This window comes from Odocoileus virginianus, chromosome 20 (assembly GCF_023699985.2).
Source record: "Odocoileus virginianus isolate 20LAN1187 ecotype Illinois chromosome 20, Ovbor_1.2, whole genome shotgun sequence".
NCBI classification, from domain to species: domain Eukaryota; kingdom Metazoa; phylum Chordata; class Mammalia; order Artiodactyla; family Cervidae; genus Odocoileus; species Odocoileus virginianus.
The window spans coordinates 52,823,998-52,896,086 of record NC_069693.1 but is presented as its reverse complement, the minus strand read 5'-3'; the positions used below and the strand labels follow the sequence as shown (position 1 = coordinate 52,896,086).

Genomic DNA, 72,089 nt, shown 5'->3' with positions numbered 1-72,089 from the left:
GCTCATCTGATGGGGTCAGGCCCAACTGGATAATGTCCCTATGTTAAGGTGACTTGGGACTCTAATTATATCTGCAAAACCTCTTCACAGCAGTTCCTAGATTAGCATTTTAATAAATGATCAGGGGTGAGAATCTTTTGCGGGGGACATCTTTAGAACCTGGTTCACGACAGAGATAAAATTGGGCACTGGAGGTGACGGGCGCCTGAGCTGTGGGTGGAGAGAAGTTGGGGCGGGGCTGTGGGTTTGGCGGCCCCCTCGCCCCTGTAGCACCCCTGTGCCTCCACCATATGACAACATCCACAGACGGACTTCCTGTCTATCTGCCAAGTCTCAATTTCCCCATTTGTGAAGCTGGAGGTAAGATTATTCATAGGGATTTGAGAGAATTAAATTGAGGTGAAGCTTCACTTCCCAGGTGATGCTAGTGCTAAAGAATCTGCCTGCCAATGCAGGAAGGGCAAGAGAGGCAGATTTGATCCCTGGACTGGAAGATCCCCTGAAGTAGGAAATAATAACCCACTCCAGTAATCTCGCCTGGAGAACTCCATGGACAAAGGAGCCTGGTGGGTGACTACAGTCCATGGGGTCTCAAAGAGTCGGACATGACTGAGTGGCAGAGCACACAGCATGCAATGCTTGCAAAGGGTTTTACACAGTACATGTGTGCATGTAATAGATGTGCAGGCAACACTGGCTATTTTCTTTCCTGACATTACCTATAGTTAATTATGTAATTAGATGTGACATTGTTAACACTAATAAAAATGTAAGAATAAATACATGGAATGTTTTAAGAGGAAGTAATGCTTGGGCTTCTTTCTGAGCACGATTTAGAAAATATCTTGGGCATTTGCCTTCAATCTCAACAGTACAGCTAACGTGCTTGTTTCATCTTTTACTCGGCTGCAGGGTCCTCGAGGGGGCAGTGTGCCCACCTAAGAAGTCCTCAGAGCAGCCAGTTTACAGGAATAATAATGACAACAATAAGCAATACACCTAGGACTTGACATATGCCAAGTTCTCTATGACACATTTTACAGAGACTGGCTCATTCTTTGCTGCAACTTTGTGAAACAGATACTAATATTATCCCCATTTTACAGTTGAGGAAACTGAGGCTGGATGAGGTCTGGCAGCCAGTGAGAGGCAGACATGCCCGCATACCCAAGCCATCTGGCCTGGATTCAAATATTTCTTTTCTTTCCCTGCTCTTCCTGTCCTGCTCTGGTTTATCACCTACTTTTCTTGACCATGTTCAGATAACTCATGCTTTGCGCACAGCCTGCCCACTGCCTGGATGGCCACTTTCCATTTTCCACTGCTCCATCTGCCTTGCTCTTAGGTTTTATTCATCTTCTCAAATTTTAGAATTCTCAAATGGCCTGGAGACAAACTTAAAATGAACATTCTAATTTTGGACTCTGGGGTGAGGCCTGAGACCCCACATTTCTAAAAAGCACTCAGGGATGAAGATCTGTGGACCACTGTTTGAGTGGCAAAGACTCAGGTGGACCACAAGTTCCATGAGGGTGGAGGTTATCACTTGTTATTTGTTATTTATTTTTATTTTCTGCTATTATTCTGTTATTTCTGCAGCCTGGGGCCTGGAAGTCAGCTGGTGAGCCTTGCAGGCAATTCTCAAATAAGTACACCGTGAATGGATGAATGAATGAATAAAGTTATATCTTCCCTCCAGCTAGATGTTCATTATGGTCAATTTTAAGTGGCTGACGGACTCAGTCCCTGAAGTCAGAGAGGCCTTGACTAGAATCACATTTCCACTTAAGAACTGGGTGGCCTTAGACAGGTTAATAGTCCTGAGTCTCAATTTTCTCTTCTATAAAACAGGCATAACATCACCGCACCTTACCCCCGCGTGCGTGCCAAGTGGCATGCCAAGCTGCTTCAGTCATATCCCTCTTTTTGTGACCCCATGGGCCATAACCTCCCCAGCTCCTCTGTCCATGAGATTCTCCAGGAAAGAACACTGGAGTGTGATGCCACGCCCTCCTCCAGGGGATCTTCCTGACCCAGGGATTGAACCTGTGCCTCTTAAGTCTTCTGCGTTGGTAGGCAGGTTCTTCACCACTAGCGTGCCTGAGAAGCCCACCCATAGCTTGCTTTAAACAGTTGCAAGAAAATGAGACACTTCAATTCCCATCCATGCCTGAGTTCAAAAGTATCACCGCTGAGAGCAGCCGCTGGACTTTGGTCATCTGTTGACTTGTCGGTCCCACGGGTGGAGAGGTTCTTGTTACCTCAGCAGTCCATTCTTAGTAGATTCATTGACAGAGTAAGCCTTAGTGCCAATTATGGGAGCAAGAAGGAGCCAGAGGAAGATCTGGGGACGGCAAGAATTGGGGCTAAAGGCTCTGGGTATCATCTGTCAGGTGGGGGTTCAGCTGAGGTCACAGTGAGTTACCTCAAAGAGCATCAAAGTAAAAGACAGAGGCCAAGTACACCAATTTCGAAGATGGACAGCATTAGTTGAACCCATTCTCCCCTCCCACCCACCACTTTTCTCTCTGTTTCTTTTCCATTTCCAAACCTACCTAGAATTTATTCTGAGAAGTTGATCTTGGCTTTAGCCACACATGACCTAGGTAAGAAGTGAGTCTCCAAGCCCAATATGAATTCTTCAATTTATCCCCCTTTATATTTGAGTTGAAATGTTCATTAAGTATCTTAATTTCTGTTATTTCCAGATCTTCTTTGAAAGTTTTTTTCTTTTTCCTTTGCAGGTATTTTTTTTCCATTCCATAGATTTCCCAAAGAACAGGAGAAAAGAAGAAAAAGAAATTTCCTTTCCCAGACAAAAGGCTAAAGTTTCCACCGACACAGATGGTCTGGCTTAAGGAAAGTTTTTATAGCCGTCTCCTTTTTAAAAAATGTATTTAAGTTTTCCCTATATGGAGCAAAAATAAAGAGAAAAATAGCTCAAGAATGGACTGAGATATCAAGTGAGAGGCTATTCAAGCACACAAAATTATGGAAATGACCATGGTTCAGACAGGTTTAGTAGGGAGGGCCCTGGAGCCGGAGATTAAGTGACAACCAGCTGGAAGCCCTCCAGTGTGACTTACCCACCCGCTCCAGTTCACCAGGAGTGAGGCCCGCGAACGGCAGATGGATCGCCAACACGCTTCCCAGGCACACTCCCCCTCCGCTCGCCCTGGCTGTGTACGTGATGTTCTGGTGGCTTCGGTTTGGGTTTGGCTGAAGTGCCGTCACTTCTGATGACCTCTGCCTCCATCTCTGGCAGCCAGCAGCCTTCTCCTCATCCCACGCCTTCATCTGGACCTTTCCATGATTCCTAACTAGTGGTCATTCAGTCATAACTGAGGCAGGGATCAGATCCTTGCCTTATAATCAGAGCTGGCCACTCATCACGGGGCTCAGCAAGTTAATTCAATGCCACAGGGAAAATATATCGTTCTGGGGTTTGGTTTAGACATTCATCTCCCTGATTTCTTTCTCCTTCCATCTTGGGCCATTACCCAAAACTCTGCAGGGCTCTGACGTAAAGCAGACCTGTGTTTGAACCCAGCTTCTACCAGGATCAGGCTGGAGCTCCTCGAGCAACTTTTCTGGGTTCTTGGGGTCATCTTTTGCACTCAAATGGGGGGTTTAAAACATGAGCCTCATAGACATGTTGTAAGAAAGAAATGAAACAAAGTCCTGGTATCTACCTGGAAAAGGACAAAACTTTTCAGAACATAAGCAGGCCATCGCTCAGTTGTTTGTTTGGTTTCTGCTTTGTTCTTTTGGTTTTATCTGGAAAGAGTAAGAAATGGCCCAAGTTCAGTGGGTTCCGAGTATCCATGGAATAAATAATTTTGGCCACACAGATACATTCAAACGGGAGTGCTTACATATCAGAAAGTAAGTACACGTTTTGCATTTCAGAAATCGTGGCCAGGATTAGGGCTGAATCAGTTTGGATGTGGACAAGCAAGACCTGCTCTGAGCCCCCTGGCAAGTGGCCGCTCATTCGCTGCCGTGTGCCAACGTGTGTGGCTTTATCCGTTGCCTTGGATCACGTGCTTCCTTTCTGCTTCAGGATCTCTGAATGTGCCATTTCTTCTTGCTTTGGGTCCTCATCCTTCACTCAATAGAGCCACTCAAAAGTGTAAGGCACTTTGGTAGGGGATACACCGGTGACTCTGACCTCATGGAGCTTATGCTTTATAGGTGGATGCGGATAAGGATCACTGTGAGAAGACTGAAGCAAGTGATCCAATGAAAGTATAATTTTGCCATATAAGTACTGTGAAAATAATTAAACAGGGTCATGGTAGAGAAAGTGACTGGATACAAAGGTCAGTGAAGCCCTCTTTCGGGAGGAGCTATTTTCAAATGAGGAGATATTTTGAACTGAGATCTAAACAATGCAGATCATGTGAATAGTTGGGAAGGATCATTTCAGACAGAACAAACAGCAAGGGCAAAAGCCACATGTGGTAACTTGTTCCCAAGATGGCTCCAGTGAGTTCCTTCCTCCCTGTATATTGATGCCTTCCTGCCACCAGGAAGTATAATCTGATTCCCTTTAGTCCTTGAGTTTGGGCTGGCTTTGGCAACTCTCTTGAACTGCCTCAGAATGAGACAGGAGTACGATTCCGGAATTACTGAGGCCAGGTCATACAGAGTCCTGCCGGTTCTACCTGGGCCCATCAGATACCTCTCACAGGATGCTCCCCCTCTGATCCCAGACACCATGCTCTGAGAAGCCCAGAGACCACATGGAGATGTTCTGTTCAACAAGCCTGGTTGAGCTCCTAACCCACAACCAGCATCAGTTGCCACTTATCTGAGGGGCCGCCTTGGATGTCCAATCCAGTCCCAGTCAACACCCGGGTGCAACCCAAGCAAAATTCCGCCCAGCTGAGCCCAGCCAACGCCAGCACTGGAAGAGGCAATCATAAAGTGCTGTGAGAAGCCACTGCCACTTCGGGGTAATCTGTTACACAGCAGGCAGCAACCAGAACACCCTAGGGCTCTTCTCAGTCTACCTCCAGCCCATTTAGCCTTGCTAATTCCTTCTCATTTTTCAACTCAGACATTCTTCCCACAGAGAAACCTTCCTGACAATCCTCACCCCAGATGCTGAGGTACCTTCCCATATGTTCTCACAGAAACTTATACTTTTCCTGCATAGCGCTGATAACAAGCTATACTCTGTATTTCATGATTACTTGTAATTGTCTCCCCTACTAGAATCTATGTTCATGATGATAAACTTTTGTGTGTTTTACTCACCATAATATCCGCAGCACTAAGTATGAAGCCTGGTACATAGTAGGTACTCAACAAATATTTGTGATAAAGGAATCATGGAACAAATGGTTTAGCTTCAGAGGTGAGATCTGGTGGTTATAGTTAGCCGACTTTGAAAATAGACATTGCTCCAAACACTAATCCAAATCTAGTGGCGACATCTGACCAGAAGTTTAATCAAAGAAAGCTTCCAAGTCATAATATCAAGGGTCCAGGGCATATGGGGCCCAGAAGAATTGGTTAAACGATGGTTCTGTGGTCTGAGAGGACAAGGCATCCATAATTGGACATATACCCCAAGCCTTCGGGTTCTCAAACTACTCCTAGGAGAGTTGGCAACTTGAAGTTCCTTGAAATATTCCCAGCATCTCACACAAAAGCCACAACAACATGGGCAACATGGCCCAGGAAATTCCTCCTGGCTATTCTCCTCCCGGTTCAGAAGCCTCTCTGTTCTCTCTGTTTTCCTGCTAGCTGCCTTTAGTAATAAGAATACTTTTAATGTCTTGCTACTAGACATTATGAGTTTACTATTCACCATTTGCTGTGCCAAGCGCTTTCCACTCATTGTCTCATCTAATCCTCTCAGAAGCCTATGAGGTACAGAGTCCTTCTCAATTACAGGTGAGGAAATCAAGGCACAAAGAGGTTAAGAAATTTACCCAAAGCCACGGGGCCAACAAGAAGCAGAGTGAGGTCTTAAAAACAAAACTAACAACAAAGAATCAAGCAAGCAAAAAAAATCTGAATGTCTCCAAAATGCAGGTTCTTGCCCACTCTGTTTGAAGCTCATAAAAGAGTGTGCCTTCTTTCTCACTAGGGCTCATCCTGTCTTGGAAATCGGGCTCTGAACTCGTTAACACAGGCCCTGAGCTGGACATGCCATGGGTGAGAGCTCGTGGGGATGACCCACCAGGTGTCCGTGCTGGCAGACCTCTGGCCCTGGCGACCAGGTGCCCCTCCTCCAACACCTGCCCCCACCGAAGTCCAGAGACGTCAGGATGGGCAGATCTTGTGCGGAGGAGGCGCTCAGCCAGCGGCCGCCTGCAGGCTGGCCCCGCGGGGTACTGCCGGGTGCTTACAGGACCCAGGGGACGGAGGAGGAGCCGAGAACAGTGTCAGGCTGACAGCTGGGGAAGGAGCTTGGAGATCGAGAATCCCCCAAAACGCAGCCAAAATGAAACATCAGGTGCAAACAGAGCTTAATTCTGGGTGGGCCCATTTTGAAACTCAAAACTGATAAACATGTCCGGGAATTTGAAAGACTGACTCAGAAATCCCGGGCCCTTGGCTGGACCATCACGTTAAGGCCATGGATCCCACCAGTGAGCTTGTTCTAATCTTCTCTGTGCTTTCCTGACTCTGCCCTAACCCCCGCCTCGTCCCCACCCTGCAAGATAGCTGCCTCATCAAGTGTGAATCATGAAACCGCATAAACTGCAGCAAGGCCATCCTCCTGCTGACTTCTGGGAACATAAACAATAATAACATAAACACGACTGACTAAAGGCTTAAGCCAAGTGCTTAAAGGAAATCTATATTTTTTATGTAAACAGTCTTCTGTTTACCGACGTGGTCTGGTGGCTCTGCTCGATTCTGGAAGATCTGAAACCAGCCTGCTGTGGAAGCAAAGGGTATAACCCATGGCTTGGAGACTGCCAAGGAAAGAAAATCCAGAAAGCAAACTGAAATGGCCCGTCCCTCTTCTGTAGTGTTGGAAGGCATTAGTTAGTGACGCGAGATTAGGTGATAAGACAGCAGCATTGTCCTTTCTTAGCTCTGAGAGAACCCCTTGGAGGGCAAAAAGGTTTGGGGTGTATGGGGGGTGTCTGTGTGTGTGTGTGTGTGCTTAGATGAGACACAGAGAGAGATCAAAGGTGTTAGAGGAGTTTAAACTCAGACACTGCACAAACCATGGAAACATTTCCCACCATCCTTCTGTCTCTCTTTGTCTCAGGGCTGACTGCTGATGCTGGGAGGTGATCTACATGGTTAGAAGATGTCAGACAACTTGAACATTCCTCATTGTTGCCAACCACAAATATTTGGGGTTTGTGTTATCTAGGTTATAATGAGAACCTGCCAGGGAAAAATTCAGACATACAAATCTCTGTGTAAACTACCTTAAGAGTCTTAAGCTGACAAAAGCCAGAGCAAAGTCTGAAATTCTGCCCTCAGAGTACCCATAATTGAGGCTCTGGCTCTTCACATATTGTAACAGGATTCCAGCAGGGCTCGGGTTTTCCACGTATGCCATTCTGTGTTTGGGCCAGAAAAGTCTTGCTTCGTTCAACCGTGGCCTCCTCAGCCTGACGCGGGCACTTTTTCAAAGCTCCTGAGTATCTGGGAACAGGAAGGGTGATGGGGTAAGACGGTCTTCAAGGCTTCTCGGAGATGAGGGCAGGGGGCAGGGGTGAGAACAGTCTTAACATTACTCCTTCCATTGTCACTGGGCGGGACATTTCCAAGTTTAGTTTTTGCATTTTCTTTCTTTGGCCATCTCCTGACCATGGGTTATACTTTTCGCTTTGTCTGTTCAGAGCCCATTCTCCTCCTTCTGCTAAGACCTTAGTGAAGTCATTCTTTCAATTTCAGAAATGTAAACCTTGAGTACACTCACTCAGTCCAAAAACAAAGGCAGTTAAATCATTTCCAGTGTCTTTGTGCTAAAAAGGCTGGTTGTGAATTTGAGGCCACTGGCCTTTCCAAGTCTTGGTGGTCCATCTCTTCCCTGTAATCTGTGACTGGCCCAGTGTCTTTCAACACATCTCACATTTTATGCTTCAGATCATCAGAGTTGGCTTCCGTCGCTTACAATCAAAGAATCCCAACTAAATCCTCTCCTTCCAGACACCGTGCTAGCAGCTGGGGATTCAATGGTGAACAAAACCTCTCTCTGGACTTTTTTTTTTTTTTTTTAATAAGACCAAGTTTAGCATTTATTTTCTTAAACATTTTATCTGGAGTCTCTCCTATGTGTGTGTTACTGGCATCCAACAGTGAGCAAGTCGACACACTCTCTTTCCTTACAGATGGTGAGGTCTACGGGGGAGGAGAGATACTCCACAAGCAATTACTATATAACACGCAAGTGCTATGTGAGGCAAAGCTCGGAGCATAATTGGAACATGTCTCAAGAACTAACTCATCTTGGGAGCTGGCAGGATCCTGCCCTCGATGGGCTTGTTGGTCCGAGGGACAGTTAATAATTAATTATCTCATTGAAGCCAATGAGATTAATGATAAGACAGCAGTGCCTATAGCAACATGAGAAAAAGGACCACTAATGCTGGTCACCCCTGCCTCCCATCCTGGAAAGCCAACCTGTGCTAGAACAGTTTAACTATATTTTGAGATTAACTACCTTAGCCAGGCTCTCTGACCCATGAATGGAGGTCACCAGAGTCTTCACCTTTGTAGCTCACAGTCACAGGTATGGTTGTTCCTTTATTTTTAAAGGATTTTCTTGGGTGGGGGTGGGGAGTGATTTTTAATTAGATTGAAATATACACAACAAAATCGGCCATTTTAATGATTTGTAAGTATACAATTGTACACTTGCATTCACAATGTATGCAACCTACACCACTATTCATTACCAAAACATTTCATAATCTCAAACAGAGCTTGGGTACCCATGAAGCAGTAACTCCTCCCTCCCCCGGGTAACCTCTCGTCTACTTTCTGTCTGTACGAATTCACCACATGTAAGTGCATCATCCAATAATTGTCCTTTGGTGCCTGGCTTATTTCATTTAGGATACTGTTTCCAAGGTTCATCTATGTTGTATAGTGTTATCAGAATTTCACTACTTAAAAAAAAATTTATTGGAGGATAATTGCTTTATGATATGGTGCTGGATTCTGCCATACACTAACATGATCAGACACATGTATTCACGTCCCCTCCCTCTTAGAGAACAGACGTGCGGACACAGTGTGGGAAGGAGAGGGCAGGACGAATTGCGAGAGCAGCAATGGGAGTATGTACACGTCCATGTGTAAAATAGAGAGCTAGTGTGAATTTGCTCTGTGATACAGGGAGCTCAACACAGAATTTCGCTACTTTTTAAGGACGAGTGATGTGCCATCATTTGGCACATTCTGTTTATTCATTCATCCGTTCATGGACATTTGTGTTATTTCCACCTCTTTGCTAGTGTGAACAACGCTGCTATAAAACACTGGTGTAAAAGTTTTTGTTTGAGTTCTGGCTTCCAGTTCTTTGGGGGATATACCTAAGAGTGGAATTGCTGAATCATATGGTAATTCCATGTTTGACTGTTTGAGAAGCTGCCAAACTGTTTTCTGTAAGTCTTCAAGAGACCAGATGAGTGAGCCCACCTATGCCGAGGTCTCATATGGGCAGGTGTGCCCCAACTATAGAAGAGAGATCAAGCAATTAACAATAAAAAAAGAATTGATAACTTTTATAAGACACCTAGAATGTGCCAATCAAGTACTGTTTTTTTCACATTATCTCTTTTAATTTTTATAAGGGTTTTTAGTTTTACACTCTTTCTTCATTGTGTTTATCAGATAAAGCAGAGTTAGAGAGTTTAGAAAACTCTCCAAGGTCACTAGACAATAATTTCTGTTTGGCTCCAAGCTCTTTCCTCACCCTCCTGTAGTATTGTTCCTCTCAGTCAATCTGAACACAAATGAGGTAAATCACCCTGAGCAGGGAAAGCGTCCAGCTGGCTCGACCAGAAGTTTAGATGGGCCTCCTGGGTGAAGTTCCACACTTCAAGGCAAAGCATGCGGCAGTTTCCAAAAGGTTCTTCTTGGCCCTGGGTCATCCACGTCTGATAATGAGAAAGCAAGGAAACAAGAAAGGAAGGAAGGAAAGAAAGAGGGATGGAGGGAGAAAGAGAAAGGAAGCAAGAAAGAAAAAGGCAAGCAGGTAACAAGGAGGCCGTGTGCCACGGAGGGCTTGCAGCCTCCAGGCCGGCGGTCATGCACTCTGTGCTGGCCAGCCTTTCACATGAGGCTGTCCCTGCTGAGGTTACCTCCTTCCTCACTGTGGCCTCAAGGAACCCAAGAAACACACTCATTGCCTCTTTGGTTGTTTTATAAACAGTGCTTGGAAACCACGAGTCATTATCACTCTTCTGGCCAGCCAGTCAGACTTTCCATGCCCTTGTGTGTGATGCCCTTAATCCTCCCAAAGCCAGCATCCTCATTCCCCTAAACCAGAAGGATTGTTTACTTTGGCCATAATCGGGACAGAGTTTAAGTATCAGCCTGTCCTCTCTCAGCGCCCAACAGGCTTTAAGGCTATAATCCAAGCATCCATCCCACCATCCATGTTTTCATTCACACGTACCCCTTGGTCCTCCCAAGTTGCATCCAGACAACCATACATCCATATAGTCACTCATCCATTCAGCTCTTCATCCCTCACCCACTCATTTACTGATGCAGGCATCCACCCACATTCCCTCTTTTAATCGCTCAACTATGTATCAGTTCCTCCGTTTATGCACCCATTGACCCAATAACCAATCCAGTAGGGTAACCATTTATCCAGGCATATGTGTATCCCTCCATGCATCACTTCCTCAGTCATGAAACTGCTTGTTTATTCAATCACCCAACCACCTTCTCATTTCCTTCTCCAGGGGATCTTCCTGACCTGGGGATCAAACCCAGTTCTCCCACATTGCAGGCAAACACTTTACCCTCTGAGCCAGCAGGGAAGCCCTCTTCTCACTATAAAATATCTGTAATATTTTAAACTTATAATAACCTATTATATTCCAGGTATGGTTTTGATGTTGGAAGAACAAGGATGAACAATATGATTCCTACTTCCCTATCCACTCACCAGTCTCCCATTGACTGGCATCTATTCATTTATCCAACTTGTAGAATTCCACCCCTGTGGGCCTTCAATTGGTTACTGGGTGGATCCCAAGGAGGTTCAAAGAGTCAAGTAGAGATGAACCCTGATTCTATTCCATGCATACAGTGCAATGAAAATAACAGTTGGGAAGGACTTGGCTACAAGACAGAAAGTCAGCAAGAGACAAGAGTCTGGAATTGGAAACTCCTTCTAGTACTAAAGTCAGTCATAGTGATATTAATAAATGGTTCAGAACCTTCTTGAGGGTCAGAAAGAAGCTTTAAAATGCCAAGATGATTAAGACACTTCCATTTACCCACCTATTCGTCTACATTTTTATTGTTCAACAATTACAGCAAGGGCTCTTAACCAGTGTTTCATGAGTAAGTATAATCACATAAGTTTAATTCATACTTGCACTCCCAGTCTTTTCCATAGCTGCTAACACACAGCAAGTGCAAATTAAATATTTGTTAAATGAATGAGTGTTCTCAGTTATGACTAGATAAACCCAAACCAGAAAGGTGGCCCCTTGATCAGATAATCTGGCCAGCCCTAGGGCTGAGATGAGTACATTCACTTTCTCTATGATTACTTAATGTCAGTGTGCAAGATCCATTCTATCTACATTTAAGCAATTAATATGCCCAGACAAGGCCGTCACTAGTTTAGACATGTCTGTAAGACTTGGCTTTAGTTGTTTCACGGAGTGACTCCTTCTCCCTCAGATTCTAACACCCCACTGGAAAGGGCTGAGGCTAGATTCATGGATTAGGAGCTAGACAGCCAGACTGCAGAATTCAGTAGATGCAATTACTTTTGTTTAACACTGCCTCATGAGGTCTCCATAGAAGCCCTTAATCAAACTGACTGTTTGGGGTAACTGCATTTGCACAGCAGTACACAAATGTTCAGTTGGGGACGATCACTCTTTGAGTTTGGTCAAGGCAGTCATGCTATCTGTACAACATAGTCTTGTCTTTGATTTCTAAAAAAAAAAAGTCATTTAAATTTGAATCTGGAGGCAACGCAGCATGCCATTAGTAGTAGTACAGAGGATGTGGGGAGAAAGCTGGAGAGATACAGACTTGCGTCAGGTATCACTTACTAGGTCTGTGGTCCTGGGCAAAGTACGTGGAATGTCTCTTATCCTCAGTTTCCCCATCTGCAAAATGTGAAAAACATCCATTACTTTACAGAGTTGGATTTCAGTTGATAACCTATAGAAGAGGTCTAGTTCAATGCCTGATACAAAGAGGCCCCAATAAACAGTAGCTCCTCGTTTCCTGAGTCCCTGAATAGCTGCTCCATCTGCCTGCTCCTCAAAACAAAACAAAACCTGTTTTGAGGTCTATTTGAAACTCTGAACTCTGCAAAGGGCTTTCACGTCCATTACCTCATTTGTGCATCACCGTCATTGTTATTATCATCAAAATTATAAGTATCCCCATTCTACAGATAAGAACACTGAGGCCTGAGTTGAATAAAGAACTTACCCACTTCCTGTTAGAGCCAAACTTGAACTCATCATCTTCAGACTCTGAGACTAGTTCTCTTTGTATTAATAGAATTATTAGTAGCAGACTCAACAGAACAAATAGGATGGAAGAGAAAAACAGCCACCAAACCCCCTGAGACCTTCCAGAGTAGACAAGTCTAGGTGATGAGTATGTGACTTGCTGACAAGACCCAACCAGATCATGCCCTTGTGGGTCCGGCTTTCTCCCATGTGTAAAGAGCCTCATTCAATCCTCTGTGACCTTTTGATTGGCCTCCAACACAGAAGATGACACTATAGCCCAGAAAGCTGTCCTTTTTCCCAGATTCCTACAAGGAGTCTGTGTTTTATTTCACTATTTTCCTGGGTGTGCTTCTATTTTCTTATTTATTTATTTGAACCACTAAATTATCTAATTAGTGACATATATCGTTGACACATGGGCCACTATGAATATTTACTGCACACTTGTTCACACATTTATCTAAATAGGTGGCATGCCAGAGCCATGTAATAAGGAATAATGATTCTTTAGAAGAGTTACGGGAAATTATAGAAGGGGGGAAAAGTTTTTGCACAGTGGGTTGCAGCTTCCAACCACATCTATCAATTCTTCCTGAGATAGAGCAATTGCATAGTAATGACAAAAAATTTATAGTAATGAATAAATCAATACTCAGCTCTGCGGCAGTTTCAGATGTTACTTTTATAGGTCTTCCCGTGTCTATTATATATCCCTTAGCACTGGAGCTGAGAGAGTGCGGTGAATGCCAACAGCTACAGGAGAACGGGAAGGGCTCAGACTCCTAGATGCTGGTGATCCATCACCATCGCCTCAGAGGGAGACCCATTTATATCTCTGAGCCCTACAATGGAGCAGCTCGCGGTTTCAGCTACAAAGTGTTTGTTCTAAAGAATGGAGCTGTCGTTTGTGATGAGTAACATGGAAATGCAAAAAGAAATAAACAAACTAACAGATAATGAAGGGAAATGCTGCTGGAAAGGGAGGAAAGAGAAATGGAGAAAGAGGATTTTAGCCCCAGATGGTGTCTCCCTGGGCTTGACTGATGAGGCAAATATTTACTGAGTGCCTACTATGAATCAAGCATAGTTCTAGGCAGGACAGCAAGGTTTTCCGGTCAATGGTCCGAGAGGAAATATTTTAGGCTTTGAAGGCCAATGGCCTCCGCAGCAATTATGCCACCCTTGTTTGTAGCATAAAAACACCCATACACAATACATAAATGAATGAGTCTGACTATGCTCCAATAAACCTTTATCTACAAAACAGGTGATGAGCTGGAGAAGCACAGTTTGCTCACTAGTATCACATTTCCCAAGACGGCCTATGTGCCAGTGGAGTGTGGCATGATTTGATAGGTACACAGACATGGTGTAAATAACTTAGAAACACATGTGGAGATTTCATTCCAATTTAAGTCTCTTATAAACCTCTGATTATATCAAGGAGAAAGTCTCTGTAGGGTGCTAGCCTTTACCATCCCTCTAACATTTTGCTAATCGCTTTTTCAACAAAAAGAGAGATCCCAAAGCTCTTAGTCTTGGCAAGCAACAGCTTCTAGAGAGAATCTACAGTCTTGTTGGTTTTTGCAGAGTTTCTAGTCACTGCAAGTGATACTTGGTTCTGTGTATCATTCAGAAAGGCAGAAACAGGGTTTGTTAACCTTGGCGTTATTGACACTCGGGCTGGATAAGTTTTGTTGGGGGTGGGGAGGCTGTACTGTGCATCACTGGATGTTTAGCATGGTATCCCTGGTCTCCACCTACTAGATGGCGGAAGCACAAAAGATGCCTTTGCCACTTACTTCTTTAGTGACATTGAGCAACTCTAGCCCCGTGCCTCATTTTCCTCATCTGTAGAAAGGGGATAATGAAGTCAGTAGCTCCAATCTCAATGAGTTGCTTTGAGGATTAAAGCAATTAATTCATACAGAGTAATCAGGAGAGAGCTTAGCTGGGGAAAGCATGCAGTTAATATTAGCCATGGCCATATGTCCTAGTAACAAAGTGTTTCTGCTTTAAACATATTTATTTGTTTACTTATTCATTGAGCCAATTAAAAAATATACCCTTAAATAAATAGTAGTTTAGATATAAAGGTAGGCCAAGATTTATGAAGATGTTTTATGAGTTGAAGTTGTGAAACTGATATATTTCAAGAGTGGGATTTGGGCATGTTTTATCTAAGCTCCATTACTCATTAGACATGCAACTTTGGACCAATTACTAAGTATCCTCCCTGGGGAAAACTGTGATCCTGCCTTACAGAGGTGTTGTCAGGCAAAAATCAAGATAATATTCTCAGAAGTTACTCAACAGCCATGTAGGTACTCAATAAATGCTAAGTCTCCCCCTCCCTTTGCTTCTGCTGTTAGTAACTCTTATGTTACATCAACTATCTATTGTTGTGTGACAACCAGAGAACTTAGTGGTGTGAAACAATAGTCCCTCCCCAGCTCATAGCTCCAGGGGTTGCCAGTTTGGGCTGAGCTCAGCAGGGTGGCTGTTCTACTGGCCTTGGTTTGGGTCATGGATCTGGCAGCAGTCAGTTAGTGACTTAACAGGGGCAGCCTCCTTTACAAGTCCAGCTGTCAGGGCTGGCTGTCTGTAGGGCCTCTCACCCTTTGAAACGCTAGCCTGGACTTCTATGTGGAGGCGTCCACATTCCAGAAAAACAAGAGCAGAAGTGGCATGGCCTCTTGAGGCCTACGCTCAGAAGTCACACCATGTCCTTTTGACCACACTTTGTTAGTCAAAACAAGCCACAGGTAACTCAGAACAAGTCGTGAGAACTGAGCTGTATTTCTAGGTAGAAAGGGGAGCGAAGGCCCCTCATGAAGGAGTGTGTGCACAGCCAGTGGGATTCACTGGGGCAAGTTCCACAAGAGACCACATTGTCTGCCTCCAGCTTAGCACACAACACCCCCTCCCTATGTCTCCACAAAGACTCGCACACTGGATGTCATTCACATGACTAACATGCCCCCATGGGGTGTCCAGATGTTTGTGAACCCCACAGATTACATGGGAATTACACAATACCACAAACATTCACCATCACCACAACTATTAATGGCACATCAGTTCAAGGTCGCTCCCTGCAGTTTGCATTATTGCCAAGAGAGGCTGTGGAATCCATAGCATTTCCCACCCTGTTCTAAATTCGTCTCTTCTCTCATATGCAAGAAAAAATGGTCAACGTGAGTCATATGCTGTCAGATTATTATTAAGATTAGCCGTGTCTTGTCTTCCTTTAAAAAAATGTCATATATCTCACTGCTCAGAATAACTGTTCATTATTAGCAACAAATTGTGTGAACAGACCTCTAAACTGCTAAGAAAAGAGACAATGCATTTGGGTAGGAATCACTAGTCAAAATAATTTTTTCAAGTTAGGAATCCATTCCCACCCCACCTTTTTTCTTCTCAGTAGCTGCAGTCTAAAAATAACATATCAATATTTTCTTGTTATATTTTCTTCTCTCTGGATGGTGATCTTCTAATGATTTTTCTCTAGCACACATCAGCCATCCTCTTCCAAAGTTACACCTCAGATCTGTATGTTGTTAACAGCCACAGTATTTTCTATATCTAGGTGATAACCCTCAGACATTTCAGCCATGAAAAAATGACCTTCTAATCTACACCCTCCAACAAACAGTCCCTACCCCCCACAAAGACCCCAACCCTAGCTTCACACACTATCACCCATCTTTCTCCAGCTTGGATTCCACAGTCCACCCCTACAATAACACTCTTTCTCTCTCAGTTTCAGCCCCATGTCGTTGCGATGGTAAACCTCACCCCTGTTAGAACTCATCTCTCTTCTTGCTCCATGCCAGGACCTCCGTGCGTGAAGCTAAATGTGACTGGAGGAAAATGCACACGCTTACTGGCCTCACTTTAGATGTATGACCACATATCACAAGTGGCTCTTAAGCACCATCTGAAAAGCTAAACACAATTCCCCAGTCAAAACCTCCTCCTGTTTATCCAGATGACCCCTGGCATGTCTTCTGACTCCTAAGGCAGCCAACATTCATTGTCAGTAGGTGACCTTGATTCTTACTTTATCAGTCAGAGAGTATTTTCTCTATTCTACCTGCATGTCTACATATAGACTCAGTCTTCTCTTCTCTGCTGTTATGATGAATCAAACATCTCCATTGCTCTCTCAACCTACCCTCCCTTATCCAGCCAAGGACTTTGTTCATAAAGTTACTTTTCCATCGCCTGTGTCATCAATTGAGTGAATCATTCGCATTGGCATTTGAACATGCCAAAAGATGTCCTTCTGGCAAATGAAGAAACTTTCTCTTGACTTCACAACTTTTGATTTCTTTCTAACTCAACCCATTTCTTTGCCACCCTTTCAGCAAATTTCAAAGCTTACCTCACTACTGCTCTACTGAAACAGCTCTTGTGAAACCCCATATGGTTTTCATCTCCTTCAACCCAATTCCCATATCTTAGACTGCACTGTCTTTGAATCCTGAGTGCCATTTGGTATACTTGGTCAGGACATTTCTTCTTAAAGCATTTTTTAATTTAATCTTAGCTTTTCAGTCACTACACTTGCTTGGTTTTCCTCCAGCATCATTGGCCCATCCAATTCTTTGGTCTTTTCCCAATCTTCAATGTTGGTTCATTCAAGGATTTTGACCTTAGCATTCTTCTTTCACATATCCACAATTCGTTCTCAAGATGACCTCATATGGCCTCTTGGCTTTAAATACCAATGCTTTGCTGGTGACTTCTAAATTTATATCTCGTTCTAATGTCTCCCTGGAAATCCAGACTCATATTCATCTGCATAGTTGACGTATCCACATGGATGATGAATAAACATCTCAAACATTAGAGATGCAAACTAGAATCCATGATTTCCCTCCTCAAACTCATTCCTTACCCTTTTGGTAAAAGGTACTGCTTTGTACTTAGCTGCTCAATAAAAAGAAAAAACCAAGCAGCTGTCCTTGCTTTCTTTCCTTCATCCTTACATCCAACCCATCAGTAAGTCCTGTTGGCTATTCCTTTAAGATATATCAAAATTTGACTCTTCTGACCACCTGTATGGCCACCAAGATTTCTACACTGGACCTGTGAAATATCCTAACAGGTCTCCTTTCTTCTAATCTTGTCCCCAAAGTCAATTCTTCACATAGCAGCCAGAGTGAGCTTGGTCAAGGTACACATAAATTGGATCATGTCACTTCTTTTTTCATAAAACTCCAATGATTCTGTATCACACAGTAAATGCAACCCAGACTCTTTGCCTTGGCTGTCATGATCTTACCTCTCCCTCTCTCCTGGACTCACCTCCCACAGTCTGTCTCCCTGGCTCTGCTCCACTATATTGACCTTGGTGCTTACAGACACGCTAGATTCATTCCCATGTCAGAGCCCTTGTATTTGTGGTTCCCTCTACCTGCAACTCTTCTCCCATACTTTTCAATGACTCATCACTCATTTCATCCATTTCTTGGCCCAATATTACCTCTTCAGAGAAGTATCTCTGACTACCTCCCTAAAGCCAGTATGCCATTCATCAACCTCATTCCTTGCATTGTTTTCCTTTAAAAGAGTCCTATTACCTGAAATTCCATTATACAAGTATTTGTGTCCTCAATCACTGTCCATGTCTCCACCAGAATATAATTTCCATGAGATCAAGGACTTTATCCACCTCATTCAGTATTCCATGTACAGCACATGGTAGACACTAAAGAAACACTTCTTTAATAAATGATGTTAGTGGTAGAGATAGTAACAGTTGTGACATGCTCTTAGCATTGTCACATTTTTGTATTTACATTAGGCATGATCGTTTGGCTTAAATAAGAAAAGAAGCAAGAAAAGACAGCTTATGTTGGCATAAACACTTTATGTAAATCTCTACCCACCAGCTCCATCTCCTGCAGATTTAGATGGAGTTTAAGGAAATGAAATAGACCCATGTAATGTCCTGATGTTTAGTGAATCAGTAGCTTTGTCATCTTCTTTTCTCCTTGTTGTTGTTTAGTCGCTAAGTCATGTCTGACTCTTTTTCACCCCATGGACTGCAGCGTGCCAGGCTCCTCTGTCCTCCACTGAGTCCTAGCATTTGCTCAAATTCACATCCATTGAGTCAGTGATGCCATGCAGCCATCTCATTTACCGTCTCCCCCTCCTCCTCCTGCCTTCAATCTTTCCCAGCATCACGGTCTTTCCTAACAAGTTGGCCTTTAGATTCAGGTGGCCAAAGTATTGGAGCTTCAGCATCAGTTCTTCCAATGAATATTTGCAGTTGACTTCCTTTAGGACTGACTGATTTGATCTCCTTGTAGTCCAAGGGACTCTCAAGAGTCTTCTCCAACACCACAATTCAAAAGCATCAATTCTTCAGTGTTCAGCCTTCTTTGTGGTCCAACTCTCACATCTGTACATGACTACTGGGAAAACCATAGCTTTGACTAGATGGACCGTTGTCAGCAAAGTGATGTCTCTGCTTTTTAATATGCTGTCTGGGTTTGTTATAGCATTCCTTCCAAGGAGCAAGTGTCTTTTAATTTAATGGCTGCCATCACTGTCCACCATTATTTTGGAGCCCAAGAAAATAAAATTTGTCACTGCTTCCACTTTTCCCCCTTCTATTTACCATGAAGTGATGGGACCAGATGCCACAATCTTAATTATTTTCATGTTGGGTTTTAAGCCAGCTTTTCACTCTTCTCTTTCACTCTCATCAAGAGGCTCTTTACTTCCTGTTCACTTTTCTCCTAGTAGTGCCTATAAGGCCTCTGCACTCGCATCAGACAGGTCAGAATTTGGAAGAATTCATCAGTATCTTCTATTATGTAAAGACATAAACTATGTATAAACAGATTTAATTTATTTGATGTGAGCATTAAATGTCATCAACTTACAGTATGCAATTCATCCCAGTGACTGACATCTGTCTAAAGCAAGCTCTCAGAATGTTTGTCTGTCTTGACTCACTCAGACAGGGATCCTGGAATGGTATTTTGGCGTAGTCCCCCACAAAATTACCATCGACTTTTGTCTAGAAGGATTATTTGTATGCAATGTCTAAGTTTTATTATTGCTTATTCAAGTAGAGCTACTTTCCGGGCCTAGGCTTACTTGGGGTAGGAGACCAAGGGAAAAGGGATGCCTTAGCAAGATGGAGGCATGCCGGAAAGCAAACGCTCTGCACTCACTGGATGCTAACCCCTTATCACAGCAGCCACACTCAGTGACGGGATTGCACTCAGAGGCGCCCTCATGATGTCTGTGGTTGTTAGAGCTTGTTTGGCTCAGCTTCTTGTCCTACTGAACTAGCTTTCCTGAGCCTTTGTGTCTGGCAGAGCCGTGTCTAATGGCCAAAGGATGAGCCCCTTTGCCTGTTCACTATGCTGAGCAGCTTGCAGGTCATGGACACCCTCAACAAACACGTCTGGGGCTGTGTCCCACATATAGTCAGAGTGCATTTCCCCAACCCCCTCTAGGATAGGTATGATGAGTGACTTGGTTTGGCCGGACAATGTGCTCACGGGCGATGTAAGTCCCCTGTGCTCTTTGTGGAAGCTGTGAGAGCCAGGGTACCGCTGGACGTGCTCCCGCCCTACACCAAGAGGATGGTAGCAGCACATGGTGAAAGGCAGCCTCCTTCAGCTGGGGGCCTGTGTGACTCACCGCTGACCCTTGCTGGGGACGCAGCATGAAAGGGACAGGAAGAGACAGGCCCAGCGAGAAGCTCTGACTATGTCAAGACGCTGAGAGTTGCAGGCTGTCGGGGTCCCCAGCTTGCTCCTGCCCACCTGGCTGCTCTCACCCTCGGAGGCCCAGGGTCTGGGGAAGGAATGTCAGCTCTGTCAGCTCTGATATTAACAGTTCAGTCGTGGAGCTGCCTTGACTAAACAGGGTCTGCGGTGAGGCGGGGGAAAACAGGTGCTGAGACAGTCATTACGAGAAACCTCGGTAGAGATTGAGTCATCTCTGAAACACTTCCAGAATCCTGACGGGCCTTCCCCTGTCATCAGAAGCCAAGTTTCAAGCAGAACGTCTGTGCCTTTGTCCTCCAGCTCCTTGTGGTTCCAGCCAAGCAGGGAACCGCGACAGCCACCAGCAGGCTGGCCTCCGAGCATGGTGCGCAGAGGTTGATTTGCAGAGCAGAAGAGGCCCCAGTGGGCCCACCCATGGCCCCTGAGGTTCCCACAAACAGAGAACATCTCCTGTTCCTCAGCCAGGGTCTGACGTTGACGCCAACCAGACTTAAGTCCGTGTCTTGGTTCCTCTGTTTGTGTGACTTGGGAATTTGTGTCCCTTTTCTGAGCCACAGTTCCTTCAGCTATGGGATGGGGATCAACATTGTATGTACTGCAAACGAGGGATGTGAGATTTGGGGGGATGATAAATATCAAGAGTCCCACACTGTTCCCGCAACATACTATTAAACCATACGAAGATGCCATTTTTGCTCTTTTGTCAGTTTCATGTGGCTAACCTATAAAAGTCAGTTAACAGGAGCTGATTTTACTCCTGGCAGGATTCTGATAACTCAGAAAGGGCTATTCATGGCTCAGGATTCATACACCAGAGTGCCTTCAGACACTTCCCCTTCAACTGGAGTCTCAAAATGGACTAAGCAGGCTGTCACGTCTACATAAGCTCTGGCCCCGAGTCTGTAACCACTTTGCCATAGGTGGGCAGCCTTGGCCGACGGTCTTCCCTCAAGACCAAGTCAGTACCTCTGCCCTGCAGCATTAATTATGCTCATAGACAGACTGACGTATGTCAGCCACACAGAACCAAAGAGCTGTCTCTGAAAGATCTGCTTGAAGATTTGCGCTAAAATAAAATACGATTTATGTTCTTTCCTGCCTGAGATATAGAAGAAGCACATGGGAAAGTAATAACAGAGAGGAGATTCTAGTTTTTCCACCGTGCCTAGCAGACAAACTCATGACATGGCCCTCACCATGGCTATTTCCAGGTTATTCCAGTGGGTTATTCCAGCCTCAGGTGTCAGGGAAGTGGCAAAAAGCACTGGGCTACTTCTTGACTCCATGAGTTTGCTCCTGCTGTTCCATCTTTCCCTCTGCCTGAAATGCCTTTCTTCTCCTTCACTTTGCTTTTTCCCACCTCTGGAGCATGCTTTAGGACTACTAAGACTACTGGGAGATGACAGAAAGGACCTTGTCTGTCTTGTCCATTGCCATCTTCCTAAAAAGCTAACTGCATTCAATAGGCATTGGTTGAATAACGACTAAAGAAAGGAATGAATGAAAAGACCTAGTTTAGAATCAAGAGCTTCAGAAAGGTTGCCTGGGCCACAGGCCTCTCTGCTGGGCATGTCCTCCTCTGTTCCCCTACGATGCCTCCGCACCTTCACACAACATCCTATTAGTCAAAGCCAGAGACTGTCCTTTTCACATTCAAGATTCCCCAGTGGAGGACCTGGGCTCTGGCTTGTAAGGTGCTCTATAAATGTGTCCCTGACTCTCATCCTTTCCTCTCTTCTTGGTGATTTGTGAAGAGCCCCGGCAGCTCAAGCCCAGAGTTGGGGGAGCGGGACCCTCAGACCCTAAGAGGAAAATGAGTCCAGCTCGGGGAGCTACCTTGCAGGGAGGGACTTGGGCCTTTCACAGTCCATGCTGAAGGCTGTGAATTCTTCACTTCTAAGCAAAATGGCAAAAGGGGAAATATAGGTCTTCATACGAGCGATTTATTCTGTATCAGAAACGCATTTACCTGGCCTATTTTGCTGAACAGAAAAACCTCAGGTTCACTTAGTAAAACTCAATCTGAATATTTCTATCCTTTATTTCCATACAGATTAGCTTCATAGGGCCTCAAGTATAAACACCACAGATTGGCTTGCGGGTTCTATGGGGGGAAAGAAACAGCGTGGAAGGGAGATCACCGCTATTCGAAGTTTCTTCATGGTTCAGCAGGCAGCTGCTAAGAGTTCCAAAGGAGTGCACAGAATAAGAAAAGTTTATTGATTAGTTTACAAATAACTGTTGTATAAGAAAAGATACTGAATGGCAGGACGGCTTACCGATGGCTTACGTCTTGCAACCCCTTTCATTTCCTGGCCTTGGGAACCCATCTCAATGGGGAAATAAAAGAAGCAAAGTAAATGCGTTTTTCTGGATAAATAAGAGTTTGCACCAGGTTAAAAAATAAATAAACGAGACCCTTTCTTTGTTGCTGACTTGGAAGTAGACCTGTGTATGCCTGCTTCTTTATCTCTTCATGAAAACATCTTAAAAATATATGTATATATTTTCTCTTCTGGCCAACACAACAAAGCTTGAGACCTGCACTCCATGACACAGGTCTCAAGCTTGAAAGTGGTCACCGCCAGGTCCCAGCCTTAGGGCAGTTTTAGAAAAGGAGCGAAAGTGTCAAATTCCTGCTCATTCTTGGGCTTGTATCTGAAGGACCCTGGCCAAGAGAGAAGTCATTGCTTTGGACTTGGAAAAAACTGAATAGAGGCACACCACCGGGATTCCCATCCATGCCCTGGCCTGCTTTGCCTCTGAGATCTCGGCAAGTGGTTGGCTTGTAGGAAGGATGAACTAAATGAGGCGCACGGGAGCCTAGGAGGAGGTCAGCGCTTGGGCAAAGCTGCAGTCAGCGACTGGTAAGATTCCAGTTCCCTGAAAATCTAGTGAGGAGTGGGGAGCAGAGAGAGATAGGGCTGAGGTGTGGACCAAGCGTACAGTGAGGAGCCTCCCGGGAGCCTGGCCTGGTGCTCACAGCCGGACTGTCCCAGATCTGATGGGTGTAGACCGTGTCAGGGTCTGCAGGGAGGTCCGCTGACCAAGTACTAAGCAACCCTGGATCCCGGAGATGGTATTTCTGCCCTTTCAACCCGCACTCAAACCTCCTGGTTATGTTACCAAGAAGTCTTACCTTGACCCTGGTTGATCATCAACGTTTCTTGAGCATTTACGTTTTCCTTTTTGAATACGGTTATAGGACTCCAGGCACAGGGCGTTGGCCGTCAGTCCACCGACAGTGCTATATTTCATCTTTTGTTGACACAGCATTTATTTCCCAGATGATCGTCTTTTTCTGAACAGTGATTGAGCTCAATCATGCTGTTTTCAAAGTCTGTGTAAGTTTTTAAAAAGTGAACTTCCTGAGGCACTCTCATACATGGCTGGTAGAAACAGCTGTACAACCCTTGTGGTGGAGAATTTGACAGTAGCAAATTAGCATGCCTTTAGTTTTTGACCCAACAGTTTCACTTCTAGAAATTTACCCTGGAGATATAGCTCCCACCATAAAGTGTGCATAAGTTTATTCATCTAGCATTGTGCGCAATTGCAAACGTTGGGAACAACTCAAATGCCCGTACACAGAGAATGGTGAATCAGCTCTGGGACATCCACACACAGCAGAGAACAATGTCATGTGGACAATAAGGAGAATGGGTTCCACAAACACGGGCTTCCCTGTGGCTCAGACTGTAAAGAACTCGTCTGCAGTGTGGGAGACCTGGGTTTGATCCCTGGGTTGGGAAGATCCGCTTGAGAAGGGAACAGCTACCCACTCCAGTATTCTGGCCTGGAGAATTCCTTGGACTGTATAGTCAATGGGGTCACAAAGAGTTGGACACGACTGAGAGGCTTTCACTTTCACTTTCAATTCTACTGAGAGGAGTGATTCCCAGGAATTACTGCTAAGTGAGAAAATTCAAAGTACAGACAGCTATCTATAATGTGTAGATTATATCTATAATGCCTCTTGTGGAAGGAGGAAAGGTAAATGGAAGATGTACTTGCATCTCCTAATTTATGCAAAAAGAAATACAGGTGGGATAAATCAGAAACTAATGAGCTTGGTTATTTCCAGGGGTGAGTAGAAAAGGACCAAAAAGAACTGAAAAGGCTAGAGAGGTGGGTGCAGGGGTCTGGGAGGGGTTCTTCTCGGAGGACAACTTTTTGTAGAGTAGTGACATTTGGAATGATGTCCATGCTTCATATTACAAAAAAAAAAAAATAAAGTATCAGAGACAAACCCTGAAATGCAATGCAAACAGTGATAAATGAGCTAACTCTGTTTCAAATGAATCACGTGACAAAACTGAAAGAATAAAAATGAACCCAAATAACCTAAACACAGTATCTGGTTGATACTCCTCACAATAAAGAAAAAATAACTATGCAAATACTGAAATCCAATTAGTAGGTTTGTTCTTCATTGTTATATGGATTAGCAATTCTAAAACCACTCTCTGTGTATTCTAGGGTTGATGAAATAAGTAAATATATTGTGGAGAGTGGAAATGTGGTTTCTTCCCTGTTGGCTCAGTGGTAAAGAACTCCTGCCAATACAGAGACATAAGAAACATGGGTTCGATCCCTGGGTCGGGAAGATCCCCTGGAGGAGGGCATGGCAACCCACTCCAGTATTCTTGCCTGGAGGATCCCATGGACAGAGGAGCCTAGTGGGCTACAGTCCATGGGGTCACAAAGAGTTAACATGATTGAAGTGACTTAGCATGCACCCATGCTCATTTAACAGTCAAAGAAGGAAGAAATAAATGTGGAAAAGGTCCAGATCAGCGTGAATCCTGTGTTCTGGATTGGAATTCAATGGATATTTGATTTATAAGATAGATAGATAGGTAAAGATACAATTAGATGAAGATGTGTATAGGTGTGTATATGGATGTATACATACACCCATGTATCATACATGTATTTTGTAGCTCTGCTAAATGAGAGGCCTAGGCCTAGAAACCAGTTTCTAAATGTCATCATTGTCTCAAATAATCCAGAGCTCCTTGGAGAAATGACTGACCCCAGAGCAAGGACTGGGAAAGTCTAATATTAGCCTGGAAGAGTTCATTCTGATTTTGATCATTGTATTCTGGTTATGTGAGAATGTCCTTCATTTTAGAAACACATACTCATATCCGTAACATGTTCCCCTACAGTTCAGAAATTATATCTATACATATTTATGTATAAATTATACATATGTATACATTATGTACTGTGCTGTGCTTAGTCGCTTAGTCATGTCCAATTCTTTGCAACCCCATGGACTGTAGCCCGCCAGGCTCCTCTGTCCATGGGATTCTCAAGGCAAGAATACTGGAGTGGGTTGCCATGCCCTCCTCCAGGGGATCTTCCCAACCCAGGAATCGAACCCAGGTCTGCGGCATTGCAGGCAGATTCTTTACCACCTGAGCTAACAAGAAAGCCCAAGAATACTGGAGTGGGTAGCCTATACCTTCTTCAGGGGATCTTCCTGACTCAGGAATCAAACCGGGGTCTCCCGCATTGCAGGCAGATTCTTTACCAGCTGAGATACCAGGGAAGTCCATGCATACATTATATCTACACATATATGTGTTTTTGCATACAAATGAAGATAAAAATTCAGAAAATTTATACATAGATAATTTTTATTTCGTTTATATATGAAAAAGAATAATAAAGCAATTTCAATAAAGTATTATCATTCAGAGAATCTACATGAACTATATATGTGAATTCCCACAACTTTTTGGTAACTATTTCAAAATAACAAATCTTACAAATAATTAGGAAAATAGAGCACAAATCAGGAGAGTAGCAACAGCATGACCAAAGCTTGAGAAAGTCTGTGGTTGACGATGATGGTCAGTCCTGGGTGTTCACTGGGAGGACTGGTGCTGAGGCTGAAACTCCAATACTCTGGCCACCTGATGCGAAGAGCTGACTCATTGGAAAAGACCCTGACGCTGGGAAAGATTGTGGGCAGGAGGAGAAGGGGACAACAGAGGATGAGATGGTTGGATGGCATCACCGACTCGATGGACATGAGTTTGAGCAAAGTCCAGGGAGGACTTTGGAGGACAGAGAGGCCTGGAGTGCTACAGTCCATGGGGTGGCAAAGAGTCAGACACGACTGAGCGAATGAACTGAACTGAACTGATGGCTGATGATAGAGGTCCAACCAAAGGCCCATGGTCCGCAAAGATAGCAAGGCTGCAATGATGCATCAGACACCCCCCAACCCCCACCTAATCCCCACTCTAACTATAGATAAGAGTTATCTGAGCATCAGCAAAAACCGCAGGAGCCCAGACTTCTGATCAGAGGGCTGGCTCATGCTTCCTGGTCGTGAGAGGAGAAGGTGGACAGGCAGTATTTTAAGTTCTCTACTAGGCAGTAGTTACATGGGAACAAACCAGCATAAAAACAAGGCTCCGCAGCTGAAAGCCAGACACTGGCTTTAGGGGATTACAGGCAAGCTTCAATTTGAGTTGTTTAGTACCACAAAGCAGCCAGGACCAGGGCATGTTGAGCAGACGACTGATCCAAGGAGAAAAACACTTCCTCTAGGAGAGGGTCATGTGTTCACGGAGGCCATAGTTTAATTCAGTTTAGTTCATGCATCCATATGCATGAATGAAGGGAACCTAATATAGTGGGGAAGGGAGTCAGAAAGTCCTTAATCCCAGTTCTACTATCTACTAAATTTTCCCTCCTTCCTGAACCTCTTTCTAGTCATCTGAAAAATGGAGATTTAAAATATAAGTCCTGCTTTACAGGGATGCTTTGAAGATTTAAAGGTCTTTATTTAGTCAATAAATATTTATTGAGTACTTATTTTGTGCCAGATAGCATTCTGAGGAGAATGACATCAGCAAGACCAGGTCCATACCTCCACGAAGCTTGTATGCAAAGGCTTGACGTGAGAAAGACCAGGAAGGTTAGGTGGATGGAACCCAGTGAGGGAATGGGTGACTGGTGAGGAGAAGCAGGCAGGGGCTCCGGGCGTGGGGAGCAGGGTAGCGAGTTTGGCTTTTATTTAAGAACAACAGACAAGCTGTTGGGAGGCTCTAAGCAAGGGAAAGATTGTACTCTGGTTTGCATTCTGGCTGCTGTTTGCAGAAAGAAATGGGCGGTGGAGGGGTGGGGGTGGAGGGACCTAAGTGGACAGAGATACCTCTAAGGATCAATGCAGTAACTCCAACAAGAAACAATAGCTTGAGCTGGGTGGTAGCAAAGAAAACCTTCAGAAAACGCTTCCTTAATGACCCAGAGAGTAAATATTTTAGGCAAAATTGAGGGCAAAAGGCAGACTTAATAGGTACCTATTTATGTAAGTATTTAAGACCATTGTATTAAAAATAAAGAAAAGTCACTCTTAGCTCAAGAACTATAAAGCAAAACAGAGCCCAGCCAGTTGGCCGGCTCCGGACCCCAGGCAGCCGTGTGTGAGCTCTGGTTAGGGGACGGCCCTTGTAAAGTGGATATGCCAACTGTTTGCACAGTGGATCAGGGCTTGGAAAGAACTTTATGCCTCACCATTAGCGGCAAGTCCCTCTGCTTACAGGAGGGAGATGCCTGGCTCAGCTAATGTTCTTTTCATAAAATGGATTTCTGGAGGTTACACATAGGGCGGGAGACTCTCTCTACCACATTTTGGGGTGCAGGGCCAGAGCCCATTTATATGTAGGGAGTTCTGGAGTTTCCACAACTGCGTTTGGGTGGGGGATGCTGGTGAACCTGCCCCTTGGCCATGACACTGATATTGATGGCCCAGGAAAACCCAGGCTGTTATCATTTATTGAAGGAGTAAGGGAGAGGATAAAAGAGAACAGGTACCACTCAGGTGCCATCTGGTTTACCTACAGTGAAGTTGAAAGACCTGTAACTCCCATGAGTCAAAGCTGGGACCTGGTCCGCCAGCCACCAGGAAACCAATCCAGAGTTCTCTATGCAGAAATGGCTAATCCACAGGGATTAATAGCTTCCCTGGTTGCTCAGAGGGTAAAGCGTCTGCCTGCACTGCTTTACAATGCCTGCAATGGGTACCCAGGTTCAGTCCTTGGGTTGGGAAGATCCCCTGGAGAAGGAAATGACAACCCACTCCAGTATTCTTGCCTGGAAAATCCCATGGACAGAGGAGCCTGGTGGGCGTCAGACAGTCGATAGGATTGCAGAGTTGGACACGACTGAGTGAACACTTTCACTTTCACTTTTCATAGATACTCTTTCAAGTTTAATTTTATAGCTTACTGCATATTCTATATCATATTTGTTATAGATGCTATACACAGCTGCTATATTATATATGCATATGTGTTATATACAAACATGTACATTAAATTGCATATATACATATTTAAATGATAAAAATGTTAATTTTTGAAAATTTACCCAAGGGGACAAAATGTTTGCTGGATCTTGATAACAATTTGTTTTTAATGTTTCATTTTAGATTGTCACATTTTGATTTTTTTTCAAATAGGGAAAAATTCGTCGTTACTAATACAACTTTGATTTGCAAGCTTAAAACAATCTTGCTTTCTGAATTTTTATTTTGCCTAGTATTTGAGCAATAGCATATTCTATAGTGTAGAAGACTTTTCAAAGGCCTTTCTGATAGCTGCATGGCTGGTAGTTTTAATATTTATGGATACCTGGACTGTAGCCCACCAGGCTCCTCTGTCCATGGAATTCTCCAGGCAAGAATACTGGAGTGGGTTGCCATTTCCCCCTCCAGGGGATCTTCCTGACCCAGGGAACCCAGGGACTGAACCTAAATCTCCTGTATTGGCAAGTGGTTTCTTTACCACTGAGCTGTCTGGGAAGATTCAAAGGGTTCTTTCTACATCCCTGCGTTACAAGTACTAATTTAGTAAACTCTTCTCACTGTTCATGGGGTTCTCAAGGCAAGAATACTGAAGTAGTTTGCCATTCCCTTTTTTACAGTTATCATTTTGTTTCAGATTTCGTCCTTAGCATGAACCTAGGGGGTCTCTTTCCTAAGGCAAATTTGCTGCTAGAAATAATCTACTGATTTTCTATTACCCTGTGATAGAATGTAGATAATAAGTATCCATTTCTCCCAACATTCACAACATCTAAATTTTCATAAATTAAATGGTATAAATCTTTATTCCTTCATTTGCTTAATAAATGTATTTCCCCCTGTGGAGCTGCTTTTTAATCTAACTCACATTTTTTTTTTTTTTTAAGATAGCTTTTAAGAAAAAGTTAATGCTTTCTCATATCCCCAATCTTTGGGTGCTAATTAATCTCTACCTGTTAAAGTAAGTTATCTACAGCTCTTCCCTTGTCCTGAGAGGTAATTTTCCTGTCTGTTTCAAACGATAACCACATCAGTGATGATGGCACTGTCCTTGGGCGCATGTGTGAGAAGACAGCCATGACGATTGGGGCCAGCTTGTTTCGGAGATTCCAAGACGTGTCTCCGGGCAAGTCTCCCCCTGACCCCCCTCCCCTCCCCGTCTGCGGGGACAGATTTGGGCTTGTGTGGCATTTGAATGTGCTTGATCTGCCCTTATGTAAGAAGGATGACTCACGGCAGCGTGAGTCATCCAATCCCGCGCCCGGGGCACCTCCGCCAGGCCCCGGGAGCTCCCCACCTGCCCTGATCCCCGTCTGAATAGAGAGCGTGACTCAGCGCCGGGGAAGGGCGGTTCTCCCTGTCTGGCTTGTGTCCTCAGCCCCAGGAAGCTGCGGGCCTGTGGCCTGGCCGCCGAGAGGAAGGCCACGCCGCGCACGTCAGCGGTGCCCCTCGGAGGGGGCCCCGCACAGGAAGGGACCGCGGCCTCCGCCACCCAGGCCCAGGTGCGGGGAGGAGGCACAAGGGCGCAGCGACTCAGATTTCCAGTGAGCTTTAATCCTCCCCTCCCTGGCTCGTGGGCAGTCAGAAGAACATGGATAATAAAAATAACCGTACTCACTGATATTTTGAGCCCCTACCGTTTATGGGCATTGCACAAGGCCCTCGACAACTGTTAACACATTTAATCCTCACGAAAAGACTACGAAGTGGCTAGACCGTTAAGTCCATTTGACAGATGTGGAAACTAAGGCCCAGTGGGAGTAAGCGATTTGCCCACGTCCACAAAGCTGGATAAGAGGCAGATGTAGAATTGGAATTCAGTCTCCAGGGCTTTCTCTCTTAACCGCTAGACCAGTCGTCTTGACCTGTCGAATGCACCTGAGTCACCCAGGAGTCTTGTTAAAATGCAGATTCTGATTCAGCAGGTCTGAGGCCGGGCCTGGGATTCTCCATTTCTAACAAGCGTCCAGGAAAGGCAGATGTGGCTGGTCCCAGGAGCACATTCTGGGTAACATGCTCTATGTTATGGTATTCTTCCTGTGCCTTGGGCTATTGTTTAGTTGGAAACATTTTCTTCACTTGTCCCTTCATTTGTTTACCTATTCTTTGTCCATTTACACATCCAGCCAACATCCACTGAACCCTCACCATGAGTCAAGCGCTGAGAAAACAAAGATGGGCCCGTCTCCATGGCAAATAAAGAGAAAGTCAGTTCAACAAGGAGATGAAACCCACCACATACAGCCATAATTAGAACAGAACATGGTAAGATCTAAAATAGAAGGACTAGTTCTGTAGCAAGGCAGAAAAAAAGATGGGGTGATTCCAGCCACGAGTCAGGGCAGACACCCCAAAACATGGTGTGAGGGAGCCCAGGTAAGACAAGCCGGGAGAGGTGCTTTCATGAGCTCTAGAGGTCCAGTATTCCAAGGAAGGGGAGCTGTTCTCTGCATTTCTAGCCCAGCAAGCATGCTGGGGAGAAAGGGAGAAGAGGCTTAGGACACAGTCAAGGGATCTTTGTTTATCCCATCCTTCCACCAAGCCTGTTCTCACTCAAATCCTAAGAGCCACTCATGGCGTGTTCCAGTCCAAATGTCACTCCTGCGTGCTCTTGTCAACCTTTATATATCGGAAAAGGAGCGCTTCTCCACGGTAGCTTACTTAGCTATTACTCTGTGCCAGACAACTTGTGAAGACCATTGCATGCAAGTCATTTAATATTCCAAACAACTCTGGCACACATAGTAGTTATTTTATTTTGCAAATGAGGAAAATGATGCATCAAGTAGCCAAGTAACTTCCATAAGACCATCCAACTCTGAAATACAATAGCTGGATTAAAAGGGAGGCAGATTCTTCACTGTTAGGCAGGAGGACCCCAGAGTTACCAAACCTCTCTGTCACCATTATCCTGATTCAGCCTTTTGAATATAAGACAGCTTCACTGAATGCAGGCGTTCCCTTAACTAGGCTGGGAGCATGCTCATGCGCTCACTGTGTCTCACTTTTTGTGACCCTATGGTCTGTAGCCCTCCTGGCTCCTCTGCCCACGGGATTTCTCAGGCAAGAAGACTGGAGTAAGTTGCCATTTTCTCCTCCAGAGGGTCTTCCCGACCCAGGGATTGAACCCCCATCTCCTGTGTCTCCTTGCATTGGTAGGTGGATTCTTCCCCACTGAGCCACCTGGGAAGCCCAGCCAGATTGTAAGAGTCTTGCAGAAAATGCTCTGGGACGAAAGAGCAAGAACGTGCAGCAGGAGCTTTGGGAGCTGAAAACTAAGAATGGAGGACCAGGCTGGACTGGCAGGTGGGGCGGGAGGAAAGATCCACAGGTTCACCAGGACTGCAGCTGAGGCTTCACCAAGAAAGGGCCTGAAGGAAAACATATGAAGAGACAATAGCTCAGGATTTTCCAAAAGTGATGAAAGACTTCAAGCTGGAACATAAAAAACATCAAAACTTCAAGAAAGAGGAGGACAAAGAAAAACACAATTAGGCACGTCAGATTAAAGCTACCATAACAATACCTCAATAAAAGACTACCAAATTAAATCCAGCAGTGTATGAAAAGGATACTATATCATGACCAAGCAGGATTTATCTCAAGAATACAAGGTGTTTCAGCAATGAAAATCAATCCATGTAACACAGTATATTAATAAAATGAAGGAAAAATTCATTATCATCTCAGTTGATACAGAAAAAGCGTTTGACAAAATCCAACACCCATTCATTAAAAAAACACTCAGGAAACCAAGAATAGACATAAATTTCTTCAACCCGATAAAGGGCATCTATGACAAACTCACAGCTAACATCATACTTAACAAAAGACTGAAAGCTTTTCCCCTAAGATCAGAAGCAAGACATGGAACTCTGCTACCACCGCTTCCAGTCAGTATTATAGAAGTTCCAACCAGCAAAAATAGGCAAGAAAAAAAGGCATCCAAATTGGAACGGAAGACGTAAAACTGTCTGCATTTGCAGATGATGTTATCTTATATACAGAAAATCCTAAAGAACACACACATACAATTATTAGAGCTAACAATTTCAGAAAAGATGCAGGATATAAAATCCACATAAAAAAGTCATTGTACTCTTAGACACTACCAATGAACAAGCTCAAGATGAAATTAAGGAAACAACTCCATTCACAACATCACCAACGATAAAGAGAAAATCTTAAAAGCCTGAAGAGCAAGAAAGGCCTATTAGCATCAGAGAGCAAAAACAGTATGTATGACGGCTGACATCTCCACTGAAAAGATGGGGGCCAAAGGATTCTGTAATGGCACCAGCAAAAACAACAAAAAATAGTGACCAAACTGGAATTCTATCCCAAGCAAGAATATCCCTTTAAAATGAAGGGAAAAAAACAGACATTTCCAGAAAACATAAACTGAGAAAATCACCCCCACAGAACCACACTAAAATAATCATTATAAGGAGTGCTTTAAGTGGAAAAAGTATGATTCTACATATAAAATCAGAAATGCGTGAGGGAATGAAAAACAGTGGCAAGGTAAGTATATGGATAATTCTAAAATAACATTAATTGTATAAAATGACAATAGTGGTGTGGGTCAGTGAACATACATGAAAACCATGACACATCAGAGGTGAGGGAATACATGGAGTTAAAGTGCCCTAACTTAATCGTGTTTTCTGAGAATTGGTAAAGGTACTTGTTTACATTAGACTCTAATCAGTCAATGATATTTGGTTTGATCTCTTGTGTGTCCAGTAAAGTAAAAATTAAAATAAAAAAGAGTAACACACACCTGACAGTCTTACGGGAATGGATAATTCAGACATACTTAAGGATTTCCCTGGTGTCAGTGGATAAGAGTCTGTCTGCCAATGCCGGGGACATGGGTTTGATCCCTGGTCTGGGAAAATCCACATGCTGCGGAGCAACTCAGCCCGCATGCCACAACTACTGAGCCTGTGCCCTGAAACAACCGAAGCCTGCGCGTTTAGAGTCTGTGCACCAGCTCACTGCAACCAAAGAAAGCCTGCCCAGGTGCAATGAAGACCCGGTACAGCCAAAATTAAATAAATAAGAAATGCTTGGTTAACCCAAAATAAGTGACGAAAGGGGGGAGGTGAAGAGCATAAACAGGCAGGAAGGACAGAGCACCAATAGCAGAATGGCACATTAAAACTCAAATATACATGTAGTGAAATTGCATGTCAGTAATTACAGTGGACAGCAAGGAGATCAAACCAGTCAATCTCGAAGGAAATCAACCCTGAATACTCACTGGAAGGACTGATGCTGAAGCTGCACCTCTAATACTTTGGCCATCTGATGCAAAGAGCTGACTCATTGGAAAAGGTCCTGATGCTGGGAAAGACTGAGGCAAGGAGAAGAGGGTGAAAGAGCATGAGATGGTTGGATGGCATCACCGATGGAGTTTGAGTAAACTCCAGGAGATGGTGAGGGACAGGGAAGCCTGGTGTGCTGCAGTCCATGGGGTTGCAAAGAGTCAGACACAACTTGGTGACTGAAAAACAACAAATTACATTCAATATAAATAGAGTAGATACTCAAGCATCTAAATTAAAATACAAAGATTGATGACCTGAAAAATATTTTATACTACTTACAAGAGATGTATCTGCAATATGAAGAGTCATTAAACATTAAAGCAAAAGGATGAAAACGATATTGGTAAGATATTAATTCTCCCCAAATTGATCTATAAATGCAATGTACATCCAATCAAAATCTCAACAGGTCATTTTTTGAGATTGACAAATTGACTCTAAAGTAAATATGGAAATGTAAAAGACCAAAAATAGCCAGGCCAATCCTGAGGAAAAACAAAGTTGGAGGACTTACTCTACAAGATATCAGGACTTATCCTAAATGTATGATGCTTAAAGCAGTGTAGTTACTGATACAAGATGAACAGATGAATCAGTGACACATAGCAGAGAGCCCAGCAACAGATCCATGCGTATATGCTGAGATATTGTGCAAAATGTCTAGGCCAGTACCTGGCTCATCCAAGACTGCAAGAATGGATGCTTCCTAACAGGGGATTAATTGGTTCATCTTGTTTGCTGTAAAAGGTTTGCCAGGCCCATCAGCTCCAATGAAGGGCTGAGAGCGAGCAAAGAAGCACACTGCCTAGTGACTAAATAATGAACCAATAATGGGCAGGGGGAAGAAGGGACAGCCAGGAGTCGGCTAAGGGAAAAAATAGACACGATGACATATATTTACCTTTTCAGATAAGCATTCCCCACTTTCCGGATCAGCCCCGAAGCCTTTTTATTTGTTAGTGGATCAACTCCAAAGCATGTGCCCTGGGAAATCACAAGCACCTAATCACTTTAGCAATAATCCCTGAAAAATTGGCCATTACTGGAAGTGACCAACCATTTGGTTGTAACAGCCTGAAGCAAGATTATTAACAGCAAATGTGAAGATGATTATTTTAGCAAATTGCCACTGATTGGTAAATTCAGAACACAAAGGCCTCATGCCTGGCTGAAATCTCTAGGAAATCATTTTATGGTCATAATAAATGCCTACTGCTTAAGATAGAAAATGCCATTTGAGTTGGTTCTCTCTCTGTTTGGAGCGGGGAAGGTGCCCAGTTATGGGCAGGGAAAGATAGGATTTGTGGGTGGGGCGAAATGAAGGATGCTAAGAAACTTATCAATTCTACTCACTCATTTTGGGAGCCCATTTTTCCTATTTGCTGAGTCAAAGAGAAATCTAGTGCTTTATAAGGCTCAATATGGGTATAATATGGTATCCACTCTCAGTGAAATCCTTAAATCCATAAATTGAAAAGTGAAAGTATTAGTCACTCAGTCGTGTCTGACTCTTTGTGACCCTGTGGACTGTAGCTCACCAAACTCCACTATCCTTGGAATTCTCCAGGCAAGAATACTGGAGTGGGTTGCCATTTCCTTCTCCAGGGGATCTTCTATAAATTAGTTAGATAATTCTGGTTTGCAAGAAGATAGAAAGCCCAACCCAAACTTGTTTAAACAAAAATGGAATATTTGGGCTCCTTTAAACTTTGACCACCTCATGCAAAGAGTTGACTCGTTGGAAAAGACCCTGATGCAGGGAGGGATTGGGGGCAGGAGGAGAAGGGGACGACAGAGGATGAGATGGCTGGATGGCATCACCGACTCGATGGACATGGGTTTGAGTAAACTCTGGGAGTTTGTGATGGACAGGGAGGCCTGGTGTGCTGCGATTCATGAGGTCACAAAGAGTCGGACACGACTGAGTGACTGAACTGAACTGGTGAAGATTCCTGGAATTTGCCTAATTTCAGCCCTGGCTTAACGAAGGGGACCACACAGTGACTCCCAGACTCAATTCTTCTTTGCCAATGTCCTTACTTCTTTTCCTCTGATTCGTCGCACCGAGGGGAAGGTTTGCTCCTCTCCAGGTTCACTGCTCTTTCCCGGGAGACCCGGCAAGGGCCTTGCTGTCTATAATCTGGATCCTGTTTTCATCACCAAACCAGTCACAGTGACTGGAGAATGTCATGAGCTAACTGGCCAGAACCACAGGCCAGAAGCTCTTCCTGGAACTAATGATGTGTGATGAAGGTAAGGGAGAAATCGGATCCCCTGAAAGATACAGAGGTGTGCTGACCAAGAGAAGGGGCCCAGGAGGAAGCCAGGTGCCCCCCACATTCTCCAGCCCAGGACAGGGCACCCATCTACCGTGAATGAGCATGCAGTGGATTCTTCATTTCAAACAAACACAAATGGATGAGGCTCTCCAGGTCAAAACCGGTGCAGAGTGCTTTATTTATTTAATTGGATTTAATCTTCATTCTGCTTAGTGAATACTAGAAGGAAACAATTAAGCAAAAGGGAGGAACCGTTTATCAAACTGAAAGAAGGGAGCTCAGGACTGAAACAGATTCCGGAGGAGCGGTGAAGGGCAAAGGTGGGAGTCAGCCGAGGAGGAGAATCGTGTCTGTCCCCCCCACTCACTGAGGACTCTCAGCCTCACTGTGCAGCCTCTCCATCATTGGGGAAAGCTCAGACGTCTGCATCTGCACAGATTCCTTGCCTCCTTAACTTCTGCACATTTCTTCCCTCTCCCGAGGATTCCTTCGTCTACTCTCCTACGTGCCCAACCTCACCTGGTCCTCCAAGACGCCGACTTGTCCTGCAGGGACCTTTCTAGTCTCCTAGGCGTCCAGAGCCGCAGTCCCCTCTCGTATCACTGGAGAAAAGATGTCAACAGCCGATGTGCTCTGTGATCACCCTGCTCCCCTCCTTCACATCTGTCATTAAGAGAAGCAGGGGTTCATGCGGTGGCACTGGTCCGTGAATAAAAGGCACAGGCTGAGGGCCCCCAGTAAGGGCGGGCTCTGGGGACCTGATGGTGGCTGAGGTCTCGGTGAGTCCATGTGGCAAGTGACATGACTGAGAGAAGAAATGTTGGGTGGGGACGGTGAGACGTGCCCAGGATGCAGACAGACCGATGACAGAAGGGGCGTGAGCTGAGAGCCAGGGGTGTGAGTGGAGCGGTGTGTGGGGGGAGCACCTCCATGGGGAGGGTGCAGTGTGGAAGAGGGAGCACACCGGTCAAGGGGCGAGCCTGCAAGCTTCGTCCCTGTGGGCAATGGGCAGGCGCCGCAGTTCTCCAGGGACCTGAGAAATGGGGTTTTAGACTCTTCGCCTGGCTAGGGTGTGCCCAGGCGGCTGAATGAAGGCTGCATGGAAGGAGCTCGAGTGCCACTGCAGCAGCCCACCCGTGTGCTCTGAGAGTCACCCTCTGTAGTAGAAAGCACCCGGGCATCGCGTCATCAGGGTGGCTAGGGGCACCTAGGGACCTTCCCTCTGCTGGGCACAATTCTACCTTCTGTTCCTGTTAGAACTCATTTCATCCTAAAACAGTAAATAGCATGATCATTCCCAGTTTTTCCACTGATGGGGAAAACTGAGGTCTTGAGTGGTGAAGCCCCTTGTTCAAGGCCATCCAGTTACGAAGTGGTGGAATCAGATTTCAAAAGCGGGTAGTCTGACTGCTCCCCCCAATCCCCTACACTCCCCCCTCCCCACCTGAGCCCTGCCTTCACCACAACTGGCCAGAAGACCCCGACTCAAACCCAGAGCTCCATCACACCATGTTTGTGAGTCTGGATCTCAGTTTCCTTATCTGTCTGGTGGTGATGATGGAACCCTCCTCCTGCCTGAAGCATCCAAACCACAGAAAAGCTGAGCTCAGAGCTAGGGCTCTGTGAAGGCTCTCATCAGTGCTAATTCTCCTTCTGTTTCAATGGGTCACTTCATCTTGTAATTAAAATGTATCATTAAGAAAGCAGAAGTCACCTTACACCCCCCTCCTCCCCCATGGACTGGGGGGTGGGTGTCAAGCTGGGGCACCTTACACCCCCCTCCTCTGCTTACTGTTCACCCCGAGGGGTGCCACTGTGCCCCCCTCCCCAAGCCCAGCCACTTCCCAGATAGAGCGGATTCCTCCCTGCACTCGGTTCATTTAAGGTCTCCGCCCCACGGAAGAAACACAGGAATCTGTGGCAGTGAACTCAGCAACATTTGTTCCCCAGCCCAAGAATAAACAGAGAAAGCAAGCTCTCCGCGCATCTTCAGAAGTGCATTTACTGTACTCGAAACAGATGAGTTCTCTCTGTTTGCATTAATCGCATGACTATTTGGTCCAATTATTCTTCCCACTTCAGCAATCATGGTGTGCTTGTTCAAGAAGAAAGAAATAACAACAGCTTATCTTGTTGAGAGCAAAGAACAAACAGTGAAAAATCAGGGTCCGCTCCTAAATGCCACACTTGCTGTCATTGTGCTAAAGAGATGATTCATGTTCTCATAGTAACTCGGGTTAAAAAAAAAAAAAAAAAAAAGAGGAGGGTTCTGAAAAGGATTCAGTTGCAATAGTTAAAAACCTTTTCAAAATCAGACCCAAGGGAGACAAAACTCCCTATTTTTATCACCCAGCTCGACTCTGCTGGCCGCCACTCCAATCACATCTTCTCAGAGACACTGACCAATTTTCATAGACTTAAATCATTCTTTCAAAGAACACATTTCATTAGAATAGGGTAATGGACAAATCACTCAGTGATGTTCAGTCCTCTTTCTAAAGAGCGCTTAAGGATGGCTGATGTTTTCAGTGAACAAACAGGTTGCTGCTGAAAGAACCACAAGACGTCGCGAGGCAGCTTGGACGGGAAAGTGAATGGTGGTGGGAATCCTGCCCTTCTCATAACACCGGGCGATCAGAGACGCCTGCTTCACCGGCTGGGTCACCCTAGTCCTCTGCCTCTTCCCCAAATGAACTTTCCCACAGTGAGATCCAGCAACCAATAAGAACCTAAGGGAAAATATTATTTTTTGTTTGAGGGCTTGGTCCTGAACCAACAGTCACTCCATTTCCTGACCTGTTACCGGAATCCTTGGCTCTTGACTTCCTGTATCACCTCTTGGTGAACCCCTGGACAGACAATGGGCATTTGTTTCGGTACCCGCTGTTGATCCTCTCCTCAGCTGTGTCTACTATGTCATCTTAAAGAACATAAGGCTTGATCCAGTCTGGCTGCTGAGACAGTACCCTGGAACCAGCCAACAGAGCTTGACTGTGGTGCTTCACAGAACGTCCCTCAGTTGGGATTTCTCTGCCTTTCTTTTCCTTCATGATTATCCTGGGATTATGGGTGTGGGGGAAGACAACCACGGGGCAAAGTGCCATTTTCATCATGTGACATCAAGAATATCAGCTGTCAACTTGACATCGCTGTTGATATGGCCCTGGACCACCTGGTTCTCCACCACCCCTCTGCCCGTCCTCAACCCTTTGGAAGTCACTACACACAGCCCATGCAAAAGTTCCCCAGTTTATCTCTGCACCTCTTTCATGGCCCTGTTTAAGCTTCCTCATCTGTGAGACGGGGATAACAGCAGTAACTAGTCCACAGTATTGGTATCAGTGTCTCTGTGTGACAACACTGCCAGCTGCTTTCCCAGCGGCTCAGTGGCGAAGTATCTGCCTGCCAATGCAGGAGACGTGGGTTTGGTCCTTGGGTCCTCGGGTCAGGGCCCTAGAGAAGGAACGACAACCCACTCCAGTGTTCTTGCCTGGAGAATCCCACGGAAAGAGGAGCCTGGTGGGCTACAGTCCACAGGGTCGCAAAAAGTCAGACACGACTAAACAACGATAGCAATAGTGTTAAATGAGATCCTGTGAATAAGGTGCCTAGCTCAGGACTTCATTCACAGAAGATTAATGAGAAGTAGTCATTTTTCCTGCTTTGCTTAGAGATAGTTTTGATCCAGAGCCCAAATTCAAGGCATAACCCAGCTCATCTTTGTGTTTAACTCCAGCCTCCAAGTGTTACTTGTTCCCACGCGCCCCGCACCGGAGAAGCCCCCGCGATGGGCCGGACCAGACTGTCAGGCCAGGGCAGGCGGCTACAGTGATGGTTGCCATCGTGCTATGTGTTCAGCAAACAAGTGGTGGAAAGACTAATGTGCAACTGGGTGCTAGATCCTACGGCAGACCGCCACTGTCCCAAATGCTATTAGGTCTCCATGAGTGACATCCAACTCCAAACAATGTCTTCCTAAGTGAAACTGAAATATCAGGACTGGCTTCATTCAGTCGAGATAAGACCCCCCAGATACCAGCAGCCTGCTCCCACTCACTCCTCTCCCAGCCTCGGTCTCACTTCTAATCAATCAATCCATCAAAGCTGCTGCAGATCTCTCTCTATAACCCAAACCTTAGAGTATTTCTCCCCTGATAGAAATCAACTGTAGGACAGGGTCACCAAAGAGCTGCTTCTTTCTCAACTCTGTTATGTCTTGGGGGTATCAGTCTCTGACAGCTAGCTGTTGATTTCTCTAACTCTCCCCCTCGACTTCAAGGACTCTGAGAAAAAAGAAAGGGAAGGTGGGATGGGGAGAAATGAGCTGAGAGACAGAGATGGAGAGAGAGAGAGAGAGAGACATCGAAAGGAGAGAGAGGGGTGGAGAGGAAGGAGACATGGACAGAGAGAGATGAAGATGGAGAGAAACAAATGCAGAAACAGAGAAAGAGAAGAAAATAATTTTTAAAGAGAGAAAGGAAATGAAGGTGAGAAACAAAGCTCGATGGAGGTAGAAGTTACAAACAAACAAGCAAGAAAGGAAGAAATTGGAGAAAGAAGGGCAGAAAGAGAGGAAGAAAGAGGGGAAAGAGCAGGTTGCTGAGGACCGGACGGTACAGAGAAAGCCGCGGCAGGGCAGCAGAAAAATCCGCCCCCTCCCCACCTCCTGCCCCACCACCGTCACCTCCCTCCCATCCAGCCATTCACGGAGCCCCGAGGGCCCAAGACCACGGCCTCAGGGAGAGGTTTCCCTTCCTAAGGGAGCCTTGGCGTGGAGCCTCCATGAACACGCCGTGGATGGAGGCTCACAAACAACTCACAGGCAGCAAGCTTAGGCCCGCCAAGAGGCTTGGGGCTCCCTGGTCTGTGTGCCTTTGGTGTCCGTGGAGTCATTCCTGGAGCTTCGCAGAGCGTGTGCTGTTCATGTCCCCGGCGCACACCCACAGGCTCTGAATCCAGGCGCTGCCTTGCTGACAGCGAGACCCCGAGCGGGACATCCCCCAGGGCTCGCGTGCGCCCCAGCATTTGGCAAAGCCAAGAGGAGGCTTGGAGAAGACCATGGGAACTGCTCACTCCACCGCAAATTACTTACAGAGCTGGTCCAGTGTGGGCATATCTAGGGGTGCCTGCATCTATTTATTTATTTATTTAAAAATTTTTTATTGAAAGCTAGGTGATCTGTAACGTTGTATAATTTCAGGCATACAACAAAGTGATTCAGTTATATTTATGTGTGTGTGTGTGTGTGTGTGTGTGTGTATCCGGGAGTCTATTTCTGTTCTGTAAATAAGCTCATTTGTCTCCTTTCTGGGGGGATTCCACATATGAGTGATATCATATGGCATTTGTCCTTCCCTGTCAAACTGACTTCGCTTAGTATGATAAGCTCAAGGTCCATCCATGGTGCTGCAGATCGAGGTGCCTGCGTTCACATGCTCACTCTGGCATTTGTTAGCCAAGCACAGCTTTGCATTTGTTATTTAATCTGCCTATGCCTCAGTTTCCCCGTCTGACAAATGGGGGATGCATATGGTACTAACTGAACTGGGGTTCTTCAGAGGATTAAATGGAACTGGTCTCTCACTTAACAAGAATATATTATCTACTATGCCCTCCGACAACTTCTCTTGGAGCTTGCACAGGGTAAGATTATAATAAAGGTAACAGTAAAATCTACACACAAATTGTTGAGTACAGTGCAATCATGTGACAGAAACGTTAGCTGTGATTAATTGGGCATCTACGATACAGGAAGCACTCCCACAGAACTTGAACTCTATTCACCACCACCTTAGATCTTCGGAATAATATCATAAAGTGGTCAAATTCCTGCTCTTTTACAAATGAGGAAACAATTCAGGAGATTGAGGTGGGCTTCACGTGATGTAATTAGCAAATAGGGGACCCAAGTTCAGACACAGATCCATTGAACTAAAAGGCATGCTTTCAATAATAAGTCTCTGTACAAAGACCGTCCCGGCTTGGGTGGGACCAGGGGGCACCTAGTGAGCAGCTTCTCTCCACATGCTCGATCGCCTGCCAGAATCGCTGGCTGGAACCTTAGTTCTCTCTTCCCTGCTACTCACAGTGCAACTTTTGCAGAGTTAAAAAAAAAAAAACTTTCTTTCTCTTTTGTGACCTGGAAGTATCCACAGCCAAGATCTACTAGAAGGAAGGCAAAGAGGACAGCAAATCTGGGCTCTAAGGACCAGAACGTTCAGGCTAGGTATTCAGCGCTTCCTTCACAGACCACTGAAGACACTCAGTCCAGTGAATACTGAGGGGGTCAATGTGCAGCAACGCACGTCAGGCCCCACCACGGGAGTCACCCTGAGCTAAGCCTGGATCAAGCTGATGAGAAGCAAGCACGCAGCAGGTCAGAGGTGGAGGTGGGGGAGGAGGAGGCAGAGGGAAGGGAGACAAGGGCCGTGGAGTGAACACACCAGTTAGTTGGCTTCTAGGTCAATGGCCAAAATCCCAAATCAGCTAATGTCAGATCTTGGCAAAAACAACTCTCTGTAAAGTTGTTATCACTAAATTAGCATTTATTAAAAGTCTGTAGTTATTATCCTCACTTGTGGGGTGTATGTGCGTGTGTGTGTGTGTGTATCCTTCCTTTCAGCCCTGTTTATAAGCATCCTCCTAATTTATTTTTGATCAGACTGAACAGGGGCCAAACCTCTTTAGCTAATATTGATATTGGCTGGGTGTCAAATGTCCAGGATTCAGAGAAACTAGAAGGATTTGGTCTTGTTTTCCTTTTTGTTTTTTAACTTAACTATCTTGAATCACCTCGCAAATCAGACCTGACTTTTAAGCCCCACCCGACATCCCATTTCTCCTTTCTCTCTGCTCTGATTACATCGGCCCACTGCAAGTTGCTTATTTTCTCAAATGATTTCCCTGACACCAAATGTGCTCCTAGACTAGCTTGGAAGTTTTCAACAGAAACCAAAGTTCCACCATCCCTCCCTTATTTTCCTTGTTCCTGGTGGAGGATTTGAGGTGGTTTCCAAAAAAATGGATGAAACCCAAAGGAATAGGGTAAAATGAGAAAATAAGTGTAGAGAAATACTAAGATTGGTAATAGTAACTTATAAACAGCTCACTTTATGATCCTGTCCAGTCATTCAGTCGTGTCCTACTCTTTGTGACCCCATGGACTGCAGCACACCAGGCCTCCCTGTCCATCCCCAACTCCTGGACCTTACTCAAACCCATGTCCATTGAGTCAGTGATGCCATCCAACCATCTCATCCTCTCTCATCCCCTTATCTTCCTGCCTTCAATCTTTCCCAGCATCAGGGTCTTTTCCAATGAGTCAGTTCTTTGCATCAGGAGGCCAAAAGTATTAGAGCTTCAGCATCAGTCCTTTCAATGAATATTCAGGACTGATTTCCTTTAGGATTGACCAGTTTGATCTCCTTGTAGTCCAAGGGACTCTCAAGAGTCTTCTCCAACACCACAGTTCAAAAGCATCAATTTTTCAGTGCTCGGCACTCTTTATAGTCCAACTCTCACATCCATACATGACTACTGGAAAAACCATAGCCTTGACTACATGGACATTTGTTGGCAAAGTAATGTCTCTGCTTTTTAATATGCTGCCTAGGTTGGTCATAGCTTTTCTTTCAAGGAGCAATCGACTTTTAATTTCATGGCTGCAGTCACAATCTGCAGTGAATTTGGAGCCCCCTAAAACAGTCTTTCACCATTTCCATTGTTTTCCCATCTATTTGCCATGAAGCGATGGGACCAGATACCATGATCCTAGTTTTCTGAATGTTGAGTTTTAAGCCAACTTTTTCACTCTCCTCTTTCACTTTCATCAAGAGGCTCTTTAGCTCTTCTTCACTTTCTGCCATAGGGGTGATGTCATCTGCATATCTGAAGTTATTGATATTTCCCCTGGCAATCTTGATTCCAGTGTGTGCTTCATCCAGGCCAGCATTTCACATGATATACTCTGCATATGAGTTAAATAAGCAGGGTGATTTCCAAAGGGTAAGGTGCAAGTGTGACCGGTTACCCGGCTCTCAAGGGAAGCCCACATGTATCAGGGACAATGTTTGCACTGTCTGAAGACACAGCACAGTAAGGGAAGTGCAGACTCTCCTGGTAGGGTGGCCGAAGGGAAATCTCTGCTGTAGGAGACTCAGAATCTTCAACAATATCATTGTGGTCAGTACAAAGTTCTCAAATGATCATCCTACATTGGCCTCCACGTTGGGCCTCAGCCACCACCCCGGGCCGGTGCTATAAGAATACCGGTTTTCCAATGGTTTGGGCAGGGACTGATCCACTTCACCCCGGGTCATGTGCTGGTGCTCAACAGCATGACTCCCTGCCCCTTACGAAACCATCTGGGACACATTTCTTACTGCACATTTTCATCCCCATTTATTGCTAGAAGATCCAGGAGGGCAGGGACATGGCCTTCTTCCTCATGTGCTATCTCCAGGGTTTCCCATGGCCCCCAACACCTACTCAGTAAATAGCATGTTGAATGAGTGCATGAAGAAACAAATAGAAGAGAGAAACCAACGCAAGGGAACAATGTTGAAGGAGAATGAGACTATCTACGTTAATGACTAGCTTTCATTCAGCAAATATTTGTGGTGAGGATTATGTATCAGGCACAGGAGTGGGCACTTACTGCTTCTGGTGTATCCTTCCCATCCCACCCCAACAGAGCCTGACCAGCTCAGCTTCTTTTCCATTCACTTCTCAAGCTCCATGCAGTATCTCCTTTTATCTACATTTTCCCATGGACTAAAAACTTGGATAAATTTTTGCCACGGTGGCCACATCCTAGTTTATCAAGAGGTGCTGGACATCACAGAGAAAACATTTTTTTTTCTTATACATTGGATGTGAAAATAATACATTTAATCCTTTACATGGGAGATCTCAGGCCAACAATTGTTGGAAATGACTATCAACTGGCAACCTAGCTTCCCTCAAAAGCTTTGAGGGTTCCAGGAGGGACTCAGGGCTGCACAGAACTTGGGAGAAGGAACTTAGCCTGCATTTCTAGCCTGACTTCCAAGCTGCCAGCATTTTTAATGAGAAATGAGGCCAGTGTCAGACTAAGAAGAGAAGGGGACATTTTGAAACTGAGAAGAGACACATATAAACCAGCAGGCTGACCACATTATCTAAACTGCTGTTTTATAGCCATATTATGCACTCAATGAAAAAAAAAAGTTGAATGTAAAAAATTTATAAAGATAAGGCACTGGCAAGCGGGGACAACTCTGGAGAGGTTTTTCTTTCCCCCTCCTATTAGATACTTTCCTTGATTCTCAGACTAAAAATGCTACAGTCAGCACCAACTTAATTCCACATTGCAATTAGGGTTATGCATTAAACCAGGCCTCTGAACACGACTACCCAAAAGGAGCTCAGAAACAAAATGAAAACCAGACGTGTGGCCGGAGCAGTTGGCACCAGCCAGGATCCCAATATATAGTCATGCTATAGATTTAAAATGAAAATTAAAAGCAGTCATTACAGTTAAATTGATGTCACGTTTGCCAGCTGTTTATTCGAAAGGAAAAGAAAGGGAGTGATCTGGGGATTCTGCAGGCAGCTTTAATGTCTGTGCCTATACTTTCAAAAAGATATGTGAGCTCTTTGTCTCGTGGAGAGAAGGTTTAACGACATACCTTTTATTTTTGGTTAATGTCAGTGTTCTTCAAAGTCTAGATTGAGGCTCAGTCTGGGGTTCGCCTCAGAGTCGTCTGAGTTGCTTCTAACATCTACATGCAGATGCCGACACCCCAGCCTGCAGCGTTTGATGAACCAAACTGGAGGTGGGACCTAGTAATCTAGGCTTTTAAAAATGCTCTGTCAATGTTTCTAAGACCTGCCCTGGGGTGAAAACCTCTGAGGTCCCCACATGGGTCTCCGGTAGCCAGCGGAACGGTGCCCCTTCCACTGCTTCTCCTGGGGCTGGTCCCTGTTCTCCCAACTTCCTCCAGCGACTTCCTTGGCCACACATGGACATCAACTGCTGCTGACAGTAGCATTTTGGTCTCAGAATCAAGGAAGGGCAACTAATAGGACAGGGTAAACAAAAGCCTCTCCTGAGTGCCACCCTCTTGCCAAAGAGCCTGGTCTCTCCTTACACAATCTTTTACATTCAACATTTTGCTGAATTGAGGTCACCCCAGAGAAACCCTCACCATCATGCTCCATCAGTGTCTCTCTAACAGCCTCCCCCCGTCTTCTTTCTTTCATGGCCCTTATCACCCCTGAAATGGCTCTATTACTCTTCTCGGTCATACCTACATCAGCAATTTAACCCAGTCGAACGTAAACCCTGAGAAGGCTGGGACCTTGCTTGCTGCGTCCAGGTTGCACCCATGGCGAGGTCCGTGCTTTGCTGGCTGTCGGTCCTCAACAGATGAATTCAAGAATGAAGGATGAGGTGATTTAATACACCTTGGTTTAGGTAGTAAAAGGGTAAAGGAAAAAAAAAAAAAAACTCTGGGAAGCAAGTGTTCAGATTTGGGGTACTGGGGCAATTTCAAGGTGGGAGAAAATATCTAAGCTACATGCTCCCATGGTTCACAGATGTAGTCTCCTAACACAAGGACAGTTCAGGACACATGGGGAAAAGTGAAGCTCACCAAACCTGGAGCCCCACTCGCAGGAACTGTTTAAATTAATTAATGTAGAGTGCATCTCGGGCATGGGTTTTGTTCAAAAGCCCCCAAGGAGGCTTTCATTTACAACCCAGGTTGACAATCAGCCCTCTATTCCTTGTGTAAAGCCCTATGGTTGAGGCGGTTTGGGGGGAAAGCAGAAGACAAGCATGTTAGAGTTTGCTACTCAACCTCCAAACCGACAGCCCAGACATCACCTAGGAACTTGGGAGAAAAGCAGGTGTCCAGCCCCCTCCTCCAGGCCTCTGAATGAAATCTGTGCTGTGTCAGGGTCCTAAACGCTGGGTGTGTGTGCGAAGGTCCCAGGAGAGCTGATTTCAGAGGAAGCAAGCTAATACGATCTTGTATCAGTTGTCTCTTGGGGGCCCAGCATAAGCGGTCTTGAGTTGGGTGTGCCGCGGTTCGTAAGATAATGGAAGGCATGTGTATAAACATGGATTTCTTCTCTCTGGCTAAAGCAAAGTGTGTCTTTGGAGCAATCAGCCTCCCAGCTGCATGGGTGTCCCCTTTCTGGGCAGGACGCACTCTGCTTTCTCCCATCAGTCAGCCCTGTGAGTTTTATTTCATGCTAGAGAGTGCATGGCTGCCAAAAGCAGAGGGCGTTTCCCTTGGTCTGTGAGGGCTCCAACCTCGGCCTCGCCGTGTCCTGGTTATGAAAACTTGAACAAGTTCCTGGAGCCCTACCTGATCCTCAGGCTCCTGACCCACAAGCAGAGAACAATGGTCCCTGCACGGCCCATCCTGCAAGGCTGCTCGAGGATCAAATCAGACCACTTACAAGAACGAAGGGAGGTGTACTTATCGTCAGTGCGTTGGTATGACTCACAGCATTCTAAGTGCACAAGAGCCTTGGCTAGGAAGGACGGAGAGGCGCAGGCCTATCTGCAGCTCCAGGGCTGCCCCGGGAATGGTCCTTGGAGAATTCCCTGCCTGGACAAAGACTTTCTTTTCAAAAGAACTTATGTGAATCCTTGACCATTTAAAAGGACCCACATAGCTGACCCACATTGGAAAAGACCCTGATGCCAGGAAAGATTGAAGGCAAATGGAAAAGCAGGCAGCAGAGAATGAGATGGCTGGATCGCATCATCAACTCAACGGAGGTGAATTTGAGCAAACTCTGGGAGATGGTGGAGGACAAGGAGCCTGGCGTGCTGCAATCCGTGGGGTGTCAAAGAGTCGGACTTGACTTAGCAGCTAAACAACGGTTGCTCCGAGGTCAAGAATCCACCTGCAATGCAGGAGATCTGGGTTTGATCCCTGGGTTGGGAAGATCCCCTGCAGAAGGGAGTGGCTCCTGTATTCTTGCCAGGAGAATTCCATGGTGGGCTGTAGTCCTTGGGGTCACAAAGTGTCGGACACGACTGAGCAACTAACACTTTAACTTCCACGACAACAAAGTAGGATCCAAATATGTGCTCTTTTTTTCTCTTTTTGCCTTCACTACCAGGGAGCTTGGAGTTAAATGAGGTGGCCCACAGCAACCACTAACTCATCTCCATTTTTATCCAGCAAACTACATTTAAAATATTTTTCCAAAGTATGCTAAGTATAAATCAATGATAACAACAATATTAATACCAGGAACCTTGAGTTGCAACTCAAAACACATACATTACATTTTGGTGAGCATTCATCTGTTTAGACCAGTGACATCCAATAAAATTAGAATGTGAGCCTTTTGTAAAGTTTTAAATGTTCTAATCACAATAAAAAAGTGAAAAAGAAAAAAAGGTGGAACTTATGCTAATATAAGCCAATGTAGCCAAAATATTATCATTTAAAAATATAATCAATATAAGCCATTACTCACGTATCTTATACCCTTTTCCATAATTAGTCTTCAAAAATTGGAGTGTGATTTGTATTTACAGCCCTTCTCACTTGGGCCAGGCATGTTTCAAGAGCTCCACAGTCGCACATGGCCAGTGACTGCCACATTGGACAGCAAAGACTCAGGCAACGATCTTTAGGAGAGAATTGTAATAACATTCAGCTTTATCACTCGGGTTGGGTGTTTGGTGCTTTATAAACATTGTTAATTTCCTTAAGAACACTTTGAGTTAAGGACTCCCATCTTTCATTTGCAGATGAGGAAGCAATTGTTCAGAGAGGTAAGACAATTTGTCCAAAATTGAAAAGCAGAGCTAGAATCCAAAGCCAGTTCCAAACACCTGGGCCCATAATTACACCATTCTGGAGAATATACTGATGTACTGATTTGAGAGTATAATTGAGATCAAGGGACCTCCGTGTGTAGCCCCCGTGGGGTCTAGCTCTCTGTCTGAACACAGCCGGCTCCAGCCATACAATTCAGGGGCTCCCGAAGAAGAGGGAAGTAGGCATGACAGTAAGCATCTCTCCACCAAACCACCGACTTCAACCTGTACAGCTCAGCTGAGAAGTTTGTAAGAAGCAATTATGATTTTATTGCACCCACTGTGCTGACGATTAATGCTGAGTGAGGGTGGAAAATGCACCCTCTCATTTGCTAACACGCACTATAATTATGCATGCCTCTCCAGGTACTATAATTTAGGACTTAAAAAAGCCCCATTTCGAACAAGTAGTGCTGCACTTGTAAAACATTACAGATGTGTTATCATATAAATGAGATAGCTGTGACATGATAGCGCGATAATAAATCCCCAACTTAGATTTGGAGACAAGATATGTCAAAAACAAATCCACACTGCCACTTAATCTTCTCCATAAACTGTTTATTTTTCTGAGTCCTACAATAATACATGTCAGACGGCTTTGATAGTTTCCAGATTAATGTGTTTTCCCCCTTCAGGTCATCACAAGACTACTCATTTCATTAAATTAACTCTGCTAGTTGCAAGGTGGAAACGGGCTGCAAAACATAACTGTTCTCACCAAATCGGGAGCTGGCAAGATGGAATTAATAAATAAAACTGATTTCCCCTCATTTCCGGGGGAGGTGGGAAACGCCGTCTTGAATCGCATCTTGATTTCCCGAGCTCCCACTGGGAGCGATGAGCCTCACGGTTATGTATGTGCCAGCGATGAGAAGCTCTCACCCAAAGCCACTTTGGTCTGCTATCTGATGGCGCCCACCCCCTTCCCATGATGCCTCTGGGGCGGAGCTGTCCTCACCGGCCCACACCCTGATTAAAAAGAACAGCAGCTATGAAAGCAAAGGCTTCACCACGAGAGCTTCACCCTCCCTCCCTCCCTGCGGTGAAACCACCGCCACGCAGGCGGGTTGTTTCACACCTGGTTTGGTTCCCCAGGAGCTTCAGGCAAGATGTCACCTGACTCCACGCCCTGCCCGAAGCCTAATTTTCAAATTGGAAAACCCTCTCGACCACCCCATGCCTCCCGATCCTCGGAGGCCCTGTCTATCTAGGAAATCCATGTGACAGCGTGGGAAAAAGTTACTACAAGACTCCAGCTCCCCAGCTGTACAGACCGGGATCAGCTAACGTTTTCTGGGAAAGCCCAGATGGCAAACATTTTAGACTCTGTGGGTCACAGGGGCCTCCATCTCAGAGCAGTTAGCCCCGCCACGGTGGTGCAAAAGCAACCACAGGGGATATGTGAACAAGTGCGCGGGGCTGAGTCTCAGAAAAACTGATTTATGGACAATGAAATTTCAATTTCAGGTAACTTTTCACTATACATGTCACTCAACATTTTTATGTGTCACTGAATTTCCTTCTTTTGATTTTTCTTCTTTCACTTAAAAATATGAAACCCGTTCTCAGCTTGTGAGCTGCTCAAAAGTAGGTGTCAGGCCAGGCCTGGCCCACGGGCTATAGTTTGCTGACTCCTGGTACAGAGGCCGCTAGGTTGAATGGCCTCAGATGCACCCAAACCCCAGGATGCTCTGTGGAACCATGACTGCTGTCTGTGACGTCCAGTAGCTGGTAGGTGTCACTTCTCTCTTGTACCTTCTTCCTGAGACACCCACCCTCCAAAAGCCCAAGGCAGAATTTCCACAGAAAACGGGGGCTCCTGGCTGGAATCCTGAAGGAGCCCCAGAGAGGATGCCAAGACCCCTGAGGGCATTTTCACTTTGCAGACAGAGCAGAAAGTGCGTGGAGTGTGAGGAGGAGGCTGGCAGAAATGCCGAGCAGGGCCTGAACCAGGGCAGAGCTAGCAATAGGTCACAGTGAAAAGTGATTAACAGATTGATGCACTGGCTAGCGTCGCCTCCTGCTATTAGAGCAAAGCCTCAGAGTCTTTAGCAACCCAGTGCTCTAGGCCGACAGTGTGATGCAAGCACACACGGTGAAACCAGACTGCCATCAAATTCACTTCTTTCTTTTTCTCCCCCTCCCCCGTTTTTCTAGATAGAATAACCCAGGATCCTTGGCTGATGGCACCTGGCTAGCTATGATGTCAGTGTTTGGTCTTTGGCGCAGCTATGGCTAGGGGGGTCATGGGTGGCAAATGGGAAATGAGAATGTGAGAAGAGAGATGTTTTTTACCCCATTTTTTATTCTCCAGGCCTTCTTCCCAATGAAGAAATCTCTATGGTCGCTTCTCAATCTGAAGAAGGTCAGGCCAGAACAAGGAAGGAAGAAATTGGTCTTTAAAAGTGTTTCATCAGTGACCAAGAGGACGACTGACCCGTGCTGGTCCTGCACCTGCCCCCCACCACAAGCACACAGGAAGGCTACAACACTGTCCAAGCCCTGTCCCCCTGTGACCACCTGGAAGCTGCGGACCTGAACGCTGATTATGAAAACAGACTTCTCTCAAAGCCAGGGTTGCAAATGTCTGCTAGGACAGGCCCTGAGCAGAAGTCTTGACCCTCATTTAAATGTACTGTGTATTGGTCACTGAAGATCAGGCTATGTGCTGTAACAAATAGCAATGATCTCAGTGGACTTCACCAGGGAAGTGTTCATTTTTCCCTTGCATAAGCTCCAGTGCGGGTGATCCTGGCGAGCTGGCTCTCCTGAGTGGTGCTCCTCCAAATAGCGAGCAGGGGTCCCAATTCCTCACATCTGGAAACTTGGATGGAATCTTGGACATTGGCGCCTCTCAGATTTTACTGTGCAAAACCCTCTCTCGGAGGGTGACCCACTGCCAGAGACTGTGACTCAGCAGGTCTGAGCTGAGACCGTGAATCTGCATTTTGGATGAGGTCCCAGGTGATGCTGATGCTGCCTGGACCACACTTTGAGCAGAACCTTTCTACATGTTCATCTGTCCCCAGCTGGAAGGCTACAAGAGGAAAAAAAAAAAAAAAACCTCTTTGGGGCTGCAAGCCCTGTCAATATTACCTCTGAAACAGATCCTGAGTCTCTCCATTTACTCTTATTCCACTTTGTGTTCAGCCTTTCTTCTGCAAGGTGGCCAAAAGCATCTTGTTGCAATGCAAACTTTACCTTGAACTTTTAAGACCTTTCCTTAGGCCCTGCTGGATACATCTTCACTGGCAACAGGAGGGAATGCAGATTCCTTAGTGCAGTCCGGAACCCCACACCTCCAGTCCCAGGATACCGATCAGCCTCTTCCACACCCCCCCTGTCCTGGCGCCTAATATGTCACCCACAACACAGTCCCCCAACCTGCAGACCTCTGATAACGCTTGCCACCTGCGCCCTGACTGCTTTTTCTTCCAGGGTAAACGTACTTGTCCGGTAGAGCCTTAATCATCTTCCAAATCCAAACCCAAAGAAACACAAATGGCTGGTGTACTTTTAAAACAATGCTCAGGGAAAGATCAACTCAAATGTGATACCCATACATCCTGTTGGAAAATGATGAATGTTTTCATCTGTAAGGTAACGGTAGGGGAAACGGTTGATAGTATCATACCGATGGCAGAGGTGGAGAAAGCTGGTATTTCTATAGCCAACTGGTGGGGAGATACTTGTGTGTGTATAGCTACTTGGGCTGTGGGTGGGTGGGGGGACAACTGCTATATAGTTAATGACTTAACAAATGCATGTTTCTATATCTTTCCCATCAAACATACATAGTTATTAACAAGAAGACTAGAGCAGGACATTTAGTGTAATACTGGTTACAATATGAAAAATAAAAAATTACACAAATGCCCATCAACAGAACAACGCTACTGATTATGAACACACTGTCAATGTCAGAAGATCAGCTGGTTCTCTGAGCACTCACTGGAGAGCCCTCTGGGCATACTGGTGAGAAATAAAATGCAAGGAGAAAATTGATATGTGTAGTCTGACATAATGCATGTAAACATCCACTGACACGCAGAAACATACAGACACACTGTCAATATCTCCCAGAGCAACAGACTCAGAGATTCGCATCTAACTAATAACCTGTGGGCTTAGGGATGGAGGGGCACTTGTCCTGAAAGTTATCTCTGAATGTGCAGTGTTTTACAGGTGATATCTTACAGGTGATGCATGTATTATCTGAACAACTAAAATTTAATAATTTTCCTAAAAGCCCAAATGTTTTTGAAGCTTTCTCAGTCTCTCTGGCAGAATCTGTTCTTCTGGTGTCTTGTGCTTTTGAATTATTTGAATGTTGTGTCTGCATGCTTTTGAATTGTTTGAGTGTTCTGTCTTGTGGTTATCTGTTTACACGCATATCTCCTTCATTTGTCCACATGTTCCCTAAGGATGGAGGCATTTCCGGTCTGCCTCTGTCATCTGGCATTTAACCAGGGGCTTTGTATACAGAAGATGCCCAGCACACAGGAGTCGGCCAGAGGGTCTCACCGAACCCTCTGCGTCATGAGCCCCTGGGTTTACAGCCCCCTCGGTGGGGTCATTTTGCCCAGCCCACGCAGAGGGCTGGCAGGAAGCAGGCCACTCCATGAGCACCTGCAGTGCCAAGGTGTTTGGACTAATAAAGCTAAATTCAGTTGTTGGAACACTGGCATACTCCTGCGAGGGCTATGCATCCCCCCGCCATCCCCCAGCACGGCTATCCTAATGTTCTCCACACTCCAGCAACTGAAGGGTTAAGGCCTGACCCAGCGGGGGCATCCAGAACCGGCTCCAGAGCTCTGTGCCAGTGATGACGGGTCTCACTGGTTGTCACACATCATGAGGGTCACCCCTCAGCAGTGGCAAGAGGCAACAGTGTGGAGGCCTTCTCGCCAAGGTGTTAACAGCATCCTCACAGAACCTTCAGGACGTTGCTCCTCTCTACCAGAGGCTGAGGCCCAGAGGCCGGTCTGAACCAAGGGGCGTGAGGACAGAGCCAGGACTCCATCCCGGTCTTGTCTCACCTGGCTCCCCTATCCTTCTCCCCACGACTCCGCTCCAGGCTCTGGGGACCGCTGGACCGGAACCACAGACGCATGCGCCACGTGAGCTGGAAACTGCAGCCCCTGCAGGAAGCACGCCTGCCGCCGGGTCGGGTCCACGGCCCCCGCCCCTCGGCCACATGCCCTCCTCCCCACACCTTTGAGCCCAGCCCGCCCCACTTGGCGCCACGGGGCCCTGCACTTTCTGCCGAGCTGGCTCCTTCTTCCAAGAACTCGCCACGGCCCCGAGTGCACAGGAGGCTTTGGCTGAAAGGGTCAATGTATCAGGTTAAACGAAAACCTCTCTAGGATTGTGAAAGAGCCTTGGAGGACAGACTGAGACCTGCCTGCTCCGGGGACCTGAAGGTTCAGATGTTTCTGCTGTTCAGTGGCACAACATGGGCATGAAAGAGAAGGAGATAAATGTTTGGTGTTTTTTTCACCCACAAGACACTTTAATCAAATTCTCCAAAGAAGGGGGAAAAAAAGTTAATTAACGTGGTTGGCATCCCAGACCCAACAAGTGACGTGTGTAACTGAAGCTAAATGTCCCGGGCTCCGGGGTGTGCTGGAGGCGGCGGCTGGGGGGTGATGACCACTGGTTATGACAATGCGGTGTGCGGGGCCGGAAAAAGGGATGTCTGCTTCTGTAGCAGCACAGACGGGAGGAGCCCTCTGCTCCCCTTAATCGCAAATCGAGCTGAATGACATTGGAAGTGGTAATAATTTCCTCCAGGAATTGCAGCTGCCCCGCTGCCTTGGTTCTTATTCCCAATCAGAGTGCCTTTAGCCGGCTCACTGCAAGCAGCAGCTGAACCCAATGCCAAAACCATCCACAACAGGGCTGCAATTAATCCAGGAGGGGAATGAGTTATTTCTCTGTTGACGAATGCATTTGAAAAAGCAGCGCATGGCAGATGCCTTCTTTTTTTTTTTAATGAAGATATCAGTTCTGAATCCCTATAGAAATACATTCATATGTTTCTATGCCCAACAATCCCGAACTGGAGGGTGTGAGACAGAGAGTTCCTCTCAAGTAACGTGCACCCCTAGCCCTGCAATTTGCCTTTGGGGCACTTTCCTCAATCGTAGTGGCTTAGAAAAATCAGTCCCTACTCTCACCTCAGTTTGGCTGGGAGACGGGAGGAGTGGTGGTGGTGATTTTGATACCCACCTTCCTTCCTTCCTTCCTTCCTTCCTTCCTTCCTTCCTTCCTTCCCTCCTGCCTTCCTTCTTTTTTCCTTTCTCTCTAAGGCCAACATACCAGAAGCCAGGATCTCATTGCCATCCTGCCAGCTCAAGTGTCCCCTGTGGCAGCAGTGAAGGTGAGACTGCCCTGGAGAGGGACAGTAAGCGTGATTTAAATGATGTATAGACACGATTGTGAAACATGTGCTGAAAATTGCATAAATACAAACAGGGCAATTTGAGAACACCACAATTATGTTAGAATTGTTTTAAAAAAATAATCAAAAGATAGACGTCTACACAGCACTACACACCACTCCACAGGTGTGTACAGTGTCTTGACCCCCTCCTGCCTCCCCCCCCCCAACACACACTTCCTAGCAGGACCAAGCACCTTCAACTTTTGATTAGGACCCTCAGAAATGTGAGGTTCACTGAAAGGACAACCTCCTTCCTTTAACTAGTGTTTGATACCTTACCCTTCTCTATGATTACGTTGTTCTGTAGCTTTGTAGTCCTGTTTTATTTTGTTGCCATCTCCTCCTTAGAAATCAAACTAGAAGCTATTTATGGTCATGTAGGCTCTAAACAAGACAGAGAATGACAGGAGAAGGACAAGGGGATGTCCCAGCATCACAGGGTTGAGAAGGAGAAAGGATGTAAGTTACATGGAGGCAGAAGAGGAGTTGATAGATGGAGAGAAAAAGACACGTAAGCATCTGTGCCCAGAGTGACATGTGTGGGATGCCCAGCCCCATCACTCCAGGATGCTCTGAGGCCCAGCATCAGCAGGAAGGGGGCACACCTCAGAAACCCAGTCTCAAGCCGCACCCCAGCCCCAAAGAAGGAATCTGCATTTTCAGTCTGCAATCTGCATTTTAATACAAAGCCCGGTGATGCCCAGGCGTGGCAAGTCTGAGAAACACTGCTGGGGCCTTTAGTGAGAGGTGGGCAGAACTACCCTGCAGTTGGGGGTTGACGCCTGTCCCCGCGTTCTCTTCCTCTCCCCGACAGCTCGCCAGCTCGCCACAGACACGCGACTGGACCCCGCGAGTGACTCAGCAGCTTCTGACTTGTTATGGACGGCCAGAGAGGCTGCTTGAGCTGCTCCAGCCCAGGACGACTTGGAGACACAGCGTGTCCCTTGTGAAAACAGCCAGTGCAGAAGCGGGGATCTTTGTTCTTTCTCTAAACTGCCCCCTAAGATCCGCCACGGCTTTGTCCATCGATTTCTTTTTCTCATCAGGTATTGGTTGAGTGCGTGAAGAAGCACAGCCATCGTGGTGGACAGGATGGGTTCTGTCTCAGAAGCCAAAGGCATGAACACCTTAAAGGGAGAACTCAGAATCATGTATCCATCACTCACTGACGGCCTTAATCAAAATTCCGTAGAAACCTATTTCACGGGGTGGAAGAATGGTCAGAAGAGTCAATATTCGTACTGATCAGCGACTTCTGTAAGCCTAGTTATAAGCATTCTCGAACCTTCAGAGTAATCGTGGCTACAGATTCAAATGTCCCCCTTTAACAAATGAGGAAATGGAGGCTCAGAGTGGCTAAGTGACCTCACCAGGGTCACACACGGAGTAAGTGGTAGACTGGGGTCTGAATCAGGTGACCTACTGTCTTTCTACCAGTGCCCTTTCCACCACATCCATCAACCCTCTGTCACTGAAAAAATAGAAATCAGCCTTCAGAATACACAAAAAGACAGTGTTACTTTAGAGGCAAGGAAAGCATGTAAATGTTAATAAGACCTTTATCCTCTTTGTTAATGGATTATTAAACGAGGTTAATATTACTGTGACAGAGGGGAGAAGAGCATCCATCAAAACGCCCCCAGAGGCCATGTGCACACAGTGCCAAAACAGCGGATGAAAAGAGAAAGCTGCTTGGCATCCGCCTGCTTTGCTTAACTGGTGCCAAGCACACGGATGGAGCGATGGTTGTGCGGATGCTGGCTGAGCAGGAAGTCATCCCCGAGGCTCAGAACGTGGAGGGTTTCCTAGCAAGACGGGGTACTGCTAGTCACTGTAGCAGAGCATTGGGGACCCATTCATTGGTGGTATACTGGATACTATCACTTGTGATGATATTCAAATGGTCTTCTGTGTAGCCCACTGCCTGTCAAAGGCTATCATGGGAAGCTGAGCAGAAGAAAAACAGAGCAAGGGACTAAAGAGCTCTGTCATGTAGGCCGGCAGGTAACCAGCTGGGAAGTGAAGCAGCTTCTGTCTTAGGGAAAGTCAGGAGGCCCCGGGTCCCAACCCACCCACCACTTCCTTGCTCTGTGACCCTGCACGCCTCTTAAGTTTTAACAGATTACTTTGCACGCCTAGAGTTAAGAGGTTATGGTTTAGATTTTCATTTGCTTTGCTTTGTTTAATGGCAGGACTGACTGAGTCATTACTTCTCCAGGCCTCAGTTTCTATATCTATAAAATGGAGATAATGTTACCTACCTCATAATGCTCTTTCTTATGAGCACTAAAGAGAAGAAAAGTGATTGGCAGTGAATGAGGTGCAAAAACCAGGATCCAAACTAGACAGTTGTCAGTATTACTGCACCATTTTTAAGTGAAAAAAACACCAACCATAGTAACAGTACTTAACGCCAAATTTGAAGAATTTATAACTTAAGGGACATCAATAGCCACGTGGAAGGCACTGATGCTATTTAATGAGAGACACAGAAATGGAAGGTCATGGTCCTTTTATTGCTATTCGTTGACGGCCCCTCCCTACTACCTTGTCCGTGAAGGCATTTCAAACAGAAGCTAAGCTAACACGATTCCAATACGTGGCTTTGCTTGAATCTGCCCAAATAGGGAAGCAGGACCCAGAGCGTTTAGGAGGATGGAGTCTGTGACCCACAGACAGCAGAACGACTGCAGTGCTTGGGGGCAGATTCACACATCCTAATGAGTCACCCTGTGATAGGAGCCTGGAAATCTACATTTCTGAGCCATCCAGATGGTGCCTCAGCACACTGAAGTCTGGCAAATACTGATCTACGTTAGGGTTTTTGAAAAGAAAGTGACCCAACAGAGTATACAAAAAAAAAAAAAAAAAACCATTAAAGTTTCTGTCCTCAAAATTATTTTTATTTCTTCTATGTTTAAAACCAGTTTTTCACACATTGTACAGGCCATAATACATTAGTGTGTTGTGTGTGCTCAGTCGCTCAGTCTTGTCCAACTCTTTGGGACCCCGTGGACTGTAGCCCGCCAGGCTCCTCTGACCATGGAATTCTCCAAGCAAGAATACTGGAGTGGGTTGCCAATTTCCTATTCCAGGGGATCTTCCCCACCCAGGGATCGAACCCTGTGATGCCTGCATTGCAGGCAGATTCTTTACCAGATTCTTTACCACTTCACCATCTGGGAAGTCCCATAATAAGTTAGTACAATACTCTTAAAAAAATACTTAAAAAAAAATCAGTATGTATGTATACCATGTCTACATATCTGTGTGCGCACACACACACACACACACACACACACACACACACACCCCATTATACATTCAGAAGAACCCAGAGACTCTCATCTGGGATACTGATTCCCTGGGGAGCACACCCCTCGGTCTGCCCCTCTGGATTTTGGCTCGCTGCACTCTTGGCAGGAGAACAGTGGCAAACCCCTTCAACAAGCGCCTGAAGTCCAGGTTTTCTGTGTCGTTGCTCAAAGGGGAGCCACGTGCTGGAGGTGCCAGCAGCAGGGGGCCCCGCGGAAGCTCCTTATGGAGACCTCATTTCTAAAGGCTGATGTACATTCTTGTTCACACAGAGAATCACTTCAGCCCTCTGCCTAACGATGAGCTATGTCGAGTGAGGGCTACCCTTTTCCCGCACCTCCTGTTCTGTGTAGATTCATATGTTTAAGCAAGCTAATAAATTCATCAATTCCTTTATCCAATGAACATTTATTGAGTGTCTAATAGGTCTGTTATTGTTCTTGGCACTGAGACTCAGCAGTGAGCAAAACAGATGAAGTCCCACTACTCATGACCTTACTTTCTTATGGGGGATGCCAAAAACCAATGTAAGCCAGTGAGTAAGAATGAAGACTGTCAACTGTTGGTTCACATAAAGCCTATGCAAAGCACTAAGATAAGCTGAGGTTCTAGCGAGAAACAGGGGTAGTGCTGGGAGAGAAGACTTCTCTAACAGGCAAGTTCCCGGAGTTTAATTCCCATGCTTTCCAACTTTGAAAGTTACAAGAAGATATGCTCTATAAAACACAGCTTCCCTGGGGGCTCAGGAGTAAAGAATCCACCTGCGATGGAGGAGACACAGAAGACACAGGTTCTATTCCTGGGTCGGGATGATCCCCTGGAGGAGGGCATGGCAACCCACTCCAGTATTCTTGCCTGGCAAGTCCCGTGGACAGAGGAGTCTGGCAAACTACAGTTCACAATGTCACAAAGAGTCTGATAGGGTTAAAGGGACTTAGCATTCAGGCACGCATGCTCTACAAAACATGGGGAGCACTCAGGAGGAGGGCACAGGGCTCAGGAAACAGAGACGCAGAGTGAGAGGCCGAAAGGATGCCTAGGACAGTGTGAACGGAGATCCCAAGACCACAGCTGGGAGCCATCACGCGAGCCACCAACCCAGGCTGGACCAGGTCAGAAAGCTCAGAGAGCATTTCCCAAGAAAATGATGTCGATAGAATATCCTAGTTTGAGAGGATTTACACCAGTGGTGAGAAGGATGGGGGAAGACTAATTATGTCATGAACTGTGCAAACTAATAATATTTGCACCAACAGTGATGACAAGCATTGTCAGCTTCCAAAGAAACAAAGCCCTGAATGAAAAAGGCATCACACTGAACATCAGGCCCCAGCTCTGAGATGAGTTTGCACAGCCATTACCCCGTAAATGTCAAGTATCTGGCTGAGCAAAGTTATACATAAGCTTTTTGGGAGGACAGGTCTGGGAAATAAGAATATATGTAGTCGGCCCTGGAAGTCGGGCAGGGTTGTGTGGTTGCTATGAACGAAACCTCAATTCTCATCTTACTTAGCTGGAAGAAAACAGAAAGTGGACTAATCTTAAAACCGAACATATGGTGCCCAGAACTGAGCTCCCCAAATGGCATGGCTATGGAACCAAGACCCTTCTGTTCTGAACATAGCTGTTAAAGCAGTTGTAAGTGGGTGAAGGTTGGGTCCTGGTTTTATGTCAATAACCCCTATTTCCCACACTTGTATTGATGGCTGCTTCTTGATTGAGCTGTGCTAAGAAAAATACACAAGATCATGATAGCGCCAGGAAGAAGCTTGGAGACATGGTGACACAGCCATACTTTGGCAAAGAAAATGAAATTCCCCATTTTGCTTCTCACTATCCACCCCCAGCACCTCATAAAAGAGAGCAATTCACACAAGAACACATTGTGACTTAAAAAATAAATAAATAAACATTCGGATCACAAATGTTTTCTTGTAGTGCAAGCAATAACATTAGCTGGGCCCATCTTTTAATTACATGGTTTGGCCATGCAAATATTCACAGACATTTTTAGTAAGGCAATGGACTTTTATTTAAATGTGTAATATAAAGAGCTCTCCTACAACTGCTGATCGGAGCTTCTTTCTTATTTATTGCCTTCTCTTCTCTCATGCTCCGGCCTTGCCCCAACAATAAAATCCCACTTAGCACTTGCTTTTTCCAAAAAAACATCATTTTTCACCATCTTAGGAGTGAAGAGAAGAGGACATGGAAGGAGACTTCTTTCTTTCTCTTTTTTAAGAGACTAACATTCTCCTCCCAAATATTTAATCATAATTATATTAAGAAACATTTATAAAAAGTTAAGTAATAAAATTAAATAGGTTGGAGAAAAACAGAGAAGCAGACAGCAAGGATTAAGTGTAGTAATATAAAGAATAGATTATATTTAATGAAAATTTCCTCAGTGTTCAACATTTTTATTATACTTAATAGTGCTGGGCTTCATTTTTGTCTCCAGTAATTGTGTGTCCATAATGAATGGCCATTCTTATTCCCCCATTGAGCCCTGACAGAAATTAATAAACCTAATTCTGTAGGTTTAAGTTTAATTTTGTTGAAATATATAAAGTAGTTACATATTCACTTAGCAGCCAACTGAAATGCCGCAGCCCCAAGCTTCTCAGCAACTTTATAATGAGTCAATTGTTTTCTGGGTCTTCCTCTCCACCTTCTCGCTCCTGACTTGTTTGTGATGCTTCCAGCTCCAGAGGACATGCATGGCCACAGAGGTGGAACAGTGATCAGGGTGCACGTTGTAAAAGGTACAATTATGTGATCTAGTCCCTTTCCAAGAACAGCTGTTAATGATTGCTAAGCATTCTCTGCTGGTTAACAGTTTGATCAAGAAAGTATGTCATAAAAGAGTGGGGGATGAGCGCTAAACAAGCCCCCAGTCCTCAGCAATAAATAATGTGCATGGTCTGGTGGCCAGGGCTCAGGGAGTATGGAATCTTCTTTTAGGATTCAAGTACCAGAGTGGGCTTCCATAAGGATTTGGCCTTGGGGAATTAGAAGGGCTTCAGAGGAGCCTTGGGATTGCATCTGACCCGTCCACCGATTAGTAACTGACTACAGATGCCTTTTCAGAGAAAAGTCGGCTATACCCAGGGATCATCACGCCCTCCTCCCTCCACCTCTCTCTCAATCCCTCCCTTCGTTGGTTCCTTCTTCATTCAAATGTTTGACTTTATCACATACTCTCAGTTTAGGACTAAAATGACCAGCACAACCCAACATGATCCTAGACCTCATCGAGTCCATCTTTCATCTTTTTTTAAAGGTTAATTCACAAATAAACACAAAAGTGTGACTGTCAGAGTGGTGTGGCAAAGAAGACACACAGGGAAGGGGACAGGCCCGTGAAGGTCACTAAGTGCTTCCCCGAGGAAGTGACTACAGGGACAAGATCGCAGGGAGAGGAGGACCTGGCAGGAAAAGTGGGCATGGGTGGCATTCCAGGGATGGCGGCCTCGTGACTAATGAGAGGCCCTAGGACAGGAGGAGGAGTAGGAGGAGGGAGATGAGATTTCCCAGAAGAGGCCCCACGGGCCACTCTGAATCCCAGGGCGTTATCACCAGAATGATGAGGACCACCTGAAGGTCCTGAAGGGTCAAGAGACTTGCTCAGAGCTGGTGCTATGAGCCCTGGGTGAAATAGGGCTAGAGGGAAGCTTGTTCATATCATCACCCGTTTTTAAAATGAAGAGATTGACACCAGGAAGTTTAATCAACGCTTGAGCACGAGCCAAGTGTTGTGACTCCAAGTGTCTTTTCCCTTCGCCTTATCGGCCTCCACTCCTGGGATCTCTATCAGACCTATTGACCAACCTCAATAAAGAGGGTTCAAAGTACCACGCCCGTGAACTTGCTTCTGGAGTAACAGGTCACTGCATATAGTTAATATCTTCAGAATGCTTTCTAGTAATATCTTCAAAGTACTCTAAATAGACACTAAAGGACGAGGTAACCAAGACGGTTCTGGACACACCATCCCGTAGTAACCCCATTATGTAGATAAGCTATGTGAAGGTAGATGCCAGAGATTTATAGCCCCATAGCCTCCATCTCATTTTCCTACGTTATTTCTGCTCTCAGTTGTGACTTTATATACAATAGTGGAATGTCAACACACAGGGGCTTTGGAGTGGACCCAAAACCACCACACTGGGACTCAGGAGACTAAAGATCGAGTCCCAGCTCCTGCCTCCAAGTCCCGTGGGTCCCCAGACAAGACTTTCCTTCTGTCTGGGCCTCCGTCTCCAGGCAGCGGGTTCTAAGATCTGACAGTTCCAGCTCCTGAGTTGGAGAAGGAGGAGTTGGCCCAGGAAGGAGGCTCTGGCCACCCCTTAACTGTAAGGTAGTGGCCCTGCAGACCAGGGGAACCTCACTGGGCCATGCTCGACCCGCCTAATCAGAACAGGAGGGGAAGACAGAAGGCAGCCCGCGAGAGTTAGATTTCCAGGTTGCAGTTAAAACTGCTGTGTGACCTCATGCACATGAATAAACTTCGCTGGGCCTCAGTTTCCTCATCTGTTAACTCTCAGTCAACAAATCTGCCGGCCAGATATCCCACCTGCGCTGTGGACAATAGCGAAGATGTCCGTGTGGCTCCGTCCCTAACTGAAGCAGATGCTCCGTGAACATTCTGCACCATCCTGCTCTTACTTCCCACCCATTCTTTCAGACCCCCTTCTCTTCCTTTCTCCTTGGCTCCTCTCCCTTCCATCCACACGTTTATCTTGTTTTTCCCTCCCCCGGGGAGAATGGCAGTAGTTCTTGACAGCTCACCTCCATACCTTCTTCTATTGGGGAATCTATTATTCTTTGATGTGAACTTCATTTCTTTAGTCAAATGCAAATGGGAGCTTCGGATTATACCAACTGGAAATGGTGTGATTCCCACCACTGATAGAGCCGAGAGCTTTCTCAGTCCTTGACACCTCCATGGGTCTACATGGACCTGATTCTACTGGGAGAAGTTGTTTAGCAGGGGTGTGGGGGATCATGACGAGAACTCCCAAATGATGTCTCATAGGAAGGAGGACAAGCGCCATGGAGGAGGAAAGAGACACGGGAAGGAGACAGCCTGGTCTCCAAGATCCACCCCAGGAGGGCCCTCCCGTCAGGCCTCCAGAATCAGACCCAGAATCTGCTCCTCTGGGGGCTCAACAGACGGAAGCTGCTCTTCTGCCTCCCGAGGTTATAAGTTCACGTACATTGAGTGTGTGTGTTGGGGGAACGTGCCGTCGATAAGAACAGGCGATTATCTTGAGGCTGTTCCCCTGGCCCTGCTCTCCCTCACTTCTCTCTGAACCCTGATCTCTCCGCCGGGACCCCATCACTGCCAAGCCGCAGACTCCAGCATCGCTTTGCCTTTTGAACCACACGCCCCCGGACACACTCACACACACACACACACACACACACACACACACACACACACACACAGAACAAGGAAAGGCCATCTTCTGATAAGCGGATCAATTAGCAGCCTGGTTATCGGTGGTTATCAGTCCCCCTTCTTCCTATCAACACCAGGAAAGGGGGGGTTTAAGATTCCAGAAATCATAAGCAACCCCTTTTCCCGAGTGGAGGACAGGTCGTGGTAATGAGTGATAGTGTTTGGCATCTGCTGTTGCCAAATAGAATTTTTTTAAAAAATTTTTTTCCGGGAGCTTGTGAAGAAGGAGAAGGCTTAGGAAATGCTTTTGTTTGTTTGTGAGTGTTGGGCTGGACACCAGCCCTTATCTACTTGGGCAGGGCCAGCCTTAGGTATTGCCTTTATCTATCTCGGGATTGTAAAAGCCAAAAAGTTAATAGTAAACAGGACGATGTTCCTGAAAGCAGCAGTGCACACACACGAGATAGAATGCTATAAATGAAGGTACTTAAGCTGACTATCAAATGGTTCATCCAACTCACCCATTGGTCCGTCCACCTCACACCTAACATCCATCCACCCACATCTTCCTTCCATCTATCCATCCATTCACCCCTCTACCCATCAGTCCATCTTTCCATCCATCCATCCATCACGCATCCATCTATACATCAACAGATACCTTCTGAGCATGCTAACATTTTAGGTTCCTGGACAGTACCTTGATTTTCTGCAGTGAACCAGGTAGCCACATTTCCTGCCACGTTAAGTCCTCAGCTGAGGATGGCATGTGGGTAATTAAACAGCCTGCAGGACAGTGTGATAAGTACTGAGATAGGAGGAGTTCAAAGTGCAGGGAGAGAGGACATCCAGCCGACACGTAACTCGGGTTTGGAGACGCTTGCCGGGCGGGAGGGCTGCCTCTGAGGGCGCGTGTGTAGCTGGGTGGACGGAAGCAGCAGCAGGGACTTAAACAGGGCTCCACCGCTTACTGAGCCCCAGTGCTGGCCAGACACCAGGCTTGGCAGGTCACAGATTTTCCTCTGGTTTGTTTTCCCAGCAACTAGAGAAAATGGAGGTTCTATGCAGCGAAGCTGAAGTGCCTTGAACGATGGCCGACTTCACCAGTGGCCTGGCTTTCTCCTGCCCCTCTGCCCTCATTCTAGGACGTCATGAGTTCCCCTGCTCCGCACCTCTCTCAGGCTCATCAGGGACTTGGGGAACCAGCGGCTTCTGACACATTCTCCAACCAAGATGGCTTAAGCGGGACTCTGGGTTCAAACGAGCCTACCCTTAAATTCCTGTAATATCTCCTGGCAGTATGACTCTGGGTGATTTCCTAACCCCTCTCAACCTCAATGTGCTAGGCTGTAAAATGGGGATAATAACAGTTTCTATCTCACAGCTTTATGAGAAGTTAAATAGGCAAAGTGCTAAGTTCAGTGTATGTTGCTATGTTATTATTTTATACAGAAATAACACAGTAGTCTCTACAGAAGTAGCTTTGAGTTGCAGGAGGGAAGACACACAGACGCAGAGGAAAACTGTCTCAACGCTTTTGGTGGAGGCCAAACAAAGGGGCCTTTGTGTTTTCTTGTCCTTTAGCCAGAGGGACACCTGGGTGACACCCTGGGAGACCGGGATGAGGTCCCGAGGTGTCAGAGGACCACGCCGGAAGCCACCCTCGCTGACAAACAGCTCTCGCATCTTCCAGCCTTGACTTCCCCCAGCTCAGATACCTGAGACTTTAGGGCGGCCTCTTGGGATGAGTCTGGGTTCTAAGCCTCTTCCAGCTCCTTGGGCGCCTTGGACCACGGAAGTGGTGACTGACAGTCGTCCCTCATCCTCCAGAAACACCTGGACAGACTCAAAGTCCTTGAGGAAGAAGAGCCCCCCTCCATTTCTGAACCCCGCTTTTGGAACGTGTTCGGAAGTGGTTGCAGGTGTGGTGGAGGCCCCTTCAGCCTGAAGGGCTGGCCCCCGGCTCGGGGTCCCCGAGGCACTCTCCCCGAAGTGCGCCCTCTCTGGGCCTGCTTTCCCACTATTTTTCCCCAAGTTAATGTGCTTCTCAGATTCCTGCCAACACACTTGGTTTTGTCATGTTGTTTGCTAACTTGAACCACCTTAATGAAATATTCATACTCCTTTCTCTGTTGGAGCAGTCCACTCCGGTTCTCAGAAATTCTCTGTCTTGTTTTCGAAGATCCACAGGAACAGGATCCCCCCAGAGTGAGGCCTGGGACCCCCCCAAGTTGAGGCCAGCAGAGGGGCTGAGAGAGTGCTCCTCCAAACAGGAGGGGACTGGGGCCCCGGTCTCGGGCTCCTCCCAGGGAAACCGGGGGCAGAGTACGAGTGGGGCGCCCTGGCACAAGGCGCCGCTCCGGGGAATGGAGAGACCCCTGCCCGGAGGTGAACGCCTCGGTCGTCTGCGGCGGGGCACCCGCAGCGGCCCGCGGAGGCTGAGGGAAGACTGCCACCTGTTGAGTGCCGGCGATACTGTGCTCCCGCAAGGGCTCTGCGCCCAGGCAGCGCCTGCAGATCACCCGTTGCTCAAGGGGTGCCGTGGGCCCCAGTGGCCGCTGCTACCAGGAGGGGCCTGCTCGCATCACAAAGCCAGCCCGGAACCCCTGCCCACCCGTCGGGAACACGGCCCACTCACCACTCTCTTTAGATGCTGCTGCATTTTTTTTTCTTTTTTTTCTTTTTTATTAGTTGGAGGCTAATTACTTTAGAATATTGTAGTGGTTTTTTGTCATACATTGACATGAATCAGCCATGGATTTACATGTGTTCCCCATCCCGATCCCCCTCCCACCTCCCTCTCCACCCGATCCCTCTGGGTCTTCCCAGTTAACTAAAGTTTTTCTTGAAAACCATAAAGAGCCCAGAGTCCTGAGAGGACAGGTTGACAAGGCATCACAGAGCATCCACGTCTGGAGCAGAACCCGCTGTCCTGGGAGCAGCGCCGTCTCTTTGGTCACGGGTCCCTCCCACCAGGGTGACCGGTGTCCTGACTCCCCTGATACCTCCCCAGGTCAGCCCGGCCTGTGCTGGCCTGTGCGCAGTGAGCCGTGCCCGGGGCAACGATCCTCGCCCGTGTGTCACTCGTGTGACTCACCCGCCCCCTGTGCTAGGAGGAGCTGTGCCTTTTGGGGTGGGGTGCGTGGTCGTGCGTGAGAACTGCCGAGACTCTGGAGATCGATGACTCCAGTCCCATCGTTTCCTCGAGAGAGGAGCAGGCACAGAGACGGCAGTGGTTTGCCTGAGGTCACACAGCTTGCACCGAGGCAGCGCCCCTCTAAGATAAGGCTCCTATGCTAACAGTGACAGCTAAGGCAGGGCCTCAGTAGTAAGGCGCCAGTCTCCCCTCACAGACACCAGGGCATGGGGCTTTGTAATTAGGTCCATTCTAAGAGCTCCCAAGGGTGTTGGGGTCACCTCACCCCACTCAGCATTTTGCACACCATGTTTATTTCGAGTGAAAGTGTGTCCAGCTCTTTGCAACCCCATGGACTGTAGCCTGTCAGGCTCCTCTGTCCATGGAATTCTCCAGGCCAGTATATTCAAGTGAGGAGCCATTCTCTTCTCCAGTGGATCTTCCTGACCCAGGAATTGAACCGGTGTCTCCTGCCTTGCAGGCAGATTCTTTACCAGCTCAGATATTCAGATGCTTGCTGACTGAATGAATGGATCCAGTACCTTGCTGCTCTCATCCAGATGGTGCATCCTGGATATCACGGGTCCTGATTCTCTCACCAGGTGTGATGAGGACAGATGAGATGGTGAGTGGGTAAGCGCAAGGAAGATAGTTACAAAAGGAAAACTCATGCAACAGACAGCCTCCACTGCTTCCCCTCAGAGGGTTTGGCCGGGACTGCATTTGTACCTCCAGCGCTTACGCACTGTCCTGGGGGATCCTTCAAAGCCTCAGTTTTCCGATCTGTACAAGCAGCACTTTATAACAGCACGCCTGTGAGTTATTAATGAAGAAGCCAGGCAAGCAAAGGACATCGCGTGCGCTCAGCAGGGGGTCGCTGGTTGTCACCGCTTCTTACCGTTAGGAACGTGGATCCAGCCAGTCATCCGCGCCGTTTAGCAGGCTTCTTACCGAGAGCCATCCTAGATAGGGCACGAGCGGGGGTCAGATCTCCAAGAGTGGGGGTTAAGCTTCTCATTAAAGAGCTAGAAAGGGCTAGAGACTTTGGGTCAGGCTCATTCCTCCTACTCATCTCGGCTGCCTTCCCCTTTAAGACGCCTCCCCTGCCCCCCCCTCACCCCCGGGGCCACCCTTCTCCCTCCCCTTGAGCACTCTGGTCGCCTCTGTTGGAGATGGCTTGGCTTTACTGTCACCACCATGCAGTGGCGGGGGCCAAGCCTTGTCTTTCAGCTCTGGTGTCAGCTCCCAGGACCAGCACGGTGCCCCGGAGACTCGAAGGCGTGTCACCAACCAGGCAGCTTTGGAGAGGCGCTAAACTGCAGGGTGATTACCCAGGTTCTCCACTGGGGCACAAGACACCACCCCCGTTTCCTCCTTGATTGGAATAACTATTTTAAAATAAAAGGAAAGAAAATTCTCCCATGACCCCTCCAGCCACAGATGATGACTTTAAACTTTCAGGACTCTGCCTTCTAGTCTTCTAGCTAAGCACATTGGGAATAGGGTTAACATTCTCTCTTTGCTGTCAGTTTTATTTGTAGACTTTTTCTCTTGACACTACACTGTTTGCATTTCCCCAAGCTATTTAATACTGTTCTTTAATAACAATAATGACCTGATGGAATCATGGGGACATATTCAAACATATTCCACAATTCCTCTTCACTCACATTTCTTCTAATGTTTTGATATAGACAATTCTGTTTCATGAGGATAGACTTCCTGAATCGAGGTCAGTTGGTTATGGAGTTGTTTTTTTTGTTTTTAATTTACATTTCTTAAAAAAAAGAGAGAGAGTCATGCTCCTATTGCAAGGAGGCTTAATCCCAAACTGGACAACAGGAAAAGTGAGCACCTTCTCAAGCTAACTTTTACCCATTCACCTTCCCATTTTGTCTCTTGCTACACAGACACACACACACACACACACACACACACACACACGCCTCCTGTCTGAGCCATGCTGGAATACTTGCTGTTAGCACAACAGGCCAGGATGTACATGTTTTCATGTCAGGGCTTATGCACGTGTCTCTTTCACCAGAGGGATACGCCTTCCCTCTCCTGAGCTTGGCCACATCCCTATCTCTTCATGACTCAACTGTTACGTTCTCTTGGTGAGGTTTCTCTAAGCTACCAGGCAAAATGAGGCACCCCTGCCTCCCGGGCCCCTGCCTCCCACTCCTTGATGTTCCCACTGCAACCTGCCTATTTAATAATGATAATTATACTGACCATAATAGTAATCTAGATGTATTGAGCCCTTATCATGTGCTCAGACAGTATTCTAAGCATGTTTCCTAGATTCTCCCAGCACTCACTGCTTTGTGGCTTGACGATCAGTTGGTATGTACATTTGCTCCCCCACACCAGCCCATAAGTGATTTCTGGGAGAGGCTCACCCCATTTTCATCTTAGCAATCCCAACAGCTAGCACAGAGCCTGGCGCAGCAAATGTTCCAGAAATGAATATCAGAACCTCATCCAATTAAGGGCTGTGTTCAAAATGATCGGAGAGCTGAGAAAAGACTCCCTCGATGCAAATCCCATGGTGTACCCCCCAACACACACAGTGGGGGGGGGCGGACCCCTGGAGAAACACTGAGAAAACCACCCAAGAGGTCCTGAACACCATCACGATGCAAACAGTGTCCCCACCCCCAGAGCCCTACTGTTTACACCAAGATCTTCATAGACATTGTTCCTTTAATTCTCTCCCATTGGATCTTGGGAGCCTCCAGAAGACACAACTTTTTCCTTATAGACTGCTTGAAAGGAAAGATACTCAGTGATGGATATGGTCTTTAACAAAACCAGGAGGCTGACCCTGTGTGCACGTCCATTATCTGTCCCATATTTGATTTTATGAGCCCCTGAACACCAGAGTACATCATGAGAAATGCTGGGCTGGAGGAAGCACAAGTTGGAATAGAGATTGCCGGGAGAAATATCAATAACCTTAGATATGCAGATGATACCACCCTTATGGCAGAAAGTGAAGAAGAACTAAAGAGACTCTTGATGAAAGTGAAAGAGGAGAGTGAAAAAGTTGGCTTAAAGCTCAACATTCAGAAAACTAAGATCATGGCATCCGGTCCCACCACTTCATGGCAAATAGATGAGGAAACAGTGGCTGACTTTATTTTTCTGGGCTCCAAAATCACTGCAGATAGTGACTGCAGCCATGAAATTAAAAGATGCTTACTCCTTGGAAGGAAACTTATGACCAAGCTAGACAGCATATTAAAAGCATATTAAAGAGACATACTTTGCCAACAAAGGTCTGTCTAGTCAAAGCTATGGTTTTTCCAGTGGTCATGTACGGATGTGAGAGTTGGACTATAAAGAAAGCTGAGCGCTAAAGAATTGATGCTTTTGAACTGTGGTGTTGGAGAAGACTCTTGAGAGTCCCTTGGACTTCAGGGAGATCCAACCAGTCCATCCTAAAGGAGATCAGTCCTGGGTGTTCATTGGAAGGACTGATGCTGAAGCTGAAACTCCAATACTTTGGCCACCTGATGTGAAGAGCTGACTCATTTGAAAAGACCCTCATGCTGGGAAAGATTGAAGGTGGGAGGAGAAGGGGACAACAGAGGATGAGATGGTTGGATGGCATCACTGACTCAATGGACATGAGTTTGAGTAAACTCCAGGAGTTGGTGATGGACAGGGAGGCCTGGCGTGCTGCAGTTCATGGGGTTGCAAAGAGTCAGACACAACTGAACGACTGAACTGACTGAACTGAATGCCTATCACTGACAAAGTTAAGTTCTTCTTGAGGAAGACGGGGCTCAAAATGATGAAATGATCAACTTGAGTTTGTGCCCAAGAAAGCAGGAGAGCCAGAAGTCAAGGCCAGGTTGATGGACTCAAAACTTGTCTCCATCTTCTCATTCCCTCCGTGCAGACGGGAAACCTTGCAGAGAGCAAGTAACCTAGTTGACTCCCCTGTAAGGTCAGCCCCACTTTCAGAACCACCCTGCCTCCCCACTGGAGAATTCAGGCCACCACATGAGGGTCTGCGAGGTGTCTGGTGCTCCCTCAGTCTCTTGACGGAGCCTGTCTCCAAAATTTGGGTCTGAGAACATCTGGCCGGAGTCCACACCCTTCCTGCCATACTACATCTTAAACTGATTTTCCATGGGCCATGGTTCTTCAGAAAGTGTACGTCAAGATGCTAAAATGTGTTCTGGGCTTGGTGAAGCAATCCTAAATGCCTTTATTAACTACAAGACCTGTCAAAGCTTTAAACAGACTGCACCCACTGAGCATTTCCATGAGGGGCAGAATACACAGCCATTAAGTGGCTAAATTATTTGACTGCAGACCCTTGTTTTTGGAAATCATCAAGTGGAACTAGAGAATGGAATAAAGCACTTGAGAAAAGGCTTTCTCATACTTGGACCCTCATGCCTCAGAAGGTAACTCCAGTCTCGTTGCCTATTTATTTCCTTTCCTAGCTCCTCTGTCTTGTGGTTTCGATCCTGATCGGAAGTTATCAAGCCTCCCTTACAAGAACAGTGAGGCGTGGGCCCCGCCTCTCCTGGCCTGGTCCTCTCCTGATCACACTACGATGCCTGCTTCCTCCTCCAGCTCCCCCCAGACCCTTGTG

General features: G+C 46.2%; 1 long non-coding RNA gene across 1 annotated transcript; it reads right to left on the bottom strand.

The window, feature by feature from the left end:
* Window positions 1–56,278: 56,278 nt before the first annotated feature.
* On the bottom strand, window positions 56,279–65,674 carry LOC139029775 (uncharacterized). The gene is made up of 2 exons (XR_011481965.1): window positions 65,042–65,674; window positions 56,279–56,749 (listed from the first exon to the last, which is right to left on the bottom strand). It is a non-coding gene; the product is annotated as an uncharacterized lncRNA (long non-coding RNA).
* Between the last annotated feature and the right edge of the window lie 6,415 nt (window positions 65,675–72,089).